General features: G+C 43.7%; 1 protein-coding gene across 1 annotated transcript; it reads right to left on the bottom strand.

Moving 5' to 3' along the window:
• Positions 1 to 25,803: 25,803 nt before the first annotated feature.
• On the bottom strand, positions 25,804 to 62,712 carry aacs (acetoacetyl-CoA synthetase). Its single transcript, XM_076270430.1, has 18 exons — positions 62,450 to 62,712; positions 61,792 to 61,895; positions 60,589 to 60,709; positions 57,252 to 57,365; positions 52,261 to 52,358; positions 51,278 to 51,392; positions 51,041 to 51,122; positions 50,665 to 50,815; positions 48,191 to 48,271; positions 47,107 to 47,231; positions 38,739 to 38,803; positions 36,306 to 36,428; positions 32,161 to 32,274; positions 31,488 to 31,613; positions 30,855 to 30,924; positions 30,400 to 30,458; positions 30,045 to 30,247; positions 25,804 to 28,288 (listed from the first exon to the last, which is right to left on the bottom strand). Exons 1-18 carry the CDS (start codon positions 62,580 to 62,582, stop codon positions 28,151 to 28,153), a joined length of 2,022 nt encoding a protein of 673 aa, XP_076126545.1. The 5' UTR covers positions 62,583 to 62,712; the 3' UTR covers positions 25,804 to 28,150.
• Positions 62,713 to 62,984: the final 272 nt, after the last annotated feature.

The following is a 62,984-nucleotide window of genomic DNA, read 5'->3' as shown; positions in this document are numbered from 1 at the left end:
AAACCCCATTAATAGTGTCTCCCAGTCCATTGTCCCATGTCTGTCTTTTCAAAAGCGTCTAGCATTAGGCTCTTTCCCATTCCCTTTCAACATTAAATTCAGATGACCAGATCCCTTTCTGATTCATCCTGGCAGGTGTGAATCTGGCATATTGATATCCCAGCTATGCTTAGAGTACACCCTGCTGAACATTGACATGGGCTACGTGCTCACTCAAAAAACTGTCAACTGGTTACCAGACTGCCATCGGAATAGCTGGCTATCTTTTGAAAACATATTTAATCTGTACCACAAGTCCTCAAAGGAAATCAATTGAAATTGATATACCCACACACCAAGGAGTAAGTATACACATTCATGTCATAGAAATAAATGAAACAACATCTTATTAAACACCTTCCGTGTTATTAGCGTGTGTTAACAAAATTGCTGGCATAATGAAGAAATGTGTAAATTCATCAGCATCATAATATGCAGATAATGGCAGTTAAGTCTTTAGTGCGGTTTAAGCAGTCATTACATTTTGTGATCTGTTTACGATGATGTGCGTGCACAAGCAGGATAAGACACTAGAATGAGCCTGTTAGGCCCTCTGAACAGCCTGTGTGCTCTGCAGCACATTACAAATACACTCAAAATGTCTGTTTCTTAAAGAGATTCTGAACGATTGATTTTCCTTCTGATTTTCCATGTTAGCCGATGCCAGAGGGATACAGACAAGGAGTGGGAGGGGAAGAGTGGGGAAAATAGCAACATGGGGCTTTATCTCAATTAAAACACGGGCGATAAGGATCTTTCATTTCCCTCTCCATTTCTATGGACACTAATCTGATGGGAAATAAGCTCTTGATTACTACCGACTTAAATGTTGCATTGCTAAACACTGCACAACCTCTCTCTCTCTCTTTCTCTTACTCACTCACTCTCACTTTCTCTCTCTCTCACACTTTCTCTCTCTCTCTCTCTCTCTCTCTCTCTCTCTCTCTCTCTCTCTCTCTCTCTCTTTCTCACACACACATACACACACCCAAATACACCCCCAGCAAAACACAAAAACCACCATGCATGCATAGTTGAGCAGAGACAAACAGTATGGATTTAATTTTATGTAATTTTTCCACCCAAATCATTCACTGTTTTTTATGTTTGTGTCATTAGCAAAATGATTAAGATAATAAGAGATTATACTGTGTTACCCTTCTGTGAGAGAAAAAAAAGGCAAGTCAAATAATCCAGTCCATATTTTGAAATGATGGCACTAAGTATTGTGGTTCATCTGTTGACACACACGGTGGCACTGAGGGCAGTGGAAGTATGTACCCTCCTGAGAGCTAAATATGTCCTCCGTGTCTGCAAGCACTCAGACATATGGGTCCCTCTCTATGTCACAGACGCGGCCCATATCAATTGTGTGAGTGAGAGAGAGAGAGAGAGTGAGTGTGTGTGTGTGTGTGTGTGTGTGTGTGTGTGTGTGTGTGTGTGTGTGTGTGTGTGTGTGTGTGTGTGTGTTTCGTATGTGTTAGGCTGACAGTCTGATGGCCTGACAGTCTTAATCACACCTCTCCTTACAGCTGCAGGCCACAGCATGGCAGCATCCTTGCACACTCCCCACATCTCTGCAGCAACCACACACTCACACACACACACACACACACACACACACACACACAGGCTGCAGCACACAATCAAGCACCACACAAGCCCCAACACGTCAGTCTACATCGATACCGCTGGTATATACCTTTCCGTTTTGTAGAATAAGTACAGTGATGTTTCAGTCATTGTTACTGTGCAGAAATATAAGTATAGTATATAGTTACACATCACATAGTTTTTGAGCACCTTGTTCTTAACACTGCAGTGTTTGCAAGTTCATGTGCAACAAATAAACTACATTTATGAGCATCTTGTCATGCTCCTAAATCAAACCTGACTTCTGCGTTACATCTGAATCAGTATTATTCCCAGGTCACTTACACTCTGTTAGGTGCCTTTACTTTTTTATTATCTGGTTCGGAACAAATGCATTTGAGAGGTATACTATGTGCAACAGTAACTCCATATAAGTAATAGAAAGGGCCTCAAGGCCATTGGGGAGCTTCTGTCCACAGAAAATAATAATTATAATTATAATAATAATTCTGCACCTCTGCAACACTGCACATGACACAGTCAAGTCATGAATTACTGCACTTCAGCTCCGAGTCCTTGCTCTCTCCTCAGCATGCCATGCCTCTCTGACACGGCACTTGTCAGCGGCAGTGTGCCCGCTATCCCAGAACAACACATGCCTAGTCACGGTCTACCGCCAAAATGACGGAGGAAACCCATGTATTTTCATTTTCATGTCAATCAAGAAAACGTTATCATGCAGAAGTGCTCGCCCTTTTATCAGCGTTGGTATATACTCTGGTGTGTGATGATTTTTTTTTTTTTTTAAAGAAAGGCAACAACGTCGGATTTGCGTGGTGAGACTCATATTGTCAGATTAACTCACAAACATCAGAAGGCTGCAAAAGAGCGATTTCGCCTAAATCTGTGAATGGTTGAAACGAGTGGATTAGTGTTTCCAAATACAGTCTGTGCTTCATTCACCTATCATGTAAGATACAATGAGTATTTGTCTTTGTGGTAAACAAAAACTCAGACTTAAAATGACACATTTTGTAATTTGTGTTGACAGTTGATTTGTTATGTATGAGTTCAAAGTAATCTGGTTTTATGTTTATGTATTCAAGTGCTTTGACGCGTGCATTTCTGAACAATATGAAACTCAACAATTACGCTGCACCCAGCGTCCCCGTAGTGAAAGGGTTAGGGTTCACATATCAGAATGTTGAAAACGACTTCATGCATCTTGAATTCATAATGAATTCCACAAAAGCTTTAAATAGCGTTATGTGATTACACATGAATACGGGAGTTAACATGCTATCAGATTTAATTCCAATCAGCTTCCCACAAAATGCCAGCGCGCGTCTCGCTTTTCACTATGGGACGAGTTCCACACGCAGTCACCGCCGTATAATAAGCTATCCACCATTTTAATTTCTTACATCATCTACTGTCTCACGAGAGTTTTGGCGTCAAAGCACTTTCTATGTACAGTAGGCTATAGCCTGCGAAGACAATGGACCAAAGGCTTCAGAGAATTTCTCTAGCCCGCGATTTAACGCGACGATGGGGACATGCATCACTTTCGCGGCTTGATGTCTGCTCCGCTTAGTTAACATGGCTACGTGATGTTTCAACTAACGCACACACATGTAGGCTATGTAGGCCTGCCCAGTATCTGGGAATTAGAGACTTTTAATAAACATATTGAAGATGTTTTATTCACATAATGTCCGTTGGTGGCACGTCGTTGTTGTAGAACTGACTTGAGATGCCTTGTCTAGTTTACACGTGTTGATGTCAGGTGGCCTCATATGAACGGCGTGATTGCATTAAAGTTAGTATGAAACCACCAGAAGCAGCCTCTGGAAATACGTGGAAATAATTAGGGTGCAATCCGTCTCTATAGGAGGTAACGAAAGGGCCGCCCAACTCGTTATTAACTGTCCCTTGTCTGTCATAAATTGTTTAACCAACCATTCTGACTGGACTTAACCGAGGATTAACCTATGCAGTGCATTCACTACAGAGCAGGATTAAAATATGCTGACATGTCAAGTGAAGGAGTGAGTGAAAAACAATTTCACAATTTCACTTTAGCCATCAATATATCACCCAAACACCTTGCGTGACAGTAGTATCGGCTTGTTCTGAAAATAAACCTAATGAGCTCTGCTGTCGCCATTTCATTTAAATGGCAAATTAAAGCCTCGAATACATGTATTATGAAGACCCAATTAAAGTCCAAACTGCGCCGTTAAACCCAAAATTAGGACCAGTTGAAGATTATTGCAACACCAAAAAAATGCAATGCTGTGTGTCGATTATTGTTCCACAGAGTAGCCTTCATTCTTGTCTAACAGAACTGCGCAGAGTGTGTCCAGTCCTTATTTTTTGCTGATAATTGTCTGCCTTACAAACCTGCATCTGTAGAAACTGACAGGTCATCGCAGCCGTTTCTTTAACGTGCATATTAACTGAAGTTACCATGTTAGCCTAATATTTTGGCATCTGTCTGAGCAACTCTGTTATACTTGGCAACAAGTTTTACATCTTTCCTTACCTCTGTAAAGAGACGTCAGGAGAGCCCATTTTAAAATCTGACAAAGCCGTCCATCCCCTTTGGCATTACGCTCTCTGCTCATCTTTGGCATTTTCAGGAAACTGTCCAACGGGCGCGCCTTAGCGTAATAATTTCTTATCAGAATGAGGACTGTTGTCGAGGCAGTCCTCCAAATGGTGAAATGTCGGCTTAAATGCCAATCCTCTAAACTCCTTTACTCTTCAGCACATTAGATGATGAATTGTTTACTTGTCCCAAACAATCGTTATCCACAAAAAATACGACGAACTCCTTATTGACCTCACTACATCCCAACTCTGTAGGTTGTAGAAAACTGTAGGCTTGAGAGCGACTAGTCGTCGGTGGTCTGCATCCCAGAAAATTTCCTCCGATTTTCCCTTTTCGGCTAAAGTTCTACACAACATCGGGGGTGATCCGCTCAAGCCAATTCAATTGCCGGCTTTTAAAGACACACGTTTTCTCCATCCCTCTCAGTGCAAATCATTGGAAAGTCAAGCGCAGTCATAAACCCTGGGTGGAATTTCCCCATCACTTCTCGCAGGCTCAGTTCCGTTTAGATGGCTGATTTCATGTTGGGGATGTGTACGACAGAACTTCGTACTTGCTTGGAGCCGAAGGGGCCAAGCATTCGGGCTTGTGGTCCTACAAGGAATGGGAGGCGGGGCGGCCGGGAGATGTGACCGACGTGTTTGAAAGCCAATGGTGTTGTTGCGACCGAACAGGTGAACAAAGAAAGAGAGTAGCATCTCGTCCAATCACACTGAGGTTAAGTATCCTAAGTATCCTCAAACAAGTGCAGCGAGGAACCAAGAACTTGGAAGTACAATCTACCTGTACAACTTTTTTTTAATTTTTACCCTATTTCTTCATATACCCCATATTGTTCACACGTGCATGCGTTTTACTATTTCAAGCTCACAGCCTATATATGATTAGGCTGGGTTAGGCCTTACTTCTGTTTTGTCGATAAACTCTTTAAGATTCTCTCAACCTTTTACACTTCCAAATACTTACAACATGTATTAAAACAAACACTGTAAATTGGGTAGTATACACAAATGTAAACAGTTTTGATAGAAGGTTAGCGCAAAAAACGTTTTCACAAAAGATGCGTTTTCGATAAAGAACCAAGTGAAAAGCATGTAAATTAGTCCTTTGCTCAATTTCATACAATAATCTGTCAGAATATTACAATATGATATTAAAACACCCTTTTAATCTTGGCCACAAAACATCAGACTCTCATACAAAGGAGTAACAGCGAGCCCTAGTGTGTAGTACGTGCATCGCTGGAGCTTGGTATTCACATTTCACGTATGCCTTTAGACCTGGATTCAAATATGGATTTATAAATTACTGTTACGATTTATTTTCCTGTCTCAGCCATTTATAAGAACAGAATAACATAAGCTAACTAGGAAAGGAATGAAATATGTTGATTTGTTCACTGATTGTTGTCTGTTGCAATAACAGACTGGTTTATATTTAACCATATTTAGTGGCTTTCATCAATAGTCATTAATTGCCTTCTTTCCTTCTTACTAGAAATAAGATTAAAATGGCATACAGCAACCTGAGCTATATACAACATGACAGATGACAGCTTTATACAATTCCAGCTGTTGCTCCTGATTGCACCAGAGTTTGGCTTTCCTCCAGTGCCAATATACCCATAAGGTTTTTTCCCCTTATGCGAAGCCCACGCTGTTTTCATTTTTCATACCAGTCTGCCATATAGGACATGGTGCATATCAGGTGAAACAGCACTGATATGCTACTACCAACTGGACCTGGAGACCTCCCTCTATGTCCTCACACATCTGCAGGCCTCCTCTGTCAGAGCTTTCCCTGTTTTGTTTTTTTTCAGACTAAGAGTCTGCCTGCAAGGGGAGGAATTAATTCAAGGGTTTTGCATATTTTCTCTCAGAGAAATGGTAGCGACAGACAACATTTCTGATTTTAGGCTTTCTGAGACCAAATCTCCACTCTGGTCACTTTGTAGCATCATGCGGAAGTTTTCAGCGGCTGACTCTAAACGTTGCTATTTCAGAGATTTCTAGACATGAAGAAGACTAAAGATCCAGTTGAGATATCATGCAGAATATTTGATTGACAGTCATCTGTTTTGTTTTGGACGTTAAAGATATTAGAGATTTACTTTATGCTAATTATATCTGGTCAGATTATCATCTGAAAAATAATTGTTCAACTCATTCATTCATATTAACCCTTATGTGTCTAAAGACTAAAACTAAAAATTGTGATTGCTTATATTTATCATGCCATAATCAGCAGACAAAGTTGAGTTAAAAAAACACAAACAATCACAAAAATAAGCTTAACAATCATTTGACATAATAGATATCAGATTTGTCCCCATTGCTCTCTCTCTCTCCCTCTATCTCTCTTTCTCTCTCTCTCTATAATTTTCTTTCTCTCTCTCTTTCCCTCTCTCCTCCTCCTCCTCCATTCCCCTCGCCCTCTCATCGTCTTGGGCCCTGACAAACACAAGCCAACACAAGGAACAACCCACTGCTGAAATCGGGCCTGTGAGCACTGGACCACACCGAATACATTAGAATCCAATTAACTGGAGACTAGTGAAGCAGTCAGTCTTGTATGAGTATGTGTGCAGTCACAGCACAAGAGCAGAGCAGTCAGAGGCTGCCTGTTACCACTGTTACAGTGACACACTGCCAGAGAGCAATTCATTAATTGGGTATTACATGTCATATACGCAGGGCCACACCAGTGCTCATAGATGACCACTGATCCACACATCAGTTGAGTTCTTTATGGTTATTATTGGTGATTTCTTTAGCAAATATAATTATATAAAACATGTTCTCTTATATTTTTGTCAGCTTTTTTATGCAATACACTTATTGACGTGACTAAAAGAGAGGTCCCTGGATGATATTTGTTCTCATCCAAATGACTGATCAATGCGTGAAATGATTAGACACACGAGCCCCATGCTGAATTCAAAATGCCCTTTCGTAGAGAGAGCCATTGTCTCAGCGTATCTTGTCAGTGTTCACTTTCCCCCCTCACTGTGGGTTTCTCTGATCTGAAACAACAGGGACCCCTTTTTGGGATGGAACGATGTCTCCAAAGCAGAGATCAATTAAGCTCTTAAAAACCTGCTCTTTGAAAGGGCCCTCCTTGCGAGATGCAATTTGCCACCGTCACATAAATCAGTGTGGATGAGTGAGGCTAATTTAAACCATTTGATGTCAATTTGGCCTTGACCCTAGCTCTTCCTAATGACTAAATCTGTAAGGAGTATATTACGTGGAACGGAATCATGGGGGCAGCCACTCATAACTCCTCACCCTCTCGATATGGGGGACGAGATTAGCATATTGTGGCTGTCCAAGACGTTTTGTTTACTAGGCTCTTCAAATGAAATAATGGTCCCTTGTGCCATCAATTTCCTGAACAGGGACATAAACACACTCTCCATTAGGTCCTTACAGAAGCCAGGGGCATCTGCTAAGCACTGAACCCCACAACATATAGTGATTTTTGTCCAGCACTCGTCCAAGTGGAGCTCTGTATAAAAAAAAACATGTATTAACCACAATGATGTGTAAAAAAACAGATGCTTAGGGAGCATGCACAAATGCAAGTCCAGCTGCCAGAGATAAGTGTACTGTTTTGGTGTGGGAGCTGGACAGAACCCAGCTAGATAACTCCCTCATTGCTTAAGGGAATTCTTGGGGAAGTTTATTTCTGCGATCTAGATATGAGTGAATAAAGAAATATGAGTACACAGAATGATGTACTATGTAATTATTTATTTAATTACTATTTTTGCTTACTTATTCATAGTGTTATTACTATGAATGTTATTTACCAACATAGAAAAATTGACTTTGCAACAAAATACAAAACACATAAATACTCAATGAGAGCTCAATGGACCAAAATGTACAGGCACTAGTCAGAACTGCACACTGTAGCTCTCTGCACTGATAACACTGTCAAAAAGAAACATATCAAAGAGAAAATTTGGCTCCGATGCCATTTTAGACATTCAAGTTTTTCATGTAGACATTACATAATGTTTGTGGTGGTCAGACACTGGAATCCTCCAGCAAAACCATTTCTCTGCCTTTTACTGAAAAAAAAAAAACTTTTTACACGAACATCCAAGTGTTGCAGAAATGACATACAAGGATCATTCTTGAACCACAGATCCATCAAAATGCAAAAATGTGTTATTTGGCCTGTCTGTGTAACTAGCCTAATTAGTTCTCAATAGAAAAACATCCACTTGCAGCAGATGGAGAGGGCCCTGCAGAGTAGCTGGTAACTCGACCACTCCAGCACCACGGACAGCGTCTGCACTGGGCCCTACGCAATGCAGCAAGCAGCATTCACTCCAACAGCACCAGACCCCTGGTCCCATGGTCTAATGCTGGACTGATACAAACCATGTTCTCCTCACATTGGCCAGATTTATGGGATTGTATAGCCCAGAGACTGTTGATGTGGATAAAATAGCCAATAAATGAAGAAATCCACCCGTTCTACAAAAACAAACAAAAACATGCCTACTCATTTGAAATGTCACAAAAACAGAAACATATCTACCTATATGAAATGTCACAGTGGGTTTGGCATAGACGTCCTTTTTCATTTGTGGACTGGGTCAGGGGTGTGCAAGGTTATTTTACCCAGAATGCAACGTCCAGTGATCAGTTACACAATCCTGTTGCTTCCCTACAGGAATCGATTTTATTATTCAAGTGGGTGCTGAGATTCCTTGCTCTGTTCAGAAAGCAGTAAAATAAGCTCTTTTCAGGACATAAATGTAAACAGCTGTACATAACCTTGTGTTTTTCAGCACCAATGTGTTTCAGTAAATAAATGCCACTTTTAAATGCCCATGCCCATTTAAAACATGGGTTTTCTATATCTATATTTAAGACGATAACCAAAGTTCTTAAAAAATCACAGTAGTGGTATGCTTAATGCACATTGTATAGTAAATATGCCCACTCTCCAGAATGGACTAGTACCAATGAACTATTCTGACTGTGCAAAATGTGCATCAGGGTACACAGAAGCCTACTGTTCCTGTCCTTCTGAAACTCCTATGGAAAAAAGGGGCTTAAAGTGCTATGAATAATATTGATATTAAAATAGATTTGCTTTGTCAGAAAGGAAACCAGCATCCATCCATTCAGTTGGTCCAAATCCAAATGCTGGTTCTCTGAGAAGGAGAAATTCATTTAATTTCTCTAAGCGATGTTGGGTAACGTCACTTCTGTTGACATTTAAACAAAACAGAGAGCCAGCTCGCTACTCCCTCCTCCTCCCTCCCATGGAATTGAAACTCTCCTAAAAGCGCATCTCGTCGGTGATTGGCTGGAACAGTTTGTTATGTTTTTATGGTCCAGGCTGGACCAGGTTGTGTTTGTTGCCGTTTTTGGAGCCTGGGCTGTCCACAGAGACTGCATTTTTTGGTGAGGTGATGTTTGCTGTATGTGACAAACAATGTTTTAGCTTAGAAACCGCGTGGCATCGCTTTAGGGGAACCTTTAAGGGAATATATAATGGATATACTGTAAGTACATAAACACCATAGTATAATGTTAGTATTAAAATAATTCAACTAAAGCCTCAAGTAAACATGTACATGTGCAGGTGAGTTTCATTTTCAAATCTTTGCACTGCAAGTCAATCAAATCTGTTTTTACTACCACTGGTGATCACACAGCAGTGTAATAGACTAGTGGTTATTGGTAATGACTAAAGATTGAAGTAAGCTTGTTCATGTACAGGCACAGGTGGGTATTAACATTGGTGATAACTGATTACTGTTTTTGGATGCGGAAAATAAAATGTAGCTAGATGGAGGTAGTGTAGTTCTTAAGAGAACAGGGCTAGCATGCAATAGCCACAAAGGTTGTGGGTTCAATTCCTGGCTTCCACTGTTTTGTCCTTGAGTAACCCCGAGTTAAAATGTAACAATGCCCTTGTAATTTAATTGACATATGAAAGTCTCTTTGGAAAAAGTGTCTGCTACATGTAAATGGAAATGCTTAGTTTTCATTTTTCAGTCAGGACGTGTTGTGGGGTAATGTTATGTTTCATATCAATGGACGTTGTTGTGGTTATTTTTATGTTAGAGTAGTTTTTGTTTCATTTTCCAATTTTGCTGTGTTAAGCACTCCAATGGCTTTACAACAGGAAAAATGTATGCAGAAGGGAACAGTTGTCTGAGTAGTCGGTCCATTAATGTATGTCAGTCAAACAGACTACTGTTTGTGACAAATGTAGTGACAAATGTACCTGCCACTCTGACTACCTGTCACTACTTTTGACCCAAAGAAATGCCCTGTTCCCAGGTCAGAAAATGTTATTTGCTATATGGCTGTATTAGTCCTGACATCATTCGTAAATAAGCAAATACATATTAATAACTTCACTTCACTTCACTATAACTTTTTTCCTGACATTTCTTTTTCCAGTAGGATCTGAAGAGTATCTCTGCTCTAACACAGAGCTAGATATGCTCTCTGTAATCTCCATACACTTTCCATTTTCCGTTTTCTGTTATATGACACCAGTGTATAGGTTCAGTTATACAAGGAGAACATGTTGTGTTCAGATCTGCAGTGGTATTGGTCTAAAGCAACCAGGACAACAACACCTAACGGGCATGATTAAACATGTTTAGGTGTCCTGTGACATGAAGCACAAAGCTAGTTTAAAGTGAAACATCAAAGTCTGTGAAATAAGTCTCGGAAACACAGAAGTAATCGGGGACGATCAGCTCCAGAAGAAACAAAACTCTGTATTGCTGCTGCCAGAAGTCTGAAGCCCCAAATTGTGTACATGGTTCCATGATGCAAAGTCACAAACTAATATAATGGGGGAGACCATGTAGAATCTGATAATGTAATAATTTCCCAATAATGTAATAACTCCCAATAATGTAATTTCACCTCAACAAAACAACCACTGCTTTGATCCTACATTTCAACATCTACATCTACATTTCAACATCTACATCTTAATTTCTGAATATCCCCTACTGGCAACCATTAACTCAACACCACCATCTACAGTGCCTATAGCAAGTATTTACCCCCTTGGATATTTCCCCTTTTATTGCTTTAATAAATGGAATCTTTGTCTATTTAATCTTTTTTACAATCATTTTCAAAAATCACCTTTTTAATGTCAAAGTGAAAGCAAATTTCTACAAATAAATGTTTTAAAAATATAAAATGCAAAATAAGCGATCGCTTATTTAATTTCATTTCAATTAGTGAAATGGAGATCGTCTGAGCGTAGTGAATGTGTATAGAATAGTAAAGACACCTGCTTCTGGAAGGTCCAGTCACTGGTCAATCACTATTCCTGGCTATAATTCCACCATGAAGACAAAAGAACACTCCAAACAACTCAGAGAAAAGGTTATTGAAAAGCAGTGAGGGGATAGATACAAAAAAATTCAAATCACTGAACATCCTCTGGAGTTCAGTGAAATCCATAATTAAAGGATAATTCCAGTATTTAGCACTTTGAGTCCCTTTTCTGGTTTGTTTTGGATGGACTAGAGTGGTGGACACCGACATTTTGACGATTGGTCCTGTCTCGACTTTTCTGACTCATTTTGAATCGCCTTTACTGCTTCAGAGTTGCTGCCTACAGGCATGCATAAACATGTCCTTAAAACAACCCTTAACGGTCGTTTTAAAAACTGTACAACTCTCGCGATTCAAAACGAGTCAAAAAAGTCGAGACAGGACCCATCGTGATTAATTTCGGTGTCCACCACTCTAGTTCCTCTAGCTCGAGTCCCTTTTCTGGTTTGTTTTGGATGAACTCATCCCATCACTGTGCACTATGAATCACTATGCATTCAATAAGAAGTTCTTCAACAGTCAAAGCTCTATGGGTGAGTGGCAAAGCTATTATTAAATCCTGACTAAAGTTCGCCCAAAGACATGTGGGAGACTCCAAGGTCAAATGGAAGATCAAATGAAAGAAAATTTGTTGGTCAATTTGTTGGTCTGATGAGACTAAAATTGAGCTTTTTGGCCATCAGACTAGATGCTATTTTGGCAGACACTGCTCATCACCAAAAACACACCATTCCTAATTTGAAGCATGGTAGTGGTAGCATCATGCTGTGGGGATACTTCTTGACAACCAGGCCCTGGAAGGCAGCCGGCCCGTTTCACACCGGGAACGTGGCGTGAACGTCACACGGCTGTTGCATGTCAGTTGCGTGCTGGCTGCGTGGCGTTTTCTATGTGTTTGCTTACCAGAAGCGTGTCTGATGCTGTGTTGCGGCGGCCCCTCTTCTCTGTCTGTTTTGAATGGAAACGCTTCGAACACGCTTACATGTCGCGTAAAAAATAGGCATCAGTCCTATTTCTAGCATGCACACGTTTTCGGTGCAGCTCGAGCTGTGCCTGAGACGTGCGTGTCACGCATGCTGTGTGAAAACCCTAACCTGTTAACATGGGAGCCGAAATAAAAACGGACACGCCACGAAACTGACACGCTCACGCCACGCAGGCAGTCTGAATCAGTCCTTAGGCCCGTTTCACACGTACTGCGTGTCACACAGGCGGTAAGCAAGGTGTAACCTGTTAACCTGTTAAAGAGGGCTTTTTTGTCAATTATTGCAAAAAGGCCAAATTAAATTGATCAAAGTTCAATTTATAATACTGTTCAATAAACAGTAAAAGTGGAAATATCTAATTGGGGTGAATACTTTTTATAGGCACTGTATATCTACTATGTATTTAATATACTTATACTACTGTATGTATACAGTAATTGGGCCACTAGCCCTACTGTTATCTCTGGTGCTGTCCATGGTTCTGAACCTATGCACATTTCCTTATGGTTTTGTGCTAATTGACAAGGCTGAATAGAATAGAATGTGTTATTTAACAAGGCAGTATTAGGCCGGCTGCAGACTGCCGGTGTGGCATGAGCGTGGCTTTTCTGTTGCGTGTCAGTTGTGTGTTTTTTTTTATTTCTAGTCACACCAGAAACATGTCTGATGCGCCGCTGTGGCGGCCCCTCTACCTTTTAAAACATCTCTTCTCTCTGTCTCTTTTGAATGTAAAATCTGATCTGAGCAGTCGTTGTGTATTTTTTGTTTTTAACCAGTTAAGCACTTGCGAAGCCTCAAATGATTGTTAACCAGGCATGACTCCTCCACTAGCTCTACCAACTACCTCTACATTTCCAACTAACTGTTAACTGTAACTAACTGTAACTGTAACCCCTGTTCAAATGGAGCCCTCAACCCACACAAACCCCAAAGACCCCAGCCCTTTACCACTGAATTTAGGTTTCTTCTCAGACTATGCTACTCTCCAAATCATATGACAAAACCACATGCTGCTGCTGTTAATCACACCGCAGTGCTAATAAGGCTAAGAGAAAGCAGAAATATTGTGAATAATTACAATCATAACATTCCGTATGATTCCCGTGCCGTGTCTATGCTCTCTCAGCAAAGCACGATTCAAGCAAACATCCAATTTGCTGCCAGATTCCCCCAGGGGGCCCCGGCGGCGTTCCCACCTGCGGGTGAGGAGAGGGGATTTATTAGGAAGAGTGTAAATATTCATTTTGATCTTGTCCCGCTGCACGAGAGAACTTAATTACTGTCATTTGCATATAATTGTCTCCCGTGGGACCAGCCCCACAACATGTTCCACAGTGCAAGACACAGGACCGTTGTTGCCTTGGTGATGATGGGGTATTTCAGCGTATTTGTTTTTGTTGTTTTTTTTTTACTTAACTTTTTTTTTACCCCTTAACAAATGAGGGAACACTACCGTCTTTCTACCCAGTTCCAGTTGTGTGTCTGCCATATGTTCTCCTGTTCCTCTTTTATGCTGTGCCTGACGGATACACAGGCACACACACTGCAGATCCTGGTTGGATGATTAGATGTCCATCGGCCTGATTCTTTATCTAGCTGCTGTGGATGCAAAAAAAAAGTCCAGTGAACAATCCCAACCAAAACAGAAAAGAATCTTCTCCTTCCCATATACACAGTGCACGGTGCCCAGGAAGAACAGAGGTTCTCCCATCGTCAGAGATATATTATCATACGATGCCTTTGCTGTGCCATAGGCCTGACTAGTGACAGTATGTCTCACATTCAGCATGCTACACACAATCTCCCATTGGACCAGAGAATGCCTTGAGAATGTGGACTTTACTTCAGCTGAAGAAAATGTCTAGTCTGGATTAGTCTACTGAACATCTTTCTACTGTATGTTCAGGATTACAACATGATATTCTATTATTAATGAATACATCTGCTAGGTTTTTCTTATTAACCAATGGGCAGAAATCCCTCATGAAAACTCTCAATCCCAAAGCTCCTCCTTCTTCTTGTTCTGTCAGCATTCATTGTATTCGAACTTCATAATTAATTAAGGGATCCATTGGCGTAGTGTAATTTAAATTACACTGTACAGTGCAATCATGATGTACAACCATGTCAGAACACAGAATGCCATGTTTTGAGTCTGTCATCATTACTACTACGTCATCATGAGTTGTCATCATTCAACTGTACTTCACACAATTCTAAAATGACATACAAAATTTGTGATTATAAATACATGTTATTATGACATAGTGATTACTGGCTTGATGCAGAAAAAAACATGTTTACATAGGCCTACTTCCCTAAAAGATAATCTTTCAGATTCACATGCAAGCACACACCAACAATTTCTTTTCACACTCTTTCTTCACTCGTATTTTTGGTTTTCTAACATGCATCAAGTACATCCTCCTCAAACAGATCTGTGATGGGATCTGTAGACTCAGGCCCTGGCATGGTGCAGATATGTGGTACTAGCCTCTCATCTGGTATTTATGAGGCAACTCATGCATACATGCATTTAGCACATACAACACTACCTCCATGGCCTAATGATTCTTGCCCACCATTTTTCACAAACAAACAGGAGTTACAAATGTCACTTCGACTGCACGTCAAGGCACGTTGCTGTCTGCGTTTGGATGTCGCGCCTTGACATGTCATTCTCAAGGCTACGCGATAGCTTGGGTTGTCGCCACAGACGGTAGAGGTTAATTCTGAATTATTGGACTGTTGTGACCTGGGAACATTTCAAGCTAGCCCGCGGATGTTTGGGCAAGGGCGGAATATCAGTCGAGAGTGTCACTCCGCTGAGGCGAAGCGGACATGTCTTGCTGTGTTTTGGATCAGCTAGCCCAAAGGCTGGAGTTCTCGGCGTATCTCTTAAATTATTCTAGCGACACAAACCTGGGTAGACTACTGCAGAGTTTATGTCACCCATATTTACGCTTCTTGGGTGTTTCATGATGAAGCAACGCCACTGTCAACTAACAACATCCACAACATTTGCTGACGTGAGAAAAAAGTCAATGACGGGTGTTGTCACTGAGATGCACGTTCAATATTCCGCGCCTTCAAATCGCTGGTGAATTTCTACAGATGAAACAAACAGAAATTCCTTCACTGCCCCGAGTCGGTGACAATGCGAGGTTCCCCGCGCATCTGGGTAACGCTGAAGGTACATTTACATCTTGTCGGACCCGAGCAAGGCACCTAAGCATTAATTAATTGTAACGAGTGTGTGCTTGGAGAGGCAGTGTCACCAGGCCGTTTAAGCGCGTTCCGGTGAGTTGGAGAGGGGAGCTAACGAGATGGCATCCTCCAGATGTTCAGTTCATGGAGCATCTCGTTAGACAGTGTGTGTGTGTGTGTGTGTGTGTGTGTGTGTTGGGGTGGGGGGTGGGGGTAGAAAGAGAGGGGGGAGTGGGAGGTTGTAGCCGTGTTTATTAACACCGTACCGCATCAGCTGCCATCTGGTGTCGTGCCCTGGATGCTGTGGGCTCACAGGCAGATGGATCCTGCTTTAACCGTCATTAAACTCCGGGGCCCAGGCAGGGGGGCGAGCCAAGGCACTGAAAGCGCTCACACTGCTACCTCCAGGAGAGTCAGGGGTGTGTGTGTGTGCAGGTAGAAGTGAGGGGGGGGGGGGGGGGGGGGGTTCTAACCCTGACTCCTGCAGAAGGCGCATTCAAGTCCAGACTTTGCGTGACTCAGACACTCAGGACGATGAAATGACTGGTTACTGGTAATCTTCTCTTCCGGATTATATGTCAAGGAAAGAAAGGTTTTTTCACGAAAAATTAGAAATATCATGTTTATTCTTGGTAACAAAAATGAAAAGGACTTTAGGCCCAAACAACACAAGGCTGCTCTATCCACCCATAAAACACATTCACCTGCCAAATTTCTTTCTAATTAGACATTTGACTTTTTACATTTTATTATCTGTTACAGCTAATCATGTTCCAATGAAAGTGTATTGGGTATATTTTATTTATTTGTGACTCATCTATAGCCAAGCTTTCTTTACTGACACTTTTGGACACTGTTAATCCCACTTCGGTTTAAGATTTTGATGATAATCCACACTATAGCCCATAAGCCTGTATGTCTGGGCAATATAAACTACCCTTATTTACCAAATGGTGCCAGCACCACTTGTAGCTTAGCAAGTCCTTTTGCGTTCCATAGAAAACAGGTACTCTGGAAAACCAGTCCCCTCACCATACTAAAAACGACCGTGCTTTGTCAAACCGAACCGTGCAGTTGGTGGAAATTAGCCAATAGTGACACCCATTACCAATCCCCAGAACACTTTTCTGCCACAGGAGACTGTTTTTTCCCATAGTTGTAAATACTGGACCTTTACCAGGGATCATCAGGGAAGCAACAGCTTTTCATGCATATTCAACGCTGAGTGTCAGCTTTGTTTGCAGATACAGACATCTAATTACATAATCTGGGTCTGCAGCGAGTCTCAGAGGGGAAGGGGTTTTGGACTGTTTTTCTGGGAAAGATGAGAGAGTATCACTAAACTCAAGTGTCAACAGCACAACATGATCACTTAGATGACAAGACCAAAGCATTATACCTCGTTTCCTGATAGAAAAATTAACATAATGACATCCTGTTCGTTACGAACCACAGCATTTTGTGAAATGGACATTTTAGGACAGCACAATTTAGGAAGTATGCCACCCAGTAGAATTTTTCAGTTGTAAATAAGAGTAATAGAGCAATGCCTACACCCTAGGCTAACAACCATGTAACTTAAATATATCCTTGTGTGATGCCTCAATAAATGTCTCATATTTGTGGCAGTATACTATTAAAATATTAAACTTGATTCAACAAAAGTTATTAGAAACAGGAACTTTGGAGTCTGCGTCTAATGTAGCCTACACTAAAAGCATTGAAGAGAAAGGTAGGTACAAAGACATGAAGTGTTTTCAAACAAAAGTGGGTAAGAAATACAAAAACTAAGATAGGATGAACACAATAATAAGTTGTAATAAAAGAGCACATTCTCTCTCTCTGGTCCCTTTCATTACTCAAACAGCCATGTTTTGAATTAACTGTGTTTGATAGCTCTGTTAGGAAGACCAGATATGAAAATGTAAGAATGGTTACAAAATAATGCATTGGTCTCCTTATAATGCTTTGACAGAAAAAAACTGAACTGCAATGTGTGTGACTTTCTCTTTTAAAACATTTATGGTAACTTTTCAGATGAGAGAATTAAAGTTTATTTCAGAATCAAACAGAAGCACAAGGTTTTTGCCTTGCTGTTTCAGAGTAAACTCAAGTGAATTTATTTGGAACTCTCTTTCTCTAGGCCTTGGTAAAACCTTTTTCATACCAGCTGGGTTTTGCAAAGTTATATTAAAGCAATACATTAACATGACATACTGTATATGTTTAAGGCAATGCAGCAATGGTGGCTTGTGTCATTAGGAAACAACACAATATATAAGGCTGAGTATTGTTTTCCTGGCCATAGGAGGCAATGCCATGTCCTCTGACTCTGTGCAAGAGAAGAATGTAACGAGTAGATTCAAAAGGGGGCCTAAATATGGACCCAAACTAAAACTGATTCATTCACTCGGTCATTTCTTAATTTTATACAATGGAAATAAAACCAGCGTGTGCTATGGCTTCTTCTGGACTTTATGCATAATGAGAGATAATTACAAGGATAAGGATACAAGGAAGTTTATTGTCACATGCATATAGTTACTGGATGTAAGAAATGCAGTGAAATTATGTCTGGTGTCAGCCTATTTGTGCATTTATGGGGGGGGGGGTAAAAAGTGCAGTAGAAGAGGGGTTTAGTAGATTAAGTGGCAAGGGCTGCATAAGAAAGGTGGGGGAGGATTGGGATTGGGGGGGGGGCACCAACAAGGAGCACCCAAGAGCAACAGGGGCAAAGAAAAACTCCCTTACTAAGGAAGAAACCTTGGGCAGATCCACGGCTCAAGGGGCTAACCCAACTGCCTTGGTCTTGGTGTGTGTGTTGGGGGGATGACAAGGGAGATGGGATAGTGTGCTGTGTATGTGGGGAGAGGGCAGTGTGCAATATGTGTGTTGGAGAAGCTTCCTCATGAGACAATGTGCTGTGTATTGGGGGGGGGGGGGCAGTGTGCTGTAAGTATGTTGGTAAGTAAATTATCTGTTAATCAAATGTGACATAGTAACAGAAGGGGGAACATATGTGTTATTATAAAACATGGCTGTGGCTATCTTAGGGGAGATATTGTTAGATTTTATTTTTCAAGACAAAGGAACAAAAATCAAATCAATTTGTACCTTTATTTCACCTGAACACACACACACACACATCAGCATGTCTTTGAACATGTCAATCAAAGACCAATGAAAGAACACACCCAAAGAAAGCTGTCCTTTTGTCTGTCTGTGTTCATGTTCCTCAGTTTGGGCGTATATATGCAGCAGCAGCATGTGCTCTGAACCTGCAAATCTGCACATCATTTCCACGGAATTTCCCAGCACCTCACAACAGAGGTTACTATTTTAAGACCAATTAAAAGCCTCTTCCCTTTCCGTTGGGTTTCCATTTGCGGCCTTCACTGTAATCTCAGTGAAGGACAGTGATAGATTCTTGAAAGATTATTAGGAAAGGAATACACATTGTTTCCAGTCTTATTTCCCTTTCTTTTTTTACTTCCAAAATGATTAAAAACTTACCCTGGGGTCATTATTATGTTGGAGGTGATCCTGGAGGAAAATCCCTTCCCTATATTCATTAGTGCTTTTTGTATTGATTTTTCCCACTGACTGAAAGGTGAAACATTCAAGTCCTTCAAAAAGACTTTGTTTACCAGGAGTCAGCCCCTCACTAATATGACACCTTTGTGTGTGTCTGCCAGTCAAGCTGGAGACTTTACGCTGCATGTTTGCAGGACATCCTCTGTGGACACAGGAATGTTCATCCACACACACAGCTGTAATAAGATGATAATGTGCACATACACCTTATCCCTCTAGATACATCCCATGTACTGTAAATAACACACACACACACACATACACACAAAGAGGTGTGAAATGACTGAGCAATATATGAATACCACCATATTAGCATGAACTTTTATCGTTTTTAAAATGCATTTGGAGGATGAGCAGGCTCATGCAGCTGGACGATGTATTCATAAGGTTTTATGGTGGCGTTATCGTCCTAATCCAGGAAGGATTTGGTGAATACGCTGATTTCCCCTGCCTTTTCTCACCCCCATCTCTGCTCGTCCAAATGACAAAGCGATCCCAAAGCTCAAGTATACACATGTAAATACACGCATGGAGTTTGAGCGCAGGTCCCCACATTCACTGGGCTCTGTCATCCTCCTGGTTGGCATCCGCTCACAGAGAGACATAAGCATGTCTGCTTTGTCCCGCTCCATCAAGACACGCACAATAGCGCAGCTTTGCCAGTGCCCGATGTAGACGAAGAAACAAATGGTAAACACAGCCCAAAGCGAACCACAGAGCGTTCTCTTTATTATGCCAGTGGTGGCAGTTCTAAATGCTAATTGTTTCTCATCAAAGCCAAGCCATCCATGCCAATTATCTATGTTGATGCAGAGACAATGCATACTCCTGCAGGCTTACTGCTCTGTGTAGAGCATGGGTGAAATCTAAACCATCAGACAACATAAAACAACCATTTATCTTGCTGCAAGGATCAACTGCATCACAGTCTTAACTAGACAGGAGGCTATTGTCGCAATCAGAACACAGTGTTGAATTGAGGGTTGGGGTTGCATCCATGCATATACTTTCCAGAGACAGAGTGTTATATTTTTTTCCTGTTATTTTAAGCATTCCAACCGTGTGTGTGTGTGTCCACCCCTCTTCACTTCTGGCTCCCATTTATTTCCCATTTACTCAGGGAAAACTTCTGACCTTGGCAGGGCCATCTTTTCCAAACCAGTGGGTGCTCCAATCTGGGCTGCTGGCTGGAACACCTATGTTTATCAGTGCAGGATTAAAACCAGCCGTCTCCAAGAGGCCGTATAAAAAATGCAAAGAGGATTTGTGAATCATTCCCTAATTCTGAAGTACCGGGGTCTGTTCGTTTTTTCCCCAGCTCAAATAAATAAAAAAGTAAAGCTTTTTTTAAAAGCAGTTATCAACACATGACTTTTTAAATATATTTTATGAGCACGGTTGAAGTAAAGAATCTCATAGAGACGTCAGTTAACAGGGCTAGACCCTAGGGCCACATAATTTGTTTGGGATCAATTTTGGCTTTAGCTTTTTCTGAATTGTAATGACATGTCTTTTGTATCAAGATCTTACTCCAGTAAAATCTATACAATAATTAGAAATGGGATAAATTGATGCATGTGAAGAATCGGTCAGTTTGTCTGATGAGGTATTACCTGAAATAGTGAAGAACTCAAGGAACTGAACCCCATTTTACTAGCAAGGTGGCAGTTAAAGATGTTAGTTTTTTGATTTCCTAGCATGGATTGAGTTATTAGACCTTGGCTTCCTGGCACAGCATGTGTTTGCAGGGTATTTCTGGGTGGTCTTCCTCAAAGTCCTGGTGAAAGAACCTATGCTTGTAGAAAGGACCACTAGCACCAGATCACTGAGCTTACAATATTACCTAACATGTTTATTTTTAGGTTCTGAGGTTCCTGTGGGTCTGCATGTTCAAATGAATGAATGACTTGAACTGCCTAACTGTCTGTCTAAGGGTGATAACACATTTTCAGACGCAGTGTGCGCACATGCACACAGCACTGTCCGTGGTACTGAAACACAAGTTGAGCCGGACAGTTTAAGTTAAGTTAAGCTAAATTAACTTAAGCACTGTCCATGGTACTGAAACACAAGTTGAGCCGGACGGTTTAAGTTAAGTTAAAGGTGAACTATGCAGGTTTTTTAGCTTAATTTACCTTAACTTAACAGCTTCAGAGTCATTGGAATGGTTATATGACTTTTTTCGGGTTGAATGGTGGCAGTATCGCTTCCCCCTAGCGCCTGTGAGCGGAAAAACCACCCTTGCACCTTTGGGCCGGCGGGCCAATGGCCTCAGTATCAGGAAGTATAACAAGTGTAACAAATTGCTTTACTGCATTTAAATACACATACACGCCAGGCACCGGCTAGAACAAGGTAGCAATGTAGTTTCTCAGACATTCGTCATGACAGAGCCAGCGAAAAGAAGCAAAAACCGAGAAAACAGTGAAGAAATTGCCAATACTGCATAGTTTCTTTTAAAGCTAAGTTAAGTTAAACTAAGTTAAGTTAAGCACTGTCCATGGTGCTGAAACCAAAGTGTTTAGTGGTGCATTAGCATGCACTGGATCACTAATGCATTAGTTTAGGTGTTTTTGAATGTTGCTTGTCATGTCCAAATGTAATTCCATTCTAAAATAATTTAGATGCATGACTCAGCAAAGCAGAAAATACCAATCCAGTGTGTATATAGCCTGTGTTTGTGTTTGTGTCTGTGTGCTTGATGTTTGGATGGTCTGTATGCTCACTCTGGCAGAATGTAAGACCCAGAGAGAGGGCGACATAGAGGCTAGATATGCTTTTTTTTATTCATTCATTTTATTAACTTCATCCTCCTAATCCTGTGGGGGCCAGAGAAAACCAATCTAACGATGCAATCACCCCCACAGTCAACCCTGAACCCCAGCTGAAATAAGCACAGAGGAGAAGCTAAGCACAGGTTATGAATTTAGCACTTTTGTTAAAAACAGGCCTCTTGCTGTCTGTCTTTCTCCTTATTGTTTCCTCATTTCCTGTTTGCATTTATTTGTTTGTCCGACTTCTGGGAATTCACATCAGAATAACCAATATGGAGGGGAAAAATGTCTTTAAGAAAATGTACCTGTATGCACAGACAAACAGTAGCATGTGGAAGAAAATCCCTAACAATGATTATTTCATAATTTTGTTTACTCCATAGGATCCCTCCAGAACCCATAACACTCAACTAAACACACTACCTTAGGGCAGGGGGTACTGCATGCATCCATTGTAAACAACAGACTCCAACGTGTGAAATTGTGAAAAACTGCTTAGGCAGGCTGTACTCACACTGTTATGTCTGGTTTTCAGTGCAGCTCTTTTGACAGCACACTGACATACACTATGGCCAGAACTCACACAGTTGAATGGATATATCCTGTCATGTGTTAGAAGGGCTAAATAGATGAAGATTGAGAAATTGTAAGGGAGTTCAATCAGGATTCCACACCATTATAGTACTATGATGGTGACAATACTATACTAGTACAATACTATATCAGTCTGTCACTTCCAGTCCTTCCAGGGATAGATTACTGCACAGGCCCAAGGGGCCAGGGGGCCCTGAAGCCCAAGCATTTGCATGGAATCATTGCCTCAATATCAACAAATCAGGATGTAGGCTAAGAATCTGATTGAATTAAAGTATTGGCCATCCCCAAAATGCACCAGAATACAGGAAATCACATCATACAAATTAAAAAATGTCTGGGGGAGGACCCCCCAACCCCCCTTCCCACATATGTGACAATTAGTGGGGGGCCCTTAATACAATGGGCCCAGGGGCCCGACAGTTCATAATCCATCCATGAGTCCTTCATAAGAGAGGTTTGTAACTGGACATTTTCAAGGCCATGTCTTGATACTTGCAAGGGGGAGGCCTACAGTCTGTCCCATGACTGATCAAATTAACAGGGCCTTCAATGAGCCATTCTTTTTCTTCCTGGCTGATAAATCAGTTTAAACAGCTGCCCTTGTTGAAATGAGTTAGCTGTTAGCAGTTAGTTGATGGCAACATTGACTGGTCATGGCATGGCAAATCCTCTGGAACTCCTCCTAGTGGGACTAACCAGTACTAGTGCAGGGCTTCGAAAATGACCAGTTAAAGCCCCAGCTGCTTCTGTATCACATGGCATGGCATATCGTGCTTGGTGTGTGTGTGTGGGGGGGTTATGTTGTACTGTATATTTAGGTTGGGTCTAACAAGCCAGGTGTGAGGATTAGTTTACTGTGGAGTAATGGTCATACCATTTATTCACACTTATGGAAGTAAGAAATGCAGGACTGGGGGGTGGGGTGAGGTCTTTTCTGAGAGCTCTAATGGGCTGGTAAATAGACTCCTCGGTGCTATTGGAAATATCTGAATCGTTTGTGCACTTCCTCTTCCTCTCTCGGTGTACTCATACGTGCACATATATCCAAAGACACTCTTTCACATAATATTCACAGATGTCTATTTTTCCACTCATTCCCACAGATGCCTCTCCTTGATTCTCTACCCCCAAACAAATACACCCATAATTGGTGTGTATATGTAAAATAGTAATACAAATGATGATAACAAAGTGTGATGCTCCAATGAGCGTGAACAATTGAACAATACCATACCGATCCTGTCTCCTGCTTCTCAAATCAGATAAAGAGGAAAACTAATACGAAGGTTAACGCCATGGAAACGGGAATGTTTGGAGTCATGGTCCATTACATTTAATCAGAGAATGATTTAAGATAATCCTGTTAATAGATTTTTATTGAGACGCTCTCCATTACTGAGTGCCCCATTCTCACTGATCATCAGACTGCGTAATGCATCCAAACCTGCATTAAAGGGACTTTAACAAGTGAGTGATGAATGCACGCCTCGCTCTAAATCGAATTTGTTGATAAGTGGCCGTATGCATGGTGCATCCACTATCACCGGTTTATTCCGTCTTTTCATCTCTTTTCCCGCGCTGGGCCTGGCATTCATTTCCACAAATAATGCTCTTTCCACTTCCATGTAAAATGAGCATGGCGATGGCACGCTGAACAGAGATTACAAGTTGAGTGAGAGCAATTCGCGAAGAGGCACGCTCGGGCGTTTCAATCAAGTTCGGCCGCGCCATGGCGATAACACTTCACACCCCACCACTGTCTGACCCGCAGACTACGCACAAGCCCCTTGTATACTTTGTCGCAATGTGATAAAATGGGACCGTTTTATATTTTCTGGCCAAATCAGCAATGCAATGAGTGCATCTGTATTGAAATTGTGTTTTCTTGAACTTTGAAGTGAAGGCGCATGTTCCCGTTGTCTTCCAAAATGAGCTTGAGTTTTGATCATGATGTAGAAAAAGAGACCCAGCAGGAGTGAGTCAGGCAGAGAGAGAGAAAGAGAAAGAGAGAGTGATGACTCACATGAAGTTTAACAGGACAGAAAGAAGGTTCTTCACACTTTGAATCTTGTCATTCTTCTTTATGCCTATCAGCATAATATCTGATTTGCCAGAACAATGAAGCAAGAACATCCATCCATCAATCACACTAATCAAGAGGAGGGCTGCTCAACCTCCTGGTAATCTCCTCTTCATTTAAAGCACCTGAGATAGCTTATTCAGAAAAAGCAAGGGGACATTTTCAGATTTATGATTATGGACAAAACCAAAAAACTCTACTGGGCTTGTGTAATGTCTCTACTTGATAACTTGCTAAAAAATATCTCACTATGATGTATGACCAAAACTAGCTATCAAGAAAAATCACCACCATATCTGCTAGACATCTTCAGTCAATATTATCTAACTTTATGCATCAATTTCAATTCAAATCATCTTGGTATGTAACTGTGCTTTTCAAGGCATCAGCATCAATGGGGAAAATTGATTGAGATGACTCAAAAGAGTTCCTTGTGGTTGTCCAACTGCTGATACTGAACAGTACAAAAATAGACTCGGATGATGGAAACCACTTTTGAAATTAGCCAAGATTAGCAGAACTGTTAGACTGAAGAAGCCCCTATGATCCTACTCCTGGGCCTCTACCTCTAAGCATACTCCTCCTCTCTCCCTTCCCCAGAGCCAACACATGCCCTCGGCTAAGAAGCCCCGACCTGTTCTCTATGAGTTACCGTGTGATGGCAAAGGTGCAAGTCTCCTCCTAACAGACATTAATTGATTGATATTGTGCAACCCAGAGCCACCCACACATGCCAAGGTAAACCATCTGTGATGCAATTAGACAGCCATCTGATGCACACCTATGCGCACCTGTCGGGATCCTGGGACACGGCCAAAAATTAGGAACCCAGACCAAACCCTGGCTCACTGTGATAAGAGATGGGTATTGTCAAACTGAAGGACTGAGGGAAGGATCACGTCGAATGCAACAGGTAATCTTGAATATACAATATAATAATAATAATAATAATAATAATAATAATAATACAAAGGCAAAAGGATTATGTTGTTACAATACTTTTATTACGTTTGTTTAATAGAATATGCATCTTCAGTCCATATAATTTAGGTAGTCTTATGAAAGACACTATATTCACAAATATTTCTTCTACAGGTATGTTCCATATTCTTCACAGTAAAATGAAAAAATATTGTCAAAACAAAATATAAGCCGTCAAGTAGAACAATTGCTTATTTCTTTTTAATAACTAATTTTGAGACATTTACATCAACATACAAGATAAGTTTGACATTCAAATGAATGAACATTTATTTTATGTTCAATGACCAGAGTTATAGATCTTCAACTTATATATAAAAAAATGACAACAAAAATGGAATAGACATTACAGGAATGTCATAACTGAGATGTAGTGACAGTTCTGCCGATATCAAATATTTTCTTGATTCTGCACATTTAGATTCCCACAATTACTCACAACTTCGACTAAAATACACATAAAACTGGAGTCCTTTATTCAAAAGACCCCTGTAGTTAGGTAAACCCGAAACATTATTGTCAGTAACTTCTAACACTAACCGTCGGTTTCAAGAGTCGAAGGCTGACAATTCCATCCATTCATTCAACAATAAAGAGGTAACTTCATGACCAGTCAACTTATCAGCAGCAACAGGGTAGGACAACAGGGTACGACAACAGGGTAGGACAACCGTCTAATGTTACTCTGGGCAAATACAAAATATAGAAGCACTATACTGTTACACTACTGGGTTATCCAATAGTGGCTTCACATGCATTTTAGTGCAATGATCACAAAGGCGCGACTGGTCAGGAAAGCAGAGATAGGGGAGCCATATGCGGACCTAAAATCTCAATGGATAAAACATTAAATAGCCATTCCCATTTATCCTGCTGCCTCAAGTAGTGTTTCTGCGAGAAGCCTTTGTCTAGGTCTGAAGGCATGTTAGACTGACATGTTACACTGATGTGATAACGAGTTCTGATAGGTTTATAAAAATGATGCAGAGACGGCAGAAAAGCCACTTCAAAAGAGGAGCACCAGGAGAGGGTGGAACTACTGGGGAGGAGTGGAAATGCTCGGATTTGGCAGTGTGAGGAGCCAAACAACAACAAGGGACTTCAAACAAAACTCTGATGGATTTAGCTGCTTGAGGCGACTTAAAATACATTGTATAAAAATCTAATCCCTTTTTAATGTCCACTTCAAGCATGTAAACAAAGTACCCCTCCTCCTCCGACGAAACCAACAGTACCAGAGTTGTTCCTGCAGAGAGACTAGCTTTGGGCCTGGTCCACAATTTATGAAGAAGAAAAAAAAAAAAACTCCAGGGAACTCATTAACTTCCTGTCTAACGTGTTTGTGTAAAAAAGAAAGGAAAATCAGATAGTGTTTCAATCCTAATTTGGCAGCGTCTGCTCACACGACTCTAAACGGTGGAGTTGGACTAGAGGTATCCCAAGCTCCTCAAACACAGTTACCCCCACAGTACCAGGCCTGTACATACCTCGAGTGCATCACAAACATTTATGTTTCTTAATTGAACTGAACCTGATAGTTACACCAGTTATACCAGACATTATACCAGACATTGCCTGACTGAACTGAGGGGGCATGATCAACACAGACTCCCAGTGGGGAACATCTCTACTTAAGCTTCAAAATGTGATTGAGAGCTGCTCCAACACACACAACAAGGGTAAGCCCTGATCATTCAACATTATCTGTGGCAAGAAAATACTCTACACCCATCAAGCAATAGGTATGAAGACAGCCATCAAAGGGCAAGTATAGGTCCCTGACAAAAGCTGTTATGGACAATTTCTCCTGAGACACTTTTTGCCCAGCATCCCATGGGAAGGATCCCAAATCCTACAGAGATAAACAAAACTGAATCCTCCTTTCCCAACAACATTAAACTCACTATCAGAGTCTAATAGAGGCAACCGTGAAAGGAAAAGACAACAGATAAAAATAGACTTCAATAAAAGAGGAGTTCAGGGAAAAGGGAGGGGTGGGGGGTGGGGATGTGGGCACAAAAATGATGTAGGTTTTTTTGTTGTATATTTGTTGGCTGGATTGACAGAGCGATGATGCCAAAATGTTCCACGGGGGAGGAGCTTGTGGGCGGCTGGGCTTCTAGAACTAAGCAGCCTCTGGAGACAAGGAGCACTCTGGGGAAAAAATCCACACTCCCAGTGCCCCTAAAGGCGGACAGGTTTTTGCAGCAAGTTAAAAAAAAAAATCATAAAAATGATAATAATAATAATAATAATAAAAAAAAAAAAACGTTCACTAGTCAGTTGGAGAGGCTGTCTTTGTTTCTCTTTGTCTGTCCCTTGGTTCCCTTTTGAGGCCTTGCACGGCTTTAGAAGTTCTGCAGCTCAGGCAGGTTCTTGTAGAGGTCCAGAGAGTCGGGGTTGGAGAAGGCACCGCGCTGGGTCACCTCCTTCCCTGCGATCACCTGTTTCACCGCCACCTCCACCTTCTTCCCACTGATGGTGTACTACACAAAAGGAGAAAACAGAGCCAGAGTAAGGGAAGAGACTATGGAAGTACTTATATATCGGTGCATGCATGTATGTGCATCTGTGCATGCATGTATGTGCATCTGTGCATGCATGTATGTGCATCTGTGCATGCATGTGTGTGCATCTGTGTATTGTTACGAAAATACATAAGCTAAACCCAGGTACACACTGATACTGATTGTTTTGTTTATTTTTAATTGCACCTGCTACACAACAATTACGTGTGGCTGACGGTCCCTCAGGGGGTGGGGCTACACCCTTAATTGACTGCGACGAGGGCACCTGTGCTGGTGGTTGGGTTTTGGGAACATGGCGTTTTGCAATGGATTGGAGGGTGTGCCTTTGAATGAGCGACGGGTTTTGCGTTGTTTTTGGCTAGCTATAGTTTTGTTTTCAGTACGTCGCCGAGTTGCCTAGTATCCACGCCGGGTTACGCCAACGCCAGCACACACTTGTACACGGGAAATACCTGGGAATACACCAAAGTTTTTAAACAAACTAAAAACTGCACATCCTCGGAAGGAGGACAAAGAACCGCGCGGGCTCTTCCGCGAGAAGGCAGCAGCCCTGAGAACAGTCCCCGTGAGACGAGGTAAGCTCCATCTACCTGGGGAATCTGTCTGGTGCCGTTTCTTTTGGTTTTGGCTTGCATACACTCACGCACACAACATATACACACACACAAACACTTAGTGTTGCTCCCGTTTCCCTCCACACACATGTTTACGGGGGTTTGACGAGCCGGGAGGGTTAACTGGGACGTAACAGTATGCATGTGTGTGTATCTGTGTATGCATGTGTGTGTATCTGTGTATGCATGTGTGTGTGTCTGTGTATGCATGTATGTGTATCTGTGTATGCATGTGTGTGTATCTGTGTATGCATGTGTGTGTATCTGTGTATGCATGTGTGTGTATCTGTATCTGTGTATGCATGTGTGCATATGCGTGTGTATATGTGTGTGCATCTGTGTATATCTGTGTATGCATGTGTGTGTATCTGTGTATGCATGTGTGTGTATCTGTGTATGCATGTATGTGTATCTGTGTATGCATGTGTGTGTATCTGTGTATGCATGTGTGTGTATCTGTGTATGCATGTGTGCATATGCGTGTGTATATGTGTGTGCATCTGTGTATGCATGTGTGTGTATCTGTGTATGCATGTGTGTGTATCTGTGTATGCATGTGTGTGTATCTGTGTATGCATGTGTGGTGTGTGCGTATGCGTGTGTATATGTGTGTCCAGTTCAGATACCTTTACTAGTCCCCGAGGGGCAATTCGGTTTAGAGCCAACCCATCCATGAAGGGGTTAAAAGTTAAAAAGTGCATTAGCATACACTGTATAAATGTATGCAATGGATGGGCAAACTGCTGGGTTGCACACGCACTGGAGCGCCCCGGAAGTGGTGTGTGTGTGTGTGTGTGTGTGTGTGTGTGTGTGTGTGTGTCCATCAATACAACAAAGAGTGATGGAGAGAATCCAAGAATCAACCTCTCCGTCCATTTAAAATCACTCATCCATCCATTCATCTTTCTCAATCATCCATCCATTCATCTTTTTCTTCATTCATCCATCCATCCATCTTTCTCTTCATTCCTCCATCCATCTTTCTCTTCATTCATCCATCCATCCATCTTTCTCTTCATTCCTCCATCCATTCATCTTTCTCTTCATCCATCCATTCATCTTTCTCCTCATTCCTCCATGCCTCCATCCCTACATCTCACCGGAATGTCCACGGTCTCCAGGAGCAGGGCAGGGACGTGGCGGGCGGAGAGCGCCGCCCTGATTGCGCCGCGGATCCTCTGCACCAGCTCAGGGCTGAAGGGCTTGTTCGGCGCCATCTTCAGGAACAGAATCACCCTCTCCTCGCCGTCCTTGTTGTACTGGGGGACACACAAGCTGTCGGACACCTCTTCAAAAGCTTCCACTGCGGAAGGAATGAAAATAGATCAAGCCTTGAGTTCCCGCATAACGCTCTCGCATATCTGATTGGCAGATGAATAGCACCCAAGCTATTTGTGTTTGTTCACAGTTATGACTTGGAGTAAACGGCAAGTGTGTCAGCAGACTAGATCTTACCGATGTTATAGATCTCGGAGCTCCCAAATCGAACTCCATTGGGGTTCAGAGTGCCATCACTGAAAGCAAGCAGAGGAGAATGTTAATGTACATAGAGAAGCCAATTTACATTAAAGAAACCGAGACCATGGCCAGTCTTTCATACAATAGAAGTCCATCAATTGAGGGTGGATGGATCATGGATTATCCTATTTTCCTTACAAACATTTAAGTTTTCTTCTGCTCAGACAAATGTAAATATATTCCAAGCTAAACTACAAGAATATAGTATCACCTTACTTTAAGTGTGTTCTGAATTGCAATGCTATCGCCAAGTTGAGAAGAATTGAAAAGTTACTACAAAACTACAAAATACCTATTGCACCTAAACGCACAGACAAATAGAGAAAGAGATAGATGTCAAGATGGAAAAAACAGATAGAGAGAGAGAGAGAGAGAGAGAGAGAGAGAATCACCTTCTCCCCAGCATGACTATGCCTCCCGTCTTTGGATTGATCTGGCAGTAGTCTCCGTGAGCCCAAACACCTGAACAGACACACACAGACAGACACAGACACACACACACACACACACACACACACACACACACACACACACACACACACACACACACACACACACACACACACACACACACACACACAATGAGAGAGCGTCTCCAGCTGGAGAGATGAGCAGCAGAGATGAGCAGATATTGGGTTCTTAAGTACAGCCTCCATGCACATGGTATAGACAGCTTGTGCACGCCTACACACACACACACACACTAATGAAAAACACACGCGCACACACACACACCAAAACAAACAAAAACACACACACACACACACACACACACACACATACATATCCCTACACACAGAAACACAAAGACAGACAGAGAGATAGAGATAGAGAGAGAGATAGAGAGAGAGAGAGAGAGAGATATTCCCTCTTCCCCCACCAATCTCCCTTCCAGAAATATGTCTGCAAAACAAACTGTCCCCAGCCCAGGCATAAACAGCAGCTATGCGCCACCACCACTCGGCTTAATGGCAGCCGTCTCTATCAGCGGCGGACGGCGCTCGCTGGCAGGCGGAGGGGGTTACCGGGATAAGTAGAGAAGTAGGCTTTGCGGTATTTGATGCCGCTCTCGTCGTTCCAGAAGTGCGTTGGCTGGCAGGGGATGGGCTTCAGGCAGACCAGCTCACCACTCTCCCCCCACACCGGCGTCCCTGTTTGAGGACACACACACACACACACACACACACACACACACACACACACACACATACACACACACACACACACACATACACACACACAGACGCGCGCAGTTTGAATCTGGCACAGAAACGATTTAAAACTGTTTGAAAATGCATTTTTGAGAATTGGAGGAAGAACCATTAATTATGGCCTAAACAATTTTGCTGGTTGGTGAATACACGCAAAAAAGACTGTAACTGGACTAAAAAGAACAATTAGTAATCCAACACAGATGCCAAAACAATAAAAAATAAACAAATGTACAAAAATATCAGCATATTCAGTGGCTACTGTGGCCCCCCTCTTTCTGAATCACCAATCAACAGATCAGCAATGCCACCCTGTTTGCATGGGCCAGCACCACCAATTACACACACATGCTCAAATCACTGATTGCTGAGGACAGTCTGTCATTGGCATGGCGTGCATGGCACAGGCACGGGTGGCAAACCGCAGGGCATCGGCACCCTGACAACCCGTCTCTGCAGCGGCACCCAACGCCCAGCTGGCTCTCACCTTCCATGCTCCACGCCTCCACCGCCATGCCCAGATTCCTGGCCTGGATCTCGCCGCGGTGGACGGGCAGCGTCACATTCTGGCCCATGAAGCAGGAGATGATGTCCGTGCCACCTGTGGACCACCAGCATCAGAATCACCATCGCCATCATCATCATCATCATCATCATCAACAACACCACCACCATCATCATCATCATCAACAGCACCACCATCATCATGTCTGTACATGTATTCATTTAAAGGGCTTAAAATGAAAATGTGTGACTGATATTGTCCAAAAATGTCCGAAGCCATTTCCAAATCTGTAACGACCTGGCCCATGCCTAAAATCCAACCCTGTGCCTGAGATTTTTAAGCTGGCAGAGACTTTCATCTAAATCTATTTATGGTTTAGATATGCGTGTTTCATCAGAATATCTGCCCAGGGACTTAAGCTCATAATCTTGGACTTGCTCTACCAGTGGCTCACAGGAACACCTTCCTCCCCATCGCCCTCATCCTCATTATTACCCAAAGGCTGTGCCCGCACACTCTCGCCCTCACACACACTGCACCTCCAACCTCTGCAGCTCAGCCCCCCTCCTCCCCCCCTCCTCCCCCTCCCACAGCCCAGCTCAGATGCACAGCGAGCACAGAGCAGCTGGGACTGGAAGCCCCCCCAACCCGAAAGGCAATTCATATTAGAAAGGGATACAACGGGATATCAGGCTTACAACGTTTGTTTTTCTTTTCTTTCTTAGGAGCAGAGAGATGGGGGCTTCCTTTGTTGTCTCTTAATCTAAAGGCTGTGCCTGCCTCCATTTCAAATGACAGGAGTCTCTCCCTCTGCTGCAGTAGAATTGGAGTCTGTGGGTTTTCTCAGTGTAATTGCCTGCATCTCATGCAATACACTCAACACCGCTGCTATTCATATCAAATATGTTATATGGATATTTCTGTCCTTGTTATAGTACACATCTGAAATGACGCATCCCTGTTCTGTTGTATGGTGATATGTTATCAGTGTTGTCCTTGGCTTGCATAGTTCATCATTGGGATTGTTTTGATGTATTACAGTGTCACTCAGTTTTCAGAGTAAGCATTTGCTGTGTGTACAAGTGCTGTATGTATTGCTCTCTCTGTCATCCATCTATCCTGGCAGCCTAACTAAACAGTGCTTCCTCCTCCATCTATCCAGGCAGCCCAACTAAACAGTGCTTCCTCCTCCATCTATCCAGGCAGCCCAACTAAACAGTGCTTCCTCCTCCATCTATCCAGGCAGCCCAACTAAACAGGGCTTCCTCCATCCTCGTCTGCTGTATTCTCCTGCTCCCACGTGGCTCTTTAGCACCTATTAATTGGGTCCATGGGGAACTGCATTTAGTCTGCATTTAGGAGGCCTACAGGTTAAGGGGCCGTTTACACAAAACTGCCAGGTGAATTTTCTCTTAATGTGTGTGTGTGTATGTGTGTGTGTGTGTGTGTGTGTGGGGGGGGGGGGGGCACTGTTGAAGCCTCTCCCTGTCAGCGTTTGTTGTCCCCCCCCCCCCTCCCCCTCCTCAAAATAGATTTGCATGTGTTGCTCCTCTGTTGACACCTTGAGCACCTTTCCTGTGTTTCCCGCTCTAATGAATATTCTAGTGTTCACATCTCTGAGCATGAGCATCCACCCACTCCTCTTTTAAAAGAGAGGAGGCTCGCGCTCCAAAAATACCCTTCACAGAGCCATCAGGCGCACAACATAGGGGTGGCAGCACCGAGGAAATGACACCGGCAACACTGCACTGGTACATGGTCTGGGAAGACACATGGGAGTGCTAACAGAATGGAAAGAGTAAGAGAAAGGGAAAGAGAAAGAAATGAGAAAGAAAGAAAGAACAGAGAGGAAGACAAAAAAAGAGAAAGAGAAAAAGACAAAGAAAAAAAAGAAAGAATAAATACTAAAATATAATGGGATGAAAGAAAACTGAGTGTGTAACTATGATGATAGAGAATGTGTGTAACTGTGATGACAGAGTGTGTGTGTGTGTGTGTGTGTGTGTGTGTGTGTGTGTGTGTGTGTGTTCGAGAGTGATTGAGAGAGAGAGAGAGAGAGAGAGTGGTCCTGGAGGATGGGGGGCAGAGGACAAAGCTGGCAGGATAAAGAGAGAGAGGGAGAGAGCAATAAAGAGAGAAAGCAAGAAAGAGAGAGTAATAGAGAGAGAGAGAGAGAGAGAGAGTGGTCCTGAAGGAGGATGGGGGGCAGAGGAGAAAGCTGGCAGGATAAAGAGAGAGAGGGAGAGAGCAATAAAGAGAGAAAGCAAGAAAGAGAGAGTAATAGAGAGAGAGAGAGAGAGAGAGAGAGAGAGAGAGAGAGAGTGGTCCTGAAGGAGGATGGGGGGCAGAGGAGAAAGCTGGCAGGATAAAGAGAGTGAGAGGAAGGACGAGCAGAGTGGGGACAGATGGCAGTCAGGTGGAGGTATATTACACCGAGGCCGGCCGCAGGGCTGAAAGTGTTAAGGCACCCCGCGGCGGGCGGCTGAGGGGCCCGGGAGTCCGTCTGGCGGGTGAGCCTGAGCAGGAGGAACCGGCCGCAACTACATATGCTCGGCCCGACCTGTGGGTCAAGGTCAAACCTGACGCCAGCCCGCGACCTGCAAGGCTTCACTCACTGTTTTTTTTTTTTTTCTCTCTCTCTCTCTCTCTCCTCGAAATGGCTGCGAAAGGGCGGACTCACGGCAGGTCCTGTATGAAGCAAAAACTAAAACTGAAATCGCCTCACGCTCATTCAATCATAACGAATAAAATAGTTTTTGTGTGTGAATGAGTGTGTGAATGAGTGTGTGTGTGTGTGTGTGTGTGTGTGTGTGTGTGTGTGTGTGTGTGGGGCGCATCCCCCCCCCCCCCTCCATCCAGACACCGCCTCTGCATGACAGCCGCTGCTGCTAGCCTCAACCTCAGGGTGACATTTTAAGGGCGTCCGGTGCCAAAAGACGTCACTCATGTTTTCTGCATCCCAAATGTTAAGTGCCAGGCACTCGCCATCAGCGTGTCAGAGGGTTTTTTTGGGGGGGTTAGTTTTATTTCTTTCTTTCGGCGGCGGCGGCGGCAGCAGGGGCCGTCAGTGCGGAACGCGGGAGGATTTCCGAATGTGCCAGAGCATCTTATCAGGGACAAGCAGCATCAGGTTTACGCAATGCTGATGGATGGACAAGGCTGCGACTGAAAGACTGCCCCCCCCCCCCCCCCTTTTTAAAAAAAACACCACCCCCACCCCCATCTACCTCCACCCGCCAGCTGAGATACGGAGGGCAGATCATGAAGAGGTGACACCGCACGTTCAACACAACAACAAAAGGCTGCTGTCTCGTCTGCAGGGAGAATGGGACTTAAAGCGCTGGCTCTCGCTTGATCCATTTCAGCCCAGCCAGATCTCTGACAACACAAGCTCACAAGCACCACTTCGCTATGAAGTGCTTTCCAAAGCAAAACAAAGTACAACAGAACAACACTGGGGACCTGACAATAGAGCTGAAGTGGACAGAGTTATTTCTTTATATACAGTACTTCTATCGATGTATCTTTACATACTTCTATCTTCTTTCGACAGCTAGTATGAATATTTAGTTTGTATGAATAACTGATATTTAGTGCTATTTAGTGTTATTAAATGTTGGCCACATGCTTGTGCATGTATGGTGTGTGTGTGTGTTTTTTTTACCTTTAACAGCAAATAGCATGCATATGTGTGTGTGCTGCTTCTGCTTGAGTGGGGCTAAGCATGCATGCACGCGATTTTGTGTGTGTGTGTGAGTGTGTGTGTGTGTGAGAGAGAGTGTGAGAGAGTGTGTGCGCAGGTGGTGTGTCAAAAGCCACGCTGAGAGGGCTGGCCGTGCTGCAGCTGGCAGAGCTAATGCTAATTTGTTTCTGCCGTCCCTGCGGGCCACGTCAGCTGCAGCACACTAGGGACCACAGAGGTAGGGCCACGTGTGTGTCTGTGTGTGTGTGTGTGTGTGTCAGGGGGAGGGCATCTCTATCGAGCGGCAGAGGCTGTCGATGTATGTGCTGCGGCAGCCTGACGGATGGCCTAGTGTGTCCCCCCCCCCCCCATCACACACACACACACACACACACACACATACACACACACACACACAGACACACACACACACACGGGTGCTCACCTGAGATGGAGCCCAGCAGCACGTTGCTCTTGATGCTGCGGTACACGTAGTCGTAGCTCTGTGGCTTCAGCGGCGAGCCCGTGGACAGGATGGTGTGCAGCGACCGCAGGTTGTGGGTGTTGGCTGCGGCAGGGTGACAAAGCACAAAAAATGTGAGGTCCAGGGTTGACCCACAAGCAGACGCGCTCCTGAGCCGGGAAAAAAAGGACCAGAGAATGCAAAGCTGCAAAGTGAAGTCAATATCAGGAGGAATCGATCCACTCAAAACCTGCAAAGACCTGAAAAGACCCTTTTCCAGTTCTACCAAGGTTAGACAAAAACACAGTTCAAAGACATAAAGGGAAAATTGGAGACATATTTGACAAAGCACACGGAGCAAAAGCAAGGTAAGTGAATATTACAATGACTCTAATAGTTAAAATAACAAAGAAATACAGAGAGATGCTTTTCCAGTCCTATTAGGCTCAGAGAGTACATTATATGGAGTAATGGAAATATTGGAGACGCATTTGAACAAGCGCGTGCCGTGCACACACACATACACACATACACACACACAAACACACAAACACACACACACAGCAGTGAATGGCAGAAGATCCAGCCCAGTTGAAGCACACAGAGAAGCAGAGAGCCAGACTGCCCGGCAGGAAGGGCCGATGCACTGCCCGGAGACCGCGCCGCGGGCCAGCAGCACGTCCCCCACCGTGCAAGCAGGTGTCGCTCCAAAATGTCATCTGCACAGACGGACCTCCAGTATCCGGGAAGTACCCCTCCTAATGCTGCCCACCCCCCTGCCCTCTTGCCCCCTACCCCGAGCATATGCCAGAAAGCTGCCCCCCCTCTGCCTGTGTGCCCCCCCCCCCCCCCAATCCCACTGCCCAGACACACACAGACACACACACCCCACCCATCAGGCAATTTCTGTAAAGAGCAACAGCGGAGTGTGTGTGTGTGTGTGTGTGTGTAAGTAGGTAATAAAGGAGACTCAAGTTGGGGGGCCATAAGTACTCTTTGCACGGTTGGCTGTTTGATGCGCAGGAGGCATCTCAGGAGCCCCGCTGCTCACTCCACAGGGGGTTGGTGGGCTCTCTGTGGCTGAGTGCTCCCTCTCTCTCGCCCTCCCTCCCTCTCTCTCTCCCTCTCTCTCTTTCTCTCTCCCTCTCTCTCTCTCCTTTGGTGGGGATGAGACAAGAGGGTGCCACCGCCTGAGATGTTGCTTCCAGTCACATCGCTTCCAATGTGCTGTATCAATTACGCTACACATAGAAAACATAATACTGGACAAAATGGGCACCACTTAAGGGCATGTAGGAAGGGGGTGGGGAGGGGGCACTTCAGATATAGTTTTAGCGAATCGAGTACACCGCATGTGGAAGCGGAGGACTACAATCATGCTTTTTTCAGCAGATGTGCACCATTTTGAAAAGTGGAAGTCATTTTTTGGGGAAGTGACACTGTGGAAAAGCACTTCACTTCAGGTAAACGTGAAACAGGAATACAGAGAGTATATATATATATATATATATATATATATATATCCTCCACTCTCTCACTAAATGTAATCACCTCTCTCCCCAGTACACCCCCCCCCCACCCCAAAAAATAAAAAAAACTCCTCTCCAAAACAGCACCCTCCACCCTCCCACCCTCACACCCCCCACCTGTCCCTCACCTGCTCTCACACCCCCCACCTGTCCCTCACCTGCTTAGCAAGTCAAATGCTACTGTTGTCCCTTAGGGGACCCCGCGGGCAAGTGAGAGAAGAAAATGCCGGAATAATATTCCAAAAACCCTATGTATGATTAAGATTAACCTACGCATTGAAATGGACGAGCGCTGCCCAACAATCACCGGTGCGCTGACTCGAGCCACTTCCTGGCCACTCATGTCCATAATGAACGGTGGCACAAAGGAGCCCCAGATGAATGGGAAGGTGGAAGTGGTGACTCTCTCTGAGGAGAGGCGAGAGGCGAGTGGACAAGGTGGTGAGGGAGCATTAAAGGTGCCATGTGTAATGTCCGCCAAAAAATCAATTCATACTCCACATTCCATAAAACATGGGGGCAGTATACCTCCAGAAAGTGAGTTGGTCTACCCTAGAGTAACAACCGAGAAACGTGTATTGCAGTTTGGCTGGTGGTTATGTTGCCCGCATACCGCCTCCCATGGCCGAAACTGGTATTATGACACCTGTCGGGCTGTGGCTAGTAATTTAGCATGCTAATTCAGGTTGATATCTCTGCAGCACTATACCTTGTCATTTTTTAATGACATCATCGCCCTTATTTCTTCTCATTCTTTTGATGCGTGTAGCTAATTTTTTGGATATTTTTACCTCAATTCTTACACATGGCACCTTTAAAGGTGGCGGAGTAGGGCACCTCTCCTCTCCACCAGTGAGTGAAGTGAGCTGTGTTTAAAGAGGCTCACCTGGTTTCAAGTTGCGCTCCTCCAAAACCGCCAGCCACTTCGCTCCCGTCCCGAATATCGTGATCCTGGAGGGATAAGGAGAACATGCGTCAAGGTTTAAGATGCCATTCTTGAATAATGTAAGTGAATCAGACTCATTTCCATGTGCAGATACATGTAAACGTCTCAATTTTTCATACAGAGGGTAAATTCTGCTTTATTTTCAAACCTTAAAAAAGTCTGTCCATTTAAAATCGTTGCCCTGTGTTTCTGTATGTTACCAAGTAAAGACTGACAGAGACTGACTACAATGTGTTGGAAAGCCACCAAGGGTATTCCTAACCACATATTGATTGTGCATTACTTTTTAGCCCCTGAACGATACAAACAGGGAAGTTCATGACTTATTGATGTGAGCATCATTAACTCTTCATATAAACCATTAAAAACGATTTTCGCTTTAGGTCATCTAGCACTGTACGCCTCATTCAAAGAATATGGAATTAGGTAAATGACCTGATCTGATTACCATGAGAAGTTCTAATAGCAGCAGCTGCAGAGATAGATCTCCACACAAACTCCTTTTATTGTATCTGTGCAAACCAGGCATGGTCAAGTTTAGCACACAACAGGGCAATTCCATGCAAAGGTCATCCTTACCATGGAAAAAAAAGGTTGTGCATACGCAAATAGAACTGTTGTTAAAATCTTTAATTAGGTCTATATTTTATTGTTTGTAACTGATCTGATTGAATTTGATGGAGAATGACACTCTTTTTACATCATAAATATGGTGTGCAACCATACCGAAACAACATTTTTCACATGGTAATATTATACATATTTAAAAAGTGGATAAATGGACCCAAGGTTCAAACAAATTGTGTCATTTGACAAATTCCAGATTGACAAGGGAATGGTAGAGCAATGTCTATGCTCAGCTTGCATTTAAGAGCACAACTCCTTACATTTGTAAGGCTTTTGTTTTTAAGTCAGCAAGTTCCATGGCCATGTCACATCCATAACGTTTTATAGGAAAAGTTTATGCTACACATACAGTGTTGATGCGACAATGTCCATAGTGTCTGTGCAAAGCTGATTTATATCAATGTAAAGTGTGATGACCAAATTGTGCCCCTTTTTTACTTTTAAAACCTTTAATGGTGCGTTATGGATGTGACGTTATGGATGTTACATAATGTGAATTTACAAGACTGGGGACTTTATTATACCTCAAAGCCGATAAAACGTCTGTTCTGGTGGCATGTCAGTTTCAACGCATTTCACCTTAGTGTTTACAATTGACATTTCAAAGAATATTAGGTTGATCAAAACCACAGGGAGGCCTTGCCTAACCATTAGCAAAACAAACATAATATTAAAATACCTCCAGTGATTAGCCTAGCCATAGCCTATTTTCAAGTGGCCTAATAACGAAAATCTGAGCAATTATCTTCCTGTAACTGTCATACTGTTGTTGTACAGTAACTGGATTATCGTGTTAGGTGGTGAAGATGGCTGACTTTGCAGCTGGCGTTAACATAGCAACCTCCTTCTGTTGCAGATCTGTTCAGCCTGCCGTTCACGTCTGTTTAACAAAGTTTAATTTTAAATGTGACGCGATATGCCATCATTTGAAGTGTCAGGTCCTCTGTAGCTAATACCCACAGAGTAACATTAGTAAGGGCAGCAATAAACTAGATGTACCGCATAGCGGTACATCTAGTTTATTAGCCGGTCTGTATGTGTTTATGTGTGTGTGCGCTTGCCTGTCTGTATGTGTGCGACTGTGCGTGAGTGTGTGTGTGTGCGTGTGTGTGCATGTGCTTTATGTGTGCAAATCACAAATGAGTGGGTATGGGTTAGGTTGATGCGGGCTCTTGAGACTAACATACCATAAATATTTTGTCATCTTGGGTGCAACGGTTCAGGTAGGGCTAGTTATTTAGGGGAGTGGCCACCAAGTTTCATGTTCCCTGGTGTTTCAGTAACCCGAGAATCACTGACCAAAATTGATGACGGTAAAAGAAAAAAATAAATGTCTTTTTTATATTTTGAATGACTTGTTGTCCTGATTCTTCCTGTGAATCTTAGTGGGCTGAGGAAGCAATAATTTCATCGCTAGTTTTTCATGATTACTATTTCAATTATTTCATATCAAAATTCACTACTTAATTATGTGTTTTATGTAGTTTGTCGAGGACTGGTTCAGACACGTCACATCCATAACGTGAAACCGTCACATCCATAACGCCAGTTTTTCCTACATAATGCATTATGAAAATGATGCATAGTTTCAAAAACACACTTTTTGTGTTCATTCAAGTCTCCTTCATGCTACATATATCATAGTTTCGGCAGTTTCCTTCAAAATTCACAGAGTTTGTACAAAACATGTAATCTCTCACAAAAGTGTGTCCATTTCATGTCACATCCATAACACTGATAAAATGCCTTGTATTCTTAGGATGAAATTGATTATATGAAATTTGAGGATTTCTCAGTATTCAGAGGACAGAGGTTACATTAAAAGTTATGCAAATTAATTCACTGATACTAATTTTGCCCCCACTCTAAGGCATTTTGTTTACCAACATGAGTCCAATTGTCACATCCATAACGCTGGAACTGCCCAACAACAAAATACTACTTGGAAAGCACTGGCATCGGGTGGTTACTGAAAATAAAAAAAAGAAATGTAAAAGACCGACTCAATATTTCTCCCAACCAGCCACAATGACCCATCGTTATGTGGTGCATGAGATGTTTTTTCAGATCAAGATGATTTTCCAGATGATTACAGATCTAGGTCTCTTCTCATGTACTTCTGCCATACATACCGTTCACCTATTTTTGTTGTTTAATTGAATGTTTCTATTGTTTAGTATATGTACTTTAAGCCTAATATGTGTAATGTCTATTGTTGTCCATGTATAAATTGTGCTGCAGATTTTAACACACTGTAATGAAACCAAATTCCACTGGCCTTGGTCGTGTGGACATTAAACTATCAATCGATCAATAAACAGCCAACAACAGCAATACAATCTTTTCTAGAATTCTGGTAGATATTTTCAGAGTAAGTACATGACTTCTTGGAAAAGGGTTACAGAAAAAGGGTTGCAACTCCTTTCACTTTTATAGGTGATAGCTTTGATGGAAATTAGCTCACAGCTTCAATTGATTGTTCATTTCTTAACAACAACATCTATTGATCTGAGACATTATAGCAAATGTGTATACATGTTTTCAATCAACAGACCATTGATGAGAACATTTCAGGCTCAAGTCATCTGCCCAAGAGGCAAAATGGCATCTCATGGCAATTATGGCTTCCAAACGAACTCTTCTCAAACACACACACACACACAGGCGGGCGCACACACACACAGATGTATTTACAGACTGGTTAGATGTTAGATGGGTCTGGGCCTGGTTGAAGGAGAATTCTAAGTGTCTAGTGGTACAATTATCAAAAAACAACACATCAGTGATGGTGACAGAACACCTACTGTTAAAATCCATAAAATACCAAATAAAAAGAGAAAAAAAAAGGATGAAGTACACGCGGCATCAGCACAAGGTTGAGCACAATCAGAGGTGTAGGCGACGAAGGCTGACGCTTTGTGGTTAGGCCGCTCCACAGCTCCATGGGATATGCGTTCAGGTTCAATTCCAGGACAACATGCATTTGTCAGTAGGACCTCAATCTTATGAGAGAATAGAACATGATTTTCCCAATGTACCGCAGACAAAGGGCGGGGGGTGGGGGGGGTGTAGACACCCATAAACACTCTGTGGGTGGAAGCCTGGGCCAAAGGAAAAAAACATATCCAAGGAGCTGAACATCCCCTGACGTCTCTTTTTCGAAAACTGCAAAACTCTTTCTGAATTTACCAGAACACTTCTCTTTCAGCACCCGACAAACTCAAAAGAGGACCCCAATTTGTTGTTTACCTGACTTGGAGAGAGCTTTAAGGCTAACAGTAGACATAGTCTTAAACATCGCTACAAATCTTTTATGATAGCCCTGCAAAAAAAAAGAAATCTAGAAGAACATAACTGACTACAATCAGTCTTACATTCTGGCTTAGGAAAGGTTACAACGCCAAATAGTATCTGGCCCCTTCTCCTGTCCAGTCGAATTTAGCGGAACACAAATATCAAGAGGGCAGGTGCTGTGCTCATAACTATGTCAACCAATGAGTTTAGGCGGCACGGCACAAACACCCCCCCCCCCCCCCAAAGTAAATGCAAAATAAACATTGTGATTCCAGCCCTCAGCCTTTGCCCGCGAGAGCTCCATGCTGTTTATTAAACTAAGTAGGAACGGCAACAGCGTGCGATGAAAACAAACTTCACTGCGTCTAAAAATCCTCTTGCCTTCGATAATCCATCCCCTTCTCCCACTCTCTCTCGCGCTCAGCGGCCCATTTCCCAGGATAATTTCTCCACTAATAAATTCATACTATTCAATAAAGCTTCCAGTGCAGCAAAGCGACGGCTGGTTGTATTAAGTCATTTGTTTGTCGTTTCTGAAGGTAAGTCGTGAAGGCAGCCAACTGAGAGTGTGTACTACTGGTCACTGTGGTGTGTAGTTATCGAAAATGTGACTAACATATCAATATGTTGAGGGATCCATTCTGTAAGCCTTATTCAACCAAATCTATTTGCAATAGACAATAATAAACAATAGCACTGTTTCCTTATTTTGGCCTGCTATGTTTGTTTATTTTTATGCTTGATTCAGCATATCAAGGCACGGATCCATCATGAGGTGGAGTATGAGACATTCAGCATTACTGTAGCATGCATCAAGGACTATTGGGATAGAATTAATACAACTGATCAATAAGACAAATTTGACGAGAAAGACAGAAGTTTCTTTGGGGGGGGGGGGGGGACGTGTTTCTACAGTCCTTGCCTTACCTAAACATGTGATTGATTGATCTAGCTACTCAAATACATCTTTAAAGATTCACACAAATCTGTTATCCTGCACATCGGACTGGCCGATTACACACTTCCTGCTGCATCTCAGAACAACATCTTTTCTATAATCTGATCATGTTAGATCTAAAATATAATTCTTTTTTGACAGATTCCATTCTGTGTCTGTTGCTTATGTGTTTAATGTCTTGATGGACTATAGAGACAACAAGACACTGTAGAGAAGACAAGATGGTGGAACCCTGTGACACGGTTTACATTCTTAACTTGACATCTCAGCAGGGATAGCCTTAGCATGGTTTTGATAACCTCTTTAAAGACTTCACTTACCATAGAGAAAATACAATGGAAATGTTATTTTAATGAGCACTTACATCTAAACAGGTGGATATATACTTCAAAGTTAGAATATGATTAAGATCTGAGTTCTAGTACTCTGACAGGACAGAGCTCCTCTGTGAAGCTGCCAAGTTCTCTGCACTCACAGAGCATAAAACTATGACAAGTTCGTAAAGGGCCATCACCATCATTTGCTGAAGTTTCTCTGCCTTTTAGAAGAAGGAGGGGGTACGGCAACGGTGTGAAGGGGAGAGTGTGAGTGAGCACACGCGCACACACACACACACACACACACACACACACACACACACACACACACACACTGCAGCAGAGGAACTGGCAGGTGGCAGGTTGGCACTCCACTCACACCTCGATGCAGAGTGTGTACAGTGGAAACACAGCGCTTAATTCCCCCAACACCAACTCATCTCCTGAGGAAACAATCGAGACCTGATGGACCATGGACAAGACATCCACAACACCACCACCACCACTAGCACCACCAGCACCACCAGCAGCATCTCAGCACCTCACCGACGCTCCTCGTGCGCTTCCCCACTCCCCAGAGCTCCATCTGCATGTAGACTACAAGAGAAGCTTGATTAAATATCGACCACAATTTAAAATTTAACATCGCGACGGGGCTGCGGCCGAATCAGACGGGACGCTGCGACCAGGGCCCTTGTCTGTGTGATTAAACACGCTGGCACAGTGGACTCCAGCTGATGGTTTATTCATAGTGCCACTTTGGCTACTCTTTTTTTTCCCGCCCACCCCGGACGCTGCTCTTGTCAATGGGCCGTGATCTGCCTCCCAGACTGCATATTGTCCTCAGTATAAAATGCTAAATTCGTCAATACAAGTTTAAGCACAACTAAGAAGTCACGAGGCCCGTTTTTTCCGCTCCTGAGCCAAATTGGTCTGAGCAAAGAGAGTTAATGTTACTCGGGCATATCCACCAAAGGGCAGTTTGTTCTGAAACGATTCCAAGCCGTCCCCAGTTCAGCATGGTTAGATTTCCGTACTACCGGGGAGAAGCAGAAGCCGTGAATGGCTTTGATAACGTGATGTGTCTCTGACCCAATACTAAGATAAGATAAGAAAACGTTATAGTCCATTAAATGTGCATAGAATAGAACATTGTCTTTTGGCAATCTGGCAACACAGTGAAAAAAACAGAATACAGAAAGTACCTACAACTCATAAAATAAGCTTTAGCAGTAGCTATGGGGGGAGCAATGGGGCTGACTTTTTACTGACAAGCATTCCATAAACAATGGATTTTATTGAGCACCTCCGCTAAAAATAGAACTGAATCCAATGGATGGAACATGGCTGAACCAAGAGCCTCTAGAACACATACCTGCACAATCAGGTATAACTGTCTGTGGGGTGTCGACAAACACACACACAAACACACACACAAACAAGCACGGACGCACGCACGCACGCATGCACGCACGCACGCACGCACGCACGAGAGATCTAACAGCAGGCTACTTTATCAGGTGAGGTGGGTATGGAGGTGAGAGAGAGAGCCACAGCAGCCGATGCGGTGTGGGCCGTGGGCAGTGCCAGCGTGCAAGGCTGGGATGGTGGTGGAGCCGGTGATTTCAGATATAATACACATTACAGGTGAGGCTGGCAGCAGTTGGGGAGGCTGCTGCTCCAGTTTAAACCAGTTTCTTTGGGGTGTCGAGATGTATTTATGTGCAGAGAGAGCACACTCTCTCAGTGTGTGTGTGTGTGTGTGTGTGTGTGCGCGCACGTTCCTTTGTGTCACCTTCTGAGGGGGCTACAACAATGTCTGTCTATTTTATCCCCTTTAAAGGAAACGGCACAGGGGAACACAATGGAAATGAAGAATGCAGAGTTTTTTTTAAATCTGGGGCTGTGGAGAATTTACACACACACACACACACACACACACACACACACACACACACACACACACACACACACACACACACACACACACACACACACACACACACACACACACACACACACACACACACACACACACACACACACACACACACACACACACACACACACACACACACACATGCAAATAAGCTGAAAACACTCAGGGACACACACACACTAACATGCACACAATAACAGTGCACAGTGTGAGAGTGGAAAAAAACAGTCTCTTCCTGTGTGTGAACTCAGGTGCCTCACAAAACCCAGCTCACAGCAGCATCCTGAGGCAATTTTCTCTTCTCTAAGGGACAGATCAATCCAACACAAATGTGTGACCCCAGGTCATAAAGGGACTACATAATGATCAAAGAGTTGTGTGTTTCATTTAAACACACACACACACACACACACACACACACACACACACACACTCGGACTTGTCAACGTCGCTGTCACTCACATAAATGTCACGGCTGATGGTATCGTAAGGGGCAGTGGCACCTCATGCAAACGAGACGTTAATGACGTCTTGTGGAGCACCTGTGGTGACTGGTGAGTGACTTCCTGTCCTCCCCCTGTCATCCTCCTCCACTCTGATCAACTCATCCAAAGCACCCCCACCCCCCCACCTACCATCACCTCCTCCGGCTCCCCACCTACCATCACCTCCTCCATCTCCCCAACCCCCAACCCCCCTACCTACCATCACCTCCTCTGACTTCCCACCCCCCCTACTTACCATCACCTCCTCCGTCTCTCCCCACCCCCCCACCTACCATCACCTCCTCCGGCTTCCCACCCCCAACCCCCCCACCTACCATCACCTCCTCCGACTCCCCACCTACCATCACCTCCTCCATCTCCCCATCCCCCACCCCCCCACCTACCATCACCTCCTCCGGCTCCCCACAGTCATGTGGCCTCTCCAGTGCCCTCTCAGCCCTGCTGTTCCACAGGGCTTCCTCTTCTCCAGACCCCACCCCCCCATAACAGATAACAGTGCTATGGCGACACAGCCAGCCCAGTGTTTTGGTAGGAGGTGAGTAAAACTGCAGCGTGCAGGAAACTTGCACAGGCTGATAGGAAAGCCACACAGGAGAGGCTATTCAAATACTGCAGGTCCCTTTTTATATTCCCCCTGCTCCCCAGCGTCCAGCCCTTCTCCTCTTACCCGAGCTCGTCCACCAGATCCCAGAGCACGTTGGGGGTGGGCACCAGAGGCGAGCCGTCGTACAGCACCACCGAGGCCCCAACGGCCAGCGACGACACCAGCCAGTTCCACATCATCCAGCCCGTCTGGAAGGAGACAGTGGGGAAAACACAGGGTTGGAACACACATCAGGCACCCCCACATCCTGCTCATTGTCAATCACTTTCCATTCACCATCAAAAATATACTAATTGCCATCTTGTGAGGTGAAAGAGAGACACACATTCTGTTGCTCTGCTAAATCGCATTTCCCCCTATAGTGCGCATATCGAACGGTCAGCGCTTGAAAAGGTCATTTTAAGAGAAGTCGTCTCATTCACTCTTACAGAATTTGAACTCCCTTACGTTTGTTGTGGTTATTACTTAAAAAGGATAATATGGCTAATTGTATTTCCTACACATACTAAGCTCTCGTGTTGAGCCTACAATGTATTATAACTGAGCCTATACTGGCAATGTCCTATGGCCTCATTACTTAAGTAGAGAAAAGTTCTGGCTAAGTTGCATGAATATGGAGGCCTGCTCGTTGCTCGGTGGGAGATGCTGGAGATGACAGCCTCCTCCTCACTCTGTCATTTCCACAGACTGTCTGTCTGAGGACGCTTTGCCTTCTTTTGAAACGACCTTTTCAAACGCTGACCGTTGGAAAGGCGCACTATAGGGGAAGATTATATTTAGCAGAGCAACACAAATAGTCACAAACACATTTCACAACAACAGCGCACATACAAACACACACACACACACACACACACACACACACACACACACACCATTCTATGGTGGGTGTCTGCTTTTAAAATAATATCCCTGGGTGCCAAAAATAATTGGCTGGCTGAGGGGTCGCCTCTCTGTGCTCTGACACTCAGCCTCAGTGCGACAGAGAAAATTATAGTTGAGAGGAGGAGGAGAGACAGAGTGAAAGAGAGAGAGAGAGAGAGAGACAGAGACAGAGAGAGAGAGAGAGAGAGAGAGAGAGAATGTGTGTGAAAGAGAAAGCCTGTGTGAGAGTGAGAACCCTGCTGAGGAATGACGGCTGGCATACCGTAGTGTAGTAAATGATGACGTCACTGCTGGTCATGTTGCCATGGAGTATGTGCTCCTTCAAGTGTTGAATGAGGGTCCCCTACATCAAAGAGAGAGAGAGAGAGAGAGAGAGAGAGAGAGAGAGAGAGAGAGCACGAAGATCATCAAATGAAGAAACGGTGTGTCTACTCCAGTTAATAACAGGGTCATCAGTGTCCCTCTTTGCTACTGGTCAGCATTATTGTTCATAACCTGACAGACAAGGAAAACACCCAAAAGAAGCCACCTCCATCGCCACACCCCCCGACCTTTTCATTCATCTCCCCAGGAAGAGCACAGATTTTGGAGGAGGCCCTTATCTCGACACCATCCTATCTCTCTTTAACATGGACCTCTCGTGCCATACCTCGCCGGGTAGTCTTTGAAGGTTAACGCGAGTGCATAAACAACCTTGTGCTGCGTTGGGAAAAAAAAAAAGGGGGGGGGGGGGGGGGGAAAGCATGCGGGTTAAGTGCATGGCGGTGCCCATATCAATCTGCTCCGTGAATGACACGGATACACCGGGGCTTCTCTCTCGCCTCGCCGCAGGGAGGTAATCACGGTATGAAGCCACCGCCGAAAGGAAGTCAGCTGCCTCCCATTGAACAGAGACGAAGAAAAAGAAGACGAAGAAGACGAAGAAGACGAAGAAGACGAAGAAGACGAAGAAGACGGAGGAGGAGGAGGAGGAGGAGGAGGATGGGGGGGGGGGGGGTAAATGTCATCATCGTATACACCTCCCTTTTCTCTCTCTGCTCCTTTTCTTCGCGCGCCCGGCGGCAGCCCTCTTCAGGCTGACAGTCGCCGCCTCTTTAAAATGAGCCTAACAAGGTGCTAGGCGTTAGCTTTAATTGCTAGCGCTTGACTGGCGGGCGGGCGCGAGCGAGAACGGGCCCAGGTCTGAATGGCTGCTCCTCCACACATGTTCACAAGTATCTAATTATCCCTCCAGCAGAAGGAGAGAGAGAGAGAGAGAGAGAGAGAGAGAGAGAGAGAGAGAGAGAGATAGAGAGAGAGAGATAGAGAGAGAGGAAGAAAGTGAGAGCAAGAGAGGGGGAGAAAGAGAAGGTGTGTAGGAGAGCGGGTGACATCCAGCATGTCTGTTTAGGTAGAGAAGCAGCCACAAAATACCCCCCCCCCCCAAACCCAAGCAGCACAGCACACATCCCTGTAACCATCACGCTCCTGCTCCTGCTCCTGCTCCGGCTCCGGCTCCTGCTTCTGCCAACACAAAGCCGTGGAGCTGTTTGTGGGGCATGTGCAACTCGGGGATGTCAGAGCGAACAAACACACAAACAAGGGCAAGATTTTACAATTCTTTTCTGCGCGCAGGCTTTTGTTCGTTCAGCCGCCTGGTGGGAGCTCCTTTTAAAATGACGGTGGGTGGGTGGTGGTGGTGGTGGTGGGGTAAAAAGACGGCAGAGCGTCTCATAAGTTAGACCTGGAATTCTGCACATCTCTGAGATGAAAGGGAGGTGCAACGTGTGGGCTCTGACAGGGAGAGTCAACTCTGTCCACTGTCTCGGAGTGCCACCTGGTGGATGAAGATGGTAAACACTCTGCGTGTGGATCAATGCTGCCGAAATGGCATGGACACAGTTTAGAGGTGGAAAAACATGGATTCAGATAGTAAAAGTCCTACCATAGATTGGTTCTACCTGCCCACTGTGCAGATGACTTCACTAATTAACTCATCTACTTGGCAGAAGAGTTGTGCTAATTAGAGAAAGGATAAAAGAAATACAGGGTAGGACTTCTACTTTCTGAAACCTGGTTCCTCCATCTGTATTTGAGTATAGCCTCTCTCTCTATATCTCTCTGTGTGTGTGTGTGTGTGTGTGTGTGTGTGCACATATATCTGTGTGTGAGTGCACCAATGTGCATCCCTGAAGGGAAGTGTGTCTGAGTGTATCTGGGGAGATGCCTCTTCCCTCTGCTCTGCATCTCTTGTGCTATCCTCCTGATAAGCTCGGTACCCAGGGGAGCTCTACTGATCCAGCTAACACTAGTGAGTACCCAGGGGAGCTCTACTGATCCAGCTAACACTAGTGAGAAGTGAGAACAAGGGAGTCTCCCTGCGCAGCATCACACAGGTCAAACATGTGCATCTACTGATCATTTCCTATGCACCACCGTTCACACCATAAATTAACTGGGGAATAAACTAAACCATATCTAAGCATTAGGAGAAAGCATTGTATCAATGACCTGTCACTCATCTTTTCTCTTCTACAAAAGAAAATCAATTCAGTAAAATAGCTAGAAGACAAATGACATGACTGTAATTTTCAACATGGTTTGATTGATTGATTGATGTCTGTCAGATCAGATGAAGAAAGGGAAACTATCTGAGGGAACGATGTCGAGTGGAGGAGTTTTTAATCAGCCAGTGGCTGAGCCTAGGCATTGTGTATTGGGCCGGCTGGGAGGTAGGGGGCAGGCAGTGCATCTTACCCCTGCAGAGTGCACCATACACTTGGGGGCGCCAGTGGTCCCCGAGGAGTACATGATGAACAGGGGGTGAGAGAAGGGCAGCTGCTCGAACTCCAGCTGGGGCGGATGGTCTCCCTCCATCCCTGTAGCAAGGAAATCCTCCAGGTACACACTGGAGAGGTGGGGGGAAGAGAGAGAGAGAGAGAGAGAGAGAGAGAGGAAGGAAGGAGGGGGGTCAGAAGTCAGATACAGAGTCCACAATACACCTCACCCACACCATACAAACTCTATCCACAGACACACACACAGACAGACACACACACATAGACACACACACACACACAGAAACACACAGACACACACAGGCAAATGTGCACAGAGTGTATACACGGCTCACCTGTTTGGGACTCTGGACAAATCAATTTCTTGTCTAGAGCAGACATAAGGAATAATGACAACCTTCTCCAAATCTGGGAGTCCTGAAACACACACGTACACACATATTTCAGAATCAAATCTGTACTATCTAGACAGCTCAATACAGTGCACTATCAGTGTGATTATAAGTCAACTGTAGCCTTAGCTGTGGTGAGGATTGGTCTATACGGTCTCTGCACCAAGCTCTGTGCTGTACCTTTGACCACACTGATGAGTTTGTCCATGTGGTCGTGCACTTTGCAGTTGTATCTGACAGCCGGTACCGAGAAGATGAGTTTGGGCTGGATTTGAGAGAAGCGGTCCAACACGCCCTGCAATGCCACAGAGATGGGAACATAGTTAGAAGCAGACATGACCTAAACACATATGCCACACTAACTCATCAAACACGCACACTCTCACACAAACACACACACACACACTCTCTCACACACACACACACACTGAAGTTACTCCATCCTCAGTGGCACATAAATATAAAGACAAAGTTGTTGCTAATTCAAATCAAACCTGCAAACAACACAGTAAGACCTCCCCCTAGAGGAGATTTTTTGTATGGTGCAGTTTTCTGATATGTCCACAGGGTGGCAGTATAAGCTGTGCACAGCACGGGGCCTAGATAGCCACTCATGCGGTAACAGGTAACAATGCAGACTGTCCTATTTACAGAGCAACTACACTGCCTCAGGGTTTTTCTATATAGACTAGAGCCCGTCTTGCACGCGTTCGCATGTGTATGTGTGTGTGTGTATGTGTGTGTGAATGTGTGTGTGTGTGTGTGTGCGTGTGTGGACAGTGTCTGAATGGACAAGCGCATGGACATGAACACCATTCGTTCTCATGCAGAAAACTGTGGGCCTACGACAAGTTGTTAATTTACTACATATATATCCATAAGATTAAAGGGTGACTGTGTGTGTGTATGTGTGTATTAAGCGTGTATAGATTTGTAAGCTCGGTATGCACACCTACATTTAGAGCATATGCACACACAGACCAGTACTTATGTCTATATATACAGCCGTCCAACGCATCTTAATTAAGACAATACACCAATTACCAGGGGTGCACACGAACTAATGTGAATGTCTACATACACCATGACCCCATTTAGTGCCTAAGCCCACACTTCCTACTGGCCCCTCACCTCCCTCAACCCTCTGACCCCCGGGGTCTTACATTCACTCCAAAATCTACGGACGTGGAGCTCCAGATGGCTCCTATACTGGCGGCAGCAAGCATGGCCTCTATTGCATGGACTCCATTGGGCAGGTATCCTGGAGGAGAGAGAGAAAAGGTAGAGAGAGAGAGAGAGAGAGAGAGAGAGAAAGACAGAGAGGGGGCGCAAGAGAGAGAGAGAGAGAGAAAGACAGAGAGGGGGCGCAAGAGAGAGAGGAAGTGAAGTTTAACCAACGGAAAGATTACACTTTGACTATCAGATATAGCTCTCAGAGGGAGTGGTAAGTGACAAGAGCAGCAGGAACTCATCGCAGAGCATTCGCAAGCCCACGCACAACAACAACAACTCTTATGCCCTTATGAGTATGACAAAATTCATGTTACAATGTTTGTGTGAGTATGTGTAACAGGTAAGTACAGAGCTCTTAACATCAATAAAAGTTCAGAAATTAGGCTTCAAAGCAGGAAAGTGTATGAAATCTCAAACCAATGTCTGGTTCATAGCTGTCAACATTGGGCATTGAAAATAAGGGAGATTTCCCGGGTTTCTCACGCAGAATACGGGAAAATGTCAACATTCGTCCCCCAACGTTGGAAGGGTTGCAGTATTAGTCCGTTTCGCAATTACAAGCTCGTGCATTGGGCAGCTAAACAATACAACAAAGTAGCCAACTTTATTTACGCCTAACAACAGCCTATATAATTTGGTCAACTTTATACAGCCCTAACAAGGCTAAAGTTCTGTAATCGATGCCCCCGTGTCATTCTCTCTCCTGCGCAAACAAAATGTGTGCGTTCCAAGTAGCCTAGTGCGTAATTCTTCTTCATACAATTGAACAAATGCATTTGGTTATTTTAGAGAAAAATATAAACAGCCTGTCATGCAGTGTATGGGCTACAGTGCAGAGTTGGGAAGTTAGGCCAACTTGGAGTGAATATACAAACGGGGAATTCTTTCTCTACTCGTATACTGTAGCGGAGTAGCCTGGTAGGCCGATACACACAGTGCGTGCCGCCGTACACTACAGGTGCCACTGAATCATGCTCTCACGACAACCACGCTGTCATGTTAAATAGTCTCACTGTCGCCTTCAAGCAAGCAAAACGATGCTTTGAAAACATCTGATTCGCTGGAAGGGCAAGGGGTAGCAACAGGACAACAGTACAGAGACTGATAAGTCCGATGGTAGAGCTAATGTTATGAGATTGTTAAAATACGGGATATTTACGGGAAAATATTAAAACGGGAAGACAGCGGGAAAAAAGTTAAAATACGTGAGAAACCCGGAAAAAACGGGAGGGTTGACAGCTATGGTCTGGTTATACAAATAAGGTATTACTCACAAGAAGACAGAGACAATAGCAGTACATATGTCCTTGGGTAAAAACATGTAGGAGCAGTTATCTGTACTATGAGGTAGCCTAGTCCAAGACTAAAATGAAAATCTACACTAAAATTGCTTTTTAGTCTAGGCTTAGTCCTTGCACAGGAAATTGGCCACAAAAGTATGTGTATTTGTACTCCCTGTATGTCTGTATAGTATGCAGTGCACTCACTGTATGTATTCTGTATGGTGTCAGACTAGTGTGCATGAGCACCCTGACTTCCTAAGACAGGGCAGCTAAGGCTAGGCCGCACCGTGACCCAGTGACCTGGTAATCTCCTAACAGGTTCAGAGACAAACGCAGGAGGACAAACCCGTTATGTGCTCCACCGACTCAATCCATACAGGAACTCAACAACAACTCCCCAGCATGTATCTCCAATAAATCCTGGCTCCACTTATCCAGTGCTCACAGGACAGATATGACGCTAGGAGAGTCACAACCACAACAATCAGCAGTATTCCAACGAGACGTGCTATGTTCTTCAACTGTAGGTTGAAGGACTTTATTTAGCTGTACAACTAAATTAATCACATTAAGGATAAAAACTATTACCCTAGTAAATAGTATGATATTGCCCTAAGGATAACTATTGCCCTCTAGTATACAGTATGATATTGCCCTAAGCATGACTATTGCCCTCTAGTATATAGTATGATATTGCCCTAAGCATGACTATTGCCCTCTAGTATAGTATGATATTGCCCTTTAGTATAGTATGATATTGCCCTAAGCATGACTATTGCCCTCTAGTAAATAGTATGATATTGCCCTAGGCATGACTATTGCCCTCTAGTATAGTATGATATTGCTCTAAGCATGACTATTGCCCTCTAGTATAGTATGATATTGCTTTAAGCATGACTATTGCCCTCTAGTTCTCTGGTATCCTCCATGTGTAGGGAGGATACTAGGTATAAAGGACACTTGATAACAACTATCCAAGATAATTTTATGCACTTGTTGATGTTAATATTATCTTGTTGTATTATCTTATTTCTTTTTAAAAGTCATTCTACAGAAGATGCGGTGTCGTGACATGGCTGCTATCCTCCAGCTCTGAGCTGTTTTGACTGTTCTCTACAGTATGGTCTTCGGCCTTTTATTACATAAAAACACACCGCAGCCGACTCAAGTCCTTTTCTCACAACATCCTTGAAACCAACAGACTGCAACAAGGTGACGTATTAAAATTTCTCATCTGTCATCGGTCACCTTCTCATAACCATTCTGTTCTACAGGGCGGACAGAAACCACAGCACTGACAGAAGTGTAATGGCCAACTTCCATTAGGCGGCTGGACTACACTCATAAAGCTGGACGCTCTTAATCTTTAAAGTGGCTATATATTCTCCGCCGCCCCTTGGGGACAGATCACACTTAATCAAGCAGCAGAGCAAGGCCACACGGCAACGGCTCCCATTTCCAATAGCTCCCCACCCCACTCTCTTTTGCGCTCTCGTCATCAATTCCCCACACACACACACGCACACACACACACACACACACGCACACACACACACACACACACACACGCACACGCACACGCACACACACACACGAAAGAGAGAGAGAGGAGGGGGCTTGGTGGAGGAAGAGAGCGAGAGAGCGAGAGAGGAGGGAACTTATGGATGGCCAATTTATGGATCCCTGTGACAAAAACGTAAATCCGGACTGATGCGTTGTCCTGCCGGCGCCGTGACGTCTCAAATTGACACATAGCCGGCATGGCTCTGTTGGCTTTATAACAACATCCTCAATCTCTGGGAAACGAGGCGTTTTAACAGGCAAGCACTGGAGCTCATAACATCAATATACCTCAGGAAAGTCTGTATAAAATCAGTTTCAATTTCTGGTTATATAAATAGAGTATTACTCACAAGGGGACAGAGAGAAATGAAGAGCAGGGAGACTAGTCAACAAGTAATGTAAAAAAGAATGAATGAATTAAAGACAGACTGATGCGAATCATTTACATAAGGAGGATTTTGTACACTCCCTTCATATCATGCTAAAGGGGCCATTCTGAAGGGGCGAGTGGCCAATAAAAATCCTCATCTCCATCAGGAGTGTGCGTGAGTCACTTTGGTCCAGACACAGTCTCCCAGCCCCACCCAATGACATAACTAAGGGAGCTGCTCAATCCAGACAATCAAGTTAGACACGCGCACACATACACAGACACACACACACACACACACACACACACACACAGTCTAGAGCTGTGTCATTCTGTACTGTCTATCATATATTGTGATTATTCCTCTCTCCTAACAAGCCTACTTCACTACAGACTTTCCTTACTATAAAAGTAGATTGACGTTCTACAATTCTGTGATTGACCCTCGCTGTCCATGGTGATGCTACCTCATGTGTTTGCTTATGGATTTGGGTGGAATAGAGAAGGCCTTGACAGCCACGTTTTCCTGACTGGTCATTGCTCCTCTTTGTACGGTAACATTTGTGGGATTCCCTTTTGCATTGTAGGCTTTATTTGTGTACATTTCAAAATGTAAAAAGGAAAAAGGCCTATTCCATGTGGTTAGTTATACAAACTATACACTGAAATAACAGATTCATTCTAATATGTATTGTTATGGGGATATTAAATGACTTTTCTATCGAGATATGAGAATTTGGTCATATTGCACAGCCTCAGCCCCTCATGCTCAGTCAGAGGCACATACACACACCCATTCAGAGACAGACATCAACAGACATAAACCTGTTACTGTGACAGTGAGCATAAAAAACTGATTCTGGATGTATAATCTGAATATAATCACAACACAATCTGAATATAATCACAACACAAGTACAGTTACAAATGCAAGAAAAGTAAAACAATGTTTGAGCAAGATTGAGTTTCTCAAGGCTAAGTTCTATCTGAGAGGCTAAGGCCATATTAACATATGCCTGAATAGACCAGGCTGTGTTCTATTCCAATAGCCGCATTCAGTGGCTGTGGAGAGCTCACCAACACAGGCCCCCATACATTCACACAGAGACTGCCCACTGTGGGATTCCAGTAGACAGGCCAAAAGGACCAGGGGGCTTGGCCTCGCCTGACCAATCACAGCGTGGACGTGGGCCAGAACAGTGTGCCGACACCAATCAGGGAGCCAAGATGTTATTTGGGTTTTTTAAGGAAACCAGCATTGCTAGACACAATACACGGAATGCGGCTATGATTAGCAAATTGTGTCAAAGCAATTTTTTTTTTTAAATAATTTTTGCCACGTTTTACAGGCTGACTCACAGCTGTGTTTTGATCAGATAAGCAGCTATGATCAGCATACTATCTCAAAGTGATTCAGATTATTGTTCTACCGACTGACTCAGAACCATGTGTTTGAGAAGAGAGATAACTGCTCTTGCACTGCCCTGAGGAGCTGCCCTCACAGTCTGAAGACGAGACAGAAATACGAGATCTGTCCCAGCTCTCCCTTGATACCCCAAAGCTCAGACCAGCTCGAGTCAGTCACCGGCAGAGGAGCGGTGCGCCCCTCGACCCCCCGCATCTCTCCGGCAGACAGCTTGTCCCGTGGTAGCTGTCATATCTCCCCTGACCCCTGACCCCGGATGAGAACGCTCGGGAGACTCACCCACGACCCTGTCTCCTGTCCGCACACCCATCTTCCTCATGGCGGCGGCAAACAGCGCCACTTGGCGCCTCAGCTCGCCAAACGTCACCTTGGTGATGTCTTCGCTTGCCTCCGCTAAATAAAGAGGGAGAGAGAAAGAACTGTTCATGTGCACAATGGAAAACTACCCAACATTATTCAGTGGGATAAAACCAAATAAAGATGCTATTAATCAGCAAGTCTTAATTCATCTTCACAAGACAGAAGACAAAGAGGTATATCTACACATACAGTATATATAGCTGTGTGACCCCAACCCAACATATTCAACCTGGGACTTTTATTAGGGCCCGAGCACCCGAAGGGCGCAAGGCCCTATTGTTTTTGTAAGGATTATTATTATTATTATTATTGTTATTCCACTTTTTTGCTTTCCTGTTTTTGAGGTGGTTAACATGGTCGAAACCTCTTGAAATTTGGCACACACGTCAGGTGTCATGCATCGCAGTTAGGTACAAGAGCTTGACCCCGGGCGTGGCCCAGGGACTCGCTAGCGCCCCCTTAGGTGACTGATCCCGTGGTTGGCAAATATTTTGAGGTGGTTAACATAATCGAAAACGCATGAAATTTAGCACACACATCAAGTGGTACAGTGAATAGACAGGAATAAAAGCTTGGCACCGGGCGTTGCCCAGGAACTCCATAGCGCCCCCTTACGTCACAGTGACTTGTGGTTGGCATATAGTTTTAGATACACACACCAAATTTGGTGGGTGTATGTAACTCCCAAAAACAAACAACTTTTGTATTAACATGCCATTAGCCACGCCCACAGGAAGTGAGGTAATTGAGATTTTGTGCGTTGTGGACATGATCAATTTTAACGTACTCCTCCTAGACGGTTGATCCGATTCATGTCAAAGTTGGTATACATGATGCCGAGATGATCCTGATTATAAATTGTGAAGCTTTTTTTTGATATGTTGTAATTTGACGAAATGGCGAAATTATTAATTTTAATACCCTTCCACATGAACAATAAATGTGTCATAATTCACCATGCATGGCTTGAAATGTTTTACATTTCACAGGTCATTGAAGACCATGTTAATGATAATATTCACATGCCCATAATGCATGTTTGGCATAGCGCCACCAACTGGCAACAGAAAGAATGACAATTATACTGATGTCACATGATCAATTTGAACATACTCCTCCTAGACGGTTTGTCAGATTCATTTGAAATTTGGCAAACATTATGCCAAGATGTCACTGATGTTAAATTGTGAATGGATTTTTGAATATTGTAATATATTTGATTTGATTTTAATATCTCACCACATAAACAGGAAATGTGTCATAAATCACAGTGCATTAAATGAATGGTCTGAAACTTCTCAGGTTAATAGATATCATGATTATGATGATATCCAGACACCCAATGGGCCTGCCTGGCATAGCGCCACCACCTGGCCAAGCAGGAAATGTGCCAGAAATAGACAATACCTTAAGTGATTGATCTGAAACTTTATAAAATATTGGATATCATTATTGTGATGATATTCACATGCGTAATTCACAGGCCTAGCATAGCGCCACCTTTTGGCCAAGCAGGAAATGTGCCAGAAATGCTCTATGCTTTGAATAAATGGTCTGAAACTTTTCAGGTTAATAGATATTATGATTATGATGATATCCAGACACCCAATGGGCCTGCCTGGCATAGCGCCACCACCTGCTCAAGCAGTAAATGTGCCAGAAATGGACAATGCTTTAAGTGATTGATCTGAAAGTTTACAAACATTTTGGATATCATTATTGTGATGATATTCACATGTGTAATTTTCATGTCTAACATAGCGCCACCATCTGGCCAACCAAAAAGTGTATCAGAAATGTTCTTTGCTTAAAATGAATGGTCTGAAATTTCTCAGGTTAATATATATTATGATTATGATGACACCCAGTGGGCCTGCCTTGCATTACGCCCCCACCTGGCCAAGCGAGTAAATGTGGCAGAAAATAAAATACAAAAACAAATAGCACACGCATCAAATATGTACATTTCACAAACGCACCACATCGGTGCTTTGTTGGATTCCGACATGTCACGGGTTGCGGCCCGCAGGTGCTCGGGCCCGCCATTGCCGCTTGCGGCTATATTTAGTCTTGATGTTTCTTTTTCTATTTTGTTTTTGCTCAATGTGCCATCTTTGTTTACATGAGTGTCTGTATCTTTGCAGTCAAATTCTGTGTGCATGCCACTCCTGAGGTGTGACATACACTCAAACTCAGACTCGACCATCACTGCTGGAAAAAAGAAATTGCTTTCAAATAGTATGAGAATCTATCCATTTCCATTTCCCCCATCGCCCTTCAGCCCACCTGAACCTGCGTGTGCGAGTCACTCTCCTCTCCGCACACAGTGCTCCCATCTCTCACATCCCTCCCTTCCTAACGGTGGGAGATAGAGAGAGAGAGAGATGGAGAGAGGGAGAGATGAAGAGAGAGAGAGGGCATCCGATCATCTCCGCCCACCTTGGCTCCTGCACTGATGCCTTACAGCCTGCCTGATCAATGGCACTCTCGTAATTAAATGGGCCGCGAGGAGCTCGCTAACCGCATCAGCTGGACGGGGCAGCCCATCCATTAAGATATGAGAAATCACAGGAGTAACGTCATGGACTAAACACCGCGGCAACAAATCAAATTAAGGAGCCAGGGTATTGATTTAATTTAACGTCAGCCCAAACCGGACTGATTCTATCTTTGGGGGAGGAGACATAGCCTTGTGTTGCTATTTTTAAGAGCAGGACCTTGGCATGCTTAAGGTAAACAGAGGTATTATCCATACAGATAGCCACCTTAATGTCAGCCTACGGATACTTTCCAGAACACAACGCAATCTAAGAGATAAGAATACAAACAGGTATGAGCCTACCAGCACGTATGAGCCCTGGACCTGAGATGGAAATTATTCTCATCATAAAATGGTGAACCATCAAAACATGAGGGTGACTGGTTAGGGCACACTGCCCACCCTGACAAGTGGCAACAGTAACACAAGCACTGACACAACATATTGATAATAGGCCTGAAGTTATGTCTCAGATATTATGCCACTTAATTTGTATATTGCTTCACCACACCCTATTAGGTCAAATATAAAGTAATCAGACCATAATAAGCAGTGGTTAAAGGACCAAAGGCAGCATTATCAAACTGACATGCTGATTAACCATGGGAGATGATGACCCTCAAGTGAGCTGCTTGATTTCTCTTCAGTAAGGCATTCCATTAGCACATCACATCATCGCAACTGAGATTAAAACTGAAATAAAAAAGCTGAACTCACTGGTAGCATATAGAGCTACTTTGTCCTGGTCCTTGTGTTTAAGGAGGTTTTCAGCGTAATTCAGTCGACTGCCTTTAAACCACTCAGGCACCTCTGATATCTTCTTTGACACATCGATGACCTGGGGGAAAACAGACACACAGGGGGTCAAATGATCTGTCTTATATTCTAAATGATCAGCATGTGATATGAAATGACCAAAATGCAGTCCTGTCTTCAGGGCAACTAAAGCCATCCTTACACCAGAAGACTTTGGGAAAGATTCTTGGGAAAGATTCTTGAAAGATTGCAGTCTTTTGAGTAAAGCTTGAATGGGGGGCATTAGTTAAAAGACTCCAATTTTTCAAGAATCTTTCCCAAATCTTGCCAGTCTTCTGGTGTAAGGGTAGCAATAGTTGTTTACTCTGAGGAACAGGACTCTAGTGTATCTGTGCCCGCCTATATATTAATTAAACGGGAAATTCCTGTGCAGAGTCCATTACTATAGAACTTCCGTCTCAGCTCCTGTTCGTCCAAAGGTGTGGCAAGACAAATATTACATTGCACATGATGTGTGGGGGTAATGTAATCATGCGAGAGCTAAATAAACCTCCCATAAAGCAATCTTGTTTACAGCCTCAGATTTTACTTCATGTTGCCATCACTGCCCAGAAAAATACTTAACTATTCCCACAACCACTCCTTACAACATAAGACTTCAGCAGAGAATAATTGTTCAAGTGTAACATATTCTCTGGAATTCCTGACTATCAGTTCATACCACATAGAACATAGGAAAGGCTACAATGGCACTGCACTAAAATGCATATTCATTATACTGGTTCCCCTTGATTTACTTGTCCCGTCAACACCACACACAAGAGCAGTTCAGGAAGTCATATAACAATGCCTCAGGTGTGAAGACAAATATGTTGTCATCTGGCCACGTAGCAGATGATCTTTTAGCCATGTAATTTCTAAGGGGAGGAGTAGGCCACATGTTGTGATAACACTAGAATAACTCCGTTGGACCCCACTGCGGTTGCATGCATGACTGAGGAAGGAACAATTCCCTTCTTTTCCCAGGGTTAGTGGAGGGGGGTGAGTGTGGCTATGCATTGTCCAGTCCCCCATAGCTGACTGTAGCCTATATAATGAGGACCCTCGTTGTAGCATTGGGTACACAACAGTGCATTTCACTTCAGAAACTTAACGAGACTGTACCTCTTCATACTTCCTTGAGCTGACTACCCCACAAAACCTCCACACCTCTGCCCAGAACTCTTGGTAGTTCTGAATGGACCACTGGTAGAGGTCATCATAGTCGGCTGCAAATGGAACAGACATTACAACCATCACAGGAGGACTTTGTGTCGATAGCATTCATTAAATGAAAGGAATATTAACTCTACTTCAAATGTAGGCTACTTGGTAATGCAAAGTAAAAAATATATGATATTCAGCTAATGTTTTCTGAGTGAGGAAAGCTGTTGAGGTTAGACATAACCCTACATTTATGAAAGATGGCCATAGCCTTCAGGGCTGCAATCAAACGGTATCTTTTAGCCTCCACAGTAGCCTATTAACTAACTCAAATGAAAAAGACAAACTGAATAGCTTTTTCAGTGCTTAACAAAAATGTACAACGCGTCTATGAGAGAATGAGCTCCTAAAGCTTCTTACTGCAACAATGCTGCTTGCGATTCACGTCTGCGGATTACATCATAAAAGAGAGACAGGAAAGTTTATGTGAGGATCCTACATGTAGCCTACACAGACACACTATACTAGACAAGTCATGTTTATGAATGACTGCTATCCAACACTTGTCAGTGGCACAGTGGTTAGCGGCAGGAGTAACATCAGCAGCTAACACACTTACCCAGATTAAGCCCGAAATCTCGATTCACCTGCGACCTGAACCGATCCATCTGTGTGTTCTTCTTGGAGTCTGGGTACCACATCGCCTTCGACTCCATGATTTCCATGCTCTTCCCGTCGATGTCTTTCGGCATTACGGACACGTTCACACAAGACCACACCAGATGTCCTTTAAAACGTAAGGTTGTGAGGGGGACAACGCTAGAGCACACGGACGTATTCAACAGGACAGTAACCTAGAGAGTCATGCACACTGTCATGTTCCACTTCCTTGCAGCCACGGAGGTAATCTAGACAGCCCCTTAGTCTCCGCCCCCAGATGACACACGCGGCGTCAATACCCCTCCCTCACTGTGTTCTTTATAGATCAGTGCCCTCCCTGTCCTCCGCTTAGCAAAATAGAACCTTTTGAATTAATCATTTGTTTTCAAACTGTTCGTTGATAAATTATAAAATATAATGTTGACTGAATTGTTACATTTACTTTTGTCAGCATAATTGATTCCAATAATTTCTAACACTGTAATAGCTTATAG

The sequence above is a fragment of the Alosa pseudoharengus genome, unplaced genomic scaffold (genome assembly GCF_046254945.1).
Source record: "Alosa pseudoharengus isolate Yale_2024_CS ecotype anadromous, Long Island Sound unplaced genomic scaffold, YU_APseudo_1.1 YU_APseudo_1.1_scf_6, whole genome shotgun sequence".
NCBI classification, from domain to species: domain Eukaryota; kingdom Metazoa; phylum Chordata; class Actinopteri; order Clupeiformes; family Clupeidae; genus Alosa; species Alosa pseudoharengus.
This window is presented reverse-complemented; position numbering and strand designations above follow the sequence as displayed.

What these genes read in the sequence shown, in the direction of transcription:
- aacs (XM_076270430.1), bottom strand. Translation starts at nt 62,582, where the DNA reads ATGCCGAAAGACATCGACGGGAAGAGCATGGAAATCATGGAGTCGAAG. An exon ending in GATCTGGTGGACGAGCTCGG is followed by an intron (nt 38,804 to 47,106) that starts GTAAGAGGAGAA and finishes TTATCCCTCCAG; the next exon opens with GATCACGATATTCGGGACGG. An exon ending in GGAGCGCAACTTGAAACCAG is followed by an intron (nt 36,429 to 38,738) that starts GTGAGCCTCTTT and finishes ACCCTGCCGCAG; the next exon opens with CCAACACCCACAACCTGCGG.